The sequence below is a fragment of the Condylura cristata genome, unplaced genomic scaffold (genome assembly GCF_000260355.1).
Source record: "Condylura cristata isolate star-nosed mole 26May11 unplaced genomic scaffold, ConCri1.0 scaffold00009, whole genome shotgun sequence".
Taxonomy (NCBI): Eukaryota; Metazoa; Chordata; class Mammalia; order Eulipotyphla; family Talpidae; genus Condylura; species Condylura cristata.
This window is the reverse complement of record NW_004567110.1, coordinates 54719160-54786958: the sequence shown is the minus strand read 5'-3', so window position 1 is coordinate 54786958 and position 67799 is coordinate 54719160. Positions and strand designations below refer to the sequence as shown.

Genomic DNA, 67799 nt, shown 5'->3' with positions numbered 1-67799 from the left:
AGCTATGGAATGCAGGCAGCAAGCCCTAAAGGTCAAAGATAAGTATGGGGGTGAGATGCAGAAATCCCTCTCAAGTAGATGAAGTCTCTGTGCCCCCGCTCTGCCCAAAGGCCAGCAATGTGATTGCTGCTGTCTAAGGTCCTGCCCAGGACCAACTCACCCTCAAGAACTAAAAGGATAACCACTTTCTGTAGGGGAAAATCAATGTCAAATGTCTTCAAATATTTCCTGACCAACCCCACTCAAATTGTTCGCATTCTATTCTCTATCTTACTCCTTTCTCTCACTTTTTTTTTAAATAATTTATAAGTATTTTATTAACAACTTGTTTTTATTAATTTTATTTACTGATTTCATACAAGTATTTTTATTGTTTTACATCATTCTTCATTTTGTGTATTTTTTCCCTCTCAGTTGTAATTTCCATGGGCTTCCGACAATCAGTTCACCCTTGTGCCATCACCATAGTCCAGTGTACTCTTCCCACCCCACTTCTGATCCCATTGCCCTTTCCACCCTCATAAAATGTCTCTGGTTTATAGTTTTTCATTGTTTTCATTGTTACTCTATTACATTTCTCTCTTTCTTTTCTTAACCCTCCCTCACCCTACCCCAGATCCCAGATGCTCCTGCTATAAGTGAAACCATCCAGTAGTTTCCTTTTTCTTTCTGTCTTATTTCACTAAGCATGATCCCTGTCAGCTCCATCCATGTTGCTGCAAAAGGCATGAGGTTATCTTTTTTTGATTGCTGAGTAATATTCCATTGTGTATATGTACCACATCTTTTTAATCCAGTCACTTATATCTGGGCATTTGTGTTCATTCCATGTCTTCCCTATTTGTAAATAGAGCAGCAGTAAACATGAGGGTGCAGGCGTCCTTTTGAGTTGATGTTTTTGTGTCCTTTGTCCTTTGTCTTAATCCTTTTCTTAATTCTCTATAAAGTCTGTTGCCTTTCTGAAGATAAGGATTTGTTGTGGATATTTCTTACACTTGTCACTATAGATAATATTTGTTTTGAAATATTCCACTGATGTATACATTCAGCACTTTCCCATAGCCCAACTTCAGGTTGTGAGATACCCTCTCCTCAGTAGGGAGCCATGCAATGGCAGGGATTTAGGACTGTTCAATAGCCAGCCAGGAAATTACATTGTGCTCAGCGAATATTCCACAAATGAATTCTATGAGTGCTCTGGTGGGTTTCTCACAGTAGAACTATTTTCTATATCTTCTTCCAAAATTTCAAATTAGAGGAGCTGAGCAAATGAGAGCAGAAGGAAGACCTCCTCCAAAAACTTAAAATTAAGTTTATCCTTGGACTTCAGGTATGTTTCTTAAAGACAGCAGAAGGTGGTATTCTGTTTCCTAATCCAAGTAGCTACTCTCTATTTTTATGGGTGGGTTTAGTCTATTAGCACTTAGAGAGATTATTACTGTATGAAAGCCTGTTGCAGCCATTTTGTCTGTAGTTTTGTGCTTTATCTATTTTCTTTTCTCAGTTCTTTTACTGCCTTTCTCTATTTGGCTTGAACACCAGATTACATTGAAGCAGAAACAATAACAGCCAATAGTAAATTTTCATGCATGGTTTAGCACATATTCAAGTCCCTTTCCCTTTTAAGAGTGTTAACTATTCCACAGCATGTTTATTACACAATTTGTTTATCTATTCATCCATTACTGAATAACATGGGTTGATTCCAATAGCCATTTATTCCACCTTTAGAAGTGTATTTAGAACCTGACTCTATGACCTCAGACTCACAACATGCCCACCAGTTTCCATTTAACTAGAGGTGAATCCTCAGCTACTCATCTAAAGGGCTTCTCAGACCCTCGGCATATTGATTCTTCTTTCCTGTCTTGAATATGGACCATGACATTGGTTATTGTAAAAGACCTCCCACATTTAAGAATCCTGATCAAATGTCATGATCGGAAAGTCTCAAGACTCCACTCATGTCCCCAAAGTGTTCTGTATGCCACAACAGCCCCAGCATGAGAGATTGCAAATATTTTAAGTGTGTGTGTTTCTTCCTCTCTAGCATAGACTCTTGTAGACACACACACACACACATAGCTATAGATGATATGTAGGTAGATAATTACATAGATATATATACCAAGTATATCTTCATAAGTATCTTTATATCTTAGGAGCTTAGTTGAGTAGATGATAAATACTTGGTACCCAGTAAATTATTTTTTTAATGGATGAATAAAAGCATGAATCCTCACTGATTACCAAAATTGAAAATGGTATATTATGTGGATAATTATCTTTTGTCCTCTGAAATGGTCTAGTATTATTGGTTTTCTTTTTTCCTGTATTACAATATGAAACTGACAGTTAACAAAACATACTATCATAAGTAAAGATTAACTTATTTTTTTTTTAAGATTTATTTATTTGTACAGAACTGGGGTACAGGTCAGAGTTGCGGAGGGTGAGAGGATTCACCAGAGACAGAGCGGGGTGCAGAACAGGCAGATCGATGAAGTACACTGCTAAGGAGAGCAGCAGGCAGGTCAGGAGAGGTCTGCCACGCCATGTGGATCTCCTCCAGGGCAGGAGGGGATCGAACTCATGCGGAAGTGGCTTAAGCTTCTTTGTGCTGTGCTTCAACCCGCTGTGCCACCCGGGAGGGCCCAAAGATTAGCTTATTTAACAAAAGGAAGATTTGAATAACATACATCTTATGAGATGTGATTCTATGCTTCTGAATCCCATACAGTGTTCTAAACTAATTTTGCCTCAATAAAGAACAGAACCAAAACAGATATATATACACATACATACACACACATCTATATATATGTGATTTTAAAGAGATGTAAAAGAAGAAAGAAAAAGGACATGTTGACATAGCAATATAGTTGCTTATAAAGTTGTCTGCTTTCTCCTGTCATTTGAAGGCAACCTGTGTACAAGGTTTCAATGCAGAGAATTGTAATGACTAGATCTTTATGCACAGCTGGTCTACCCTGCGCTTATGTGACTTACTTTTTTGACTTCCAATTCCTAGTGGTTTCAAATACAAAACTCTCCCTAAAAAGATAGACTTGACATGATAACATGTAGGAGTATCACATCAAGAAATGCCTTCTGTCAAGGAGCAAGTAAATGTTCACTTTTAACTGCATAAAAATCCTGCAATTTATATTGTGGAGAAGGGAAGATAGCAATATATAATGAAAATAAAATAAACCTTCACAGATCCTTCAGAGTTTTCATTGCTGTTTGAAAATATAGTTTCAGTTACCCAAAGTCAACAGTGGACCAAAAATATTACATATAATAGGATATTGGGAGAAGTAGGGGAAGAATACATTTACATAAAGTTTAATATAGTTAATTGTTAGAATTGTTGTACTTTATTATGTTATTATTATTGATCTCTTACTGTGTCTAAATTTATAATTTGAACTTTATCAAAAGTGTGTATGTATAGGAAAGAACATAGTATATACAGAGTTTGGTAATATTATCCTTATTTCAAGCATCCACTAGTGAACATGGAATGGATCCCCTTCATATAATTGGGAACTACTTATTACTAATGTGGACACAATTTGCCATTGACTAGCAAGAATCCAGCACTAGAAAAGTAGTGTTAATATGACATTATAAATGAGATATGCTGACATAAATTTATAGATAAAACACATATGCCAGATCCACTATATCTAGTTTTCAGTTAATAATTTTCTTGTACCACTTCCTTAAGTGACCTAATTTAACACATATTTTAAAAACTTTCTATAAACTCTAACCTACAAATATGTTTTTAAGAATATGTACTAAATTGAAAATAGAACTACCACATGATCAAGCAATTCCACTTCTGGAACTACTTTCCACTTTCATTTTTCGAAGACAATTAAAATATTTTTAAAGGGATAAATGCAATTCCACATTCTTTGCAGGGTTTATTTACAATAGCCTAGATATAACAATCTAAGTGTCCACTGATGGATGAGTAGATAAAGAAGATGTGGTAAATATGGCCATGCATTGATTAACATTTCAGTCAATGACCAACAGCATATAAAAACATTGTACCAATAAATTCACCTACAGCTTAGGTGTGTAGCCTGCTACACCACCTAGGTTTGTATAATTCTACTCTAACTTTCACACAACCCCAATATTACCTCATCTGCAACTTCTTAGCACACATCCTGTCCTTAAGTGAGTGACAAGTGACTGTGCATGTGATGGAATATTATTTGGTCATAAAAAGGAATGAAAACTGAGTATCTGCAGTAAGATGGATGAATGTTAAGTATCATACTATATGAAATAAGTCAAACAAAAGGTCCAAACACAAAAGGACAAATAATATGATCTCAATTATATGTGAACTTTACAAAAATGTTTACAGATAAAAAGAACAGCTTTTGGTTGTCAGAGTGGCATGGGGAGAGAGTTAGCAAAAATAAATAAGTCCTGGAGATGTATTGAGTGATGACTATATCTAATAATACAATATATATTTTAAAGTTGCTAATAAAGTGTATCTTAATAGTTATCAGAAGAGAAAAACTCACAATTATGTATAGTTACTAATATTATCTAAATATTGTAGTGATTATTTCACAGTCTATATGAATTTCAAGCCTTTAAGTTCTTCAATTGTCTATTATACCTCTTCAAATATCCATTAATATTTGCTATTATTAAAAAGAAAAACATCCCAAACTAGTCCTTTTATCCCTTCTTCAAAACCTTAGGATTATGGAAATGTCTTGGATGTCACCACTCAAGAGGGAAAAAAAGGCTAAAGTCTTCATTTCCTCAAATATCAACCAATACAGTGTGTCTGGACTTAGCTGTTTTACACATTTGTCACCTGTGATAGAGATTCCATTACATCAAACACTTGAAAATAACTTTATGAAAGGACATAGAAACCCTAAAGCAGCAGAATCTTCTGGAAGGATCCAAGACTCAACTTTAGGAGACCTGGGATCCAGCACAGACTTAACACTAACGAGACCTGCAATGTGAGATAAACCACAGAGCTCTGAGCCTCAGTTTCCTCATCTGAAGAGAGATGAAATGGATGGGAATCCAGGGTCTATTTCTGCTTAAGGATTCCAAAGCATAAAGTGGAATTTTTGAATGATAATAACTTAGGGATAGGTAAGCAAATCTGTTTCAGATATTTTAAGAGGAATTTTATCTCTCAATGCAATGACATTCCATATAATAAACTAGTGTGTGGGAGTCATCTATTTTTAGACTCATAAAATTGGTGCTTAATTTCAATGCTGTCTTTGAAATTTAGTCGTGTTGTTTTTGATTGCCAATTGGAAATTGCAAAAGTCTGTTCCAGACTTCCTACTCAATTTGCTCAACTTATTAAATATTTAAATGATGTGGGCCTATTAAATTGAAAGGGAGATCCCCAGCACCCCAAGGTGATTAACAGAATATGAACTTCTAATCCATAATTTAAAATTATAGCTATGATTGAATGAACTGTCTTTTCCCAGCAAACAATGAGACCTTTCTATATATCACAGCAAGTGTCTCTTTATATATCATCAATAAAATCTTTGACATTCCACTAAATGATAATATATTTGATCTTTTGACTATCTCAACAAAAGTGAGATAAGCAAATATTAAAAATGAATAATGCAGGATTTTCAGAATATTATCTCATTTAATTTTCACAATCAACTCACAATATATGTACATGTGTGTATGTATAATCAGAAAATTTATCAAAGAGCTTAATTATTCTGTCCAAGATCACGTCTACTAAAGGGAAAGATCTAGAATTAAATTCAAGTTTGGAGATCTTAGTTATTGTTGTAGCCACTATAATGTTTATCTTGACAATAAAATTTTCCATCTAGGGTAGGGGCAACTTTAAAGAATCTATTAAGTACAATACAAGGACACTCTGGGAAAAAGGAGAGACCTCAGTCCTTACCTGTGGATCTCTCATTGTCTTATTGATGGACAAAGCACAGAGGAAGCACTGAATGATTAGAAATAAAAAATAGACTTAAATATCCAAGGAGCAGTGTGACCACAGACGCTTTAAGACAAAGAAGAGAGTTATGGGTTGCCTGAGAAGGAGCTTCATGCTGATGATAGGATATGAACAGAGCTTTGAAGGTTTAAATAAGTAATATAAGGTTTATACAAGTGGAAGAGAAGGAGTTCTTCCAGAGAGGGATAGACAGCATCAGTAAAAACTGAGATGCATTAACAGAAAGGTTACATAAACATAGAAGCAACAGGAATGTCCTGGTCCAAAGTTGAGGGGGAGGGGTGGTATTTATTTTATTGCTATCCTTCTAAATGCACATGCATATGTTTTCTATATAGACATATGTATATTTGCATGCAGATGTTATACAATACAACTTCACAAGATTTAGAAAGGTAAATTTATTTCTATTCCATAAATAGAAACTGCTAGTGCCTAGAGTTGGAGGCAAAAGAGAGTTGGCACGTGGGCTGACAGCATTTACACACATATGCAGGTGTGTGGTTGTGCTCCCACGGCGTGTAGCACTTCAAACCCAGTGAACCCGTTGACTTGAATGCAACAAGGAAACAATAGTTTAAGACAATGGCTTCCATGGGAAAAATTTAAAATTCCACACAATGAGTTGATTTTCCTATCTTTGCAAGGAGGAAAACATTTCTTTTACTGATTGCAGCAAGTCATATTTAATGAAAAGTTCTGGACAATATTCCATCCTTCTCTGGATCTTGTCGCAGAATGGACACTGAAAGTGCCCACTAAAGGGTACCAAAATCCAGGATGCTCTGTTCAGTGGCTAGGATGAATTTTTGAGCTATCAAAATTGTCAGCTCCAACATGCCAATTACCTAAATCTCAAAACATATAACCATCTAATGTACAATACTTACATCGATCTCTTTTCTTTTCAGCACATCAATTGAATAAATGCTCAATAATCTTATCTTTCAACAGTCAAATTCTTGTTTCTTTGGTTAAAAGAAGAGAAATTCTAGTACAGACTCAAACTCATGCATGCTAATGTAAGCTGGATTCCAATGAATTACTCAGGAATATACCAACTGCTATTCAGAACTCTAGGTATAGATATATGCTATGTAATTGTAGTATCAAGATCCCCTTTCATTAATCTTACTTCTCTTTCTACTCAAAGGGACCATTGTGTGTAATGGTCTATGAAGCAGATAGATGACATCAACATTCCATAATCCTCGGGCATCACTCTCACAATGGCACATGTGCTCACTTAAATACTTCATCTTTGGAGCCCGGCAGCTTCACTTGGGGCTTTTTAATTAAAGTGTTTCAAAATCTTACTGGATTTTCATTACTGCATTTGTTTTTCCTTTAGCTAAATTGCAAAAAAAAAATAAAGTAATTTGCTACTATATTTATCTTAAGTTCTAAAATAATTCTATTAGTATTCTAATAGATAAATTATAATTCAAACAAAAATCCCAAGTAGGAGTCTCTTATCACTTTAAGATATTGACTTACATTTTAAATTCCCACTACCCTCATATTAAAGAATTTTTCCTGGAGGTGCAAAGGATGAATATTTAAAAGCATATTAAATGCCAGTCAAAGTAAATCCTTAAAAAGGTATTTTAATTATACACAAAATCCAAATGGTTCTCTAACCAAAAACATCTTATTTCCCTATTGTGTTATCGATCACAGTTTAAACAAATAACTTTATTATAAACGTATCAATTGTTTGATCTGCTTCCATAAAATTATAAACTCTATAATTGCAAGAAACCTATCTTTCTTATCTTAAAATCTTACCAGTGTTGGAAATAAATAGGTACTGAATAAAAAATCCCAACATTGTTACTTTACAAGTTTGTTTTGGAACCATAATCCTGAGTTAAAACTATAAAAATATAGTACAATATATAGTTAAGTTTATTTATATATTTGCAAATATGTACATTTATTTGGAACACAGAATGGCTATTACTGTTTACTGGGAAAGGATAGTGTTTTGCAAGTAGGCATAAAGCAGGTTCACTATTTGGGCAGACAGATAAAGAGAATCCCCGAGCCCTCAGTGGATTTTTGGTCTTCATTCAATGTTCTCTGAGGCAATCAGGTACACAGGCATACCAGGCAGGGAGACTGGAGCCAATAAGGCAGACAGAGGTGAGGGAAGCTGAGAAGCAGTGACCGAGGATCCCCAGCTTCCCATTAATTTTTTTAACTTTTTTTTTTTAATTTGGTTTTACAGAACTGAGGTACAGGCCAGAGGTGCAGGGGTGGTGAGAGGCTTCACCAGAGACAGAGTGGAGAGCAGAACAGGCAGATCAGTGTGGTGCATTGCTGAGGGGGGCAGTGAGCAAGTCAGGAAAGTGTGCCATGTGGATCACCTCCAGTCAGGCTCGCACCAAATCTGCTGCTGCAGCTTGCTGTGCTATGTTCTAACCTGTTGTGCCACCAGGAGGGCCCTCCCCATTAATTTTTATGTTCTTTATTTTTTTTTTTTTCTCCCTCTCTTTCATGCTGTCTCAGAGGCTTGCCTATTAAGAAGAAGGATATCCTAAAGGAACTCTGCAGAGTTTTGTGGACTCCACCCACTACTCCAGCTTTCTGGACTCTACCCTCTACTCCAGTGATTGGAAACTACAACTCCCAGCAGTACCAGGGAGAGAACTGCGAGGACCCAAGGGTGGAGCTAAGCAGGCATTCTGGAATTTTGGGGGATAAATAGGGAGCCATTTTGTCCTAACATCTCTGTCACTCGGGAAATGGCACTCTGGGAAATGGCACTCGGGACCTGGTGACTCAGGGCTTTCAGTTAGTTTGTTACCAGAGCTCCAAGTCAGCCCAGCAGGTAAGATATTCCAGTTACTTTGTATCCCTCTCTCTTTGCCTGGGTTGTTTCCTTTTCTGTTTCCCTTTTGTAAATAAACCCATTATTGATGTGTGCCTGTAGTACAAATAATTTTAAGTGCACAGGTGAGGCCCCACAGACAGGGAGCCCAGTTCACATTGGGGTGCCCTGTAACAGCCTATTCTGTAGGCACACCTAAAATCCTCCCAGTGCTTCCCATCCTGCTGGTTTTATTCCCACCTTTAGGCACAGGTATGCACACTTACACATGCACATGTACCCATACTCCAGGTGACAACAATCAGGCAGGCTTATCCTGTGTCCACACTCCCAAATGCCTAAGGTATAAACATGGGCAAGGCTGCAGGTGATAGCTGCAGAGGCTAGTGATGCATTTACCCTAAAGAGTTTATTTTGTTAAAAGATAAACTGGTTAGCAGAAAGGAGTTCTGACATATTAGGCAGGGAAGGAGCAAAAGGAACTATTTGCAAAGACTCAGTTGGCTTAATATTTTTCTACATTATGATATAAAGAGGAAGAGGTGGATGGGCTCCTTTTTCCATCAGGAAAGGAAGCATATTCCCTTCACAAAGTCCTATTTTGCAGGTGAGTATTATTAGGCAGGTGAGTATTTTTGTTGATGGCATCCGGACGGGGAAGACAGGTACACTCAAACTTAAGACTACCAAGTTTGCATAAAAGGAGTACAAGATGCCTGAATAAATTTGAACCTTAGATAAACAAAGAATAATTTTTAAATACATGTACCAACGGTCTTATTTGGGAATCCTGTATTTTCTCTCACAATTGTAATCAATAGCAAAATAATTTCCATGCATGCTTCCCAAGAAGGAAATTCAAATTAATTGTATGCTTCCCAGTGTTTAATATATTTCTTTCTTGTTGTTTCTATGATATTTTGATTTACATTTACATATATTTGGCCACTTAGATAATCAAATATAAAAGAGAAATATACATTTGGTCTTTGGAGGGTTCCAGACTCACAACTCCCCAAGGGTCTTTAGAGTAATAAAGGCATTTTTTGTTATGTTAATAAGATGACATTTACAAAGCCCTTAGGTAACCTGAAGGCCTGACTGCCTGAAATACAATCAAGTCCTGAGGGGTTAGAACTTTTAGTCCTGTCCTGACCTTTAGATAGAGGAAAGACGTGAAGGATAAGTCAATTGGCATAGCCAGTGGTTTATTCAAATATGCCTATGTAATAAAATTTTCATAAAAACATGCAAAAATGGGATTCAAGAACTTCCAGGTTGGTGGACACATGAAGACTGGAAGAAAATGGTGTTCAGAGAGCATGGAACTCCACCTTTAACCTATATCTTGCCCTATGTATCTCTTCCACCTAAATATTCCTTAAATATATCCTTTTATAATAAAACAGTAACCTAGTCAATAAAATGATTCTCTGAGTTCTGTGAGATTTTCTAACAAATGAATCAAACCTAAGAATGGAGCTGTGACAACCTCTGATTTATAGCTAGTCGGTCAAAAGGAAGGTCACAACCTGGGATTTTAACTGGCAGCTGCATGGGAGAAGTAGGCTTGTAGGACAAGACTTACCCATGCAACCTGATATGATCTGTGGCACAGAATGTCAGAATTGAGTTGGAGGTCTGTTAGGAGAATTATTTGTTGGAGGTAATGTGAACAACATCCTCCTGACATTAGAAGCTGGTAGCAGAACACATCGTAGTTACACCTGTGAGAGTTTGCCTCTCTGCAGGTTGAACCATTGACCCTATTGCACAATCTTTAAATCTTTCCAGGATCTGGTATTTGATTATGTCATGATGACTACCCAGTTTTTTTTTCAGGGAGAAAGAAGACAATCTCCAAAGAGCATTGTCTTCATGTGAGCTCTTGAAAGCAGCAGCAGATTCCCAAATAAATTGGAATATTTCTCAAACTAGATTAAGTGGACTCCCTACCCTGAAAAATGACTGCATGGCCTTATTTTCTTTTGACATGACAAGACTTTAGGAAAATCTTTTAGGAAAAAGCAATTGTAATAAAGTAAAAATGAACATCAACAAACAATTATAAAAGAGACATTCTACGGGGCTGGAGAGGGGGAATGGGATCAAACTGGAGTGGAAAGAGTACACGGGACTTTGGTGAAGGCACAAGGATAAACTGGTGGTGGGAAGTCTGTGGGATTTACAACCAAGATGAAAAAAATGCACAAAATGAAGAATGATGCAAATACACACACACACACACATAATTAAAAAAAAAAAAAGGATCACAGAAAGAATTAAAGACGGTTGGCCTTGTAGAAACTTGGTCTTCGTTTCTGTTCTCACAATGACCTTCTCTTGTAGACATCATGCAAGTCACTTGAAGACTTTTGTTGCCCCTGGCATTTCTTTATTGGGTGACTGATACAAATTCCAGGATCTCCTAACAAAAAGAATGCTTATTAGAGAACTAAGATGAAAAGTGAAAGAAGTAAAATCTTATGGAAAAATGTTACATCGCTTATTTGAAAAATGCTTGCTTCTCAGAAGGACTCAAGCTGACATAGAATATGTATAAATATGAACTCTTTTTAAATTAACTGATGTCTCATTTCTCTGGCATTTTCAAAGACTGTTCCGCATTAAGCCAAGACTTTACAGAAATATTTCTAAATCTTGCCTTTCTCAGCACACTGAAGAAAAAAAAATATATATATATATATATATATATTGCTTTCTCTTGATGATTTGGGGCAGCATTAAAAATATTGGTTATTGTGCTTGCTATACAAAGCAAGTAAATAGCAAGTCAATCCATGAAAAGATTTTATACTTCCCATGGTCATCTTCACAGGAAGAACAGTTTGCCTATACTAAGCAGCCAGGCTATGGCAACCTCACAGAGCTGTCTTTCAAGCTGCTGTCATTTCTCATCACGGTCATGCGCCTGAATGCTGTTTCTCATCTATTCCTGTACTTTGCATGCAGTTTTATTGAGAAACCACATGTTTTGCCATTCAAAAGCATTTTTACTTATTTCTGCATTGCCACCTGTATTCCAAATGGTTGATAGTGGCAGTTAAATTTTCATGTCATCCACAGATCCTATGTACATAACAAAATTTTCAGCAATCACAGACCATTATGACAATTGTTAAATGGTTAATATACTTCCAGCAGAATATACCACCTATATGCATTAATAACTATTGCATTGTTTTATAAACCATAAATCTATTATCAAAAGGTAATGAAATTCTATAACTGACTTCTACTAAACTATCCAGTCAGTCGAATACTTTACTCATTTCAGCACACCCGAATAAACATTTTAGTGTTCTTCAATTGACATGTCTTACAAGTGATATATGATAATATTCCCTGGTTTCTAGAAAATCTTCTATAACAATGATTTACCTTCAACTGCTATTAAAAACTGATTCAGCGCAGCAGACCTTTCCTGACCCACCTGCTGCTCCCCTCAGCAGTGTACTTCATTGATCTGCCTGTTCTGCTCCCCACACAGTCTCTGGTGAATCCTCTCATCGCCCCTGCACCTCTGGCCTGTATGTACAAATAAATATATCTTAAAAAAAAAAAAACAAGGCCCTCCCTGGTGGCGCAGCGGGTTAAAGCACAGCACTAAGAAGTCAAAGCCACTTCCGCATGAGTTCGATCCCCGCCTGCCCCGGAGGTGACCACATGGCGTGGCAGACCTCTCCTGGCCCGCCCGCTGCTCCCCTCAGCAGTGTACTTCGTTGATCTGCCTGTTCTGCTCCCCACTCTGTCTCTGGTGAATCCTCTCACCCTCCGCATCTCTGGCCTGTACCCCAGTTCTGTATGAATAAATAAATAAATCTTTAAAAAAAAAAAAACAAAAACAAAAACAAAACTGATTCACCTTCAATGATTCAAGAAATCAGAAACCTTTGAAGTTTTTCCACAAAAAGTTCAAGGAGATTAAGAGTATGAGAAAAGAAGTGGTATTGCCGATCTTACTAAGATAGCATTCAATTACCATTAATTCTCCATACCATTATCTCCTCCCACTACACAGGCAAGTGTAACTTCGATATATTGCCTACTAATCTGTTTTTCCATTTTGGCATGTAGCCTTTTATACCACATGTTATATGGAGCATCATTAAAATATTTATTATATGGCCTGTGTTTTATTATGGAATGGCATGATAATTACAGAGTAAGTGAGTTAATCTGAAAGACCAAACTGACGCCATGATAGGCTGCAGAATACTTCTGAACCAGACAGGCCTAAGTTTCGGTTATCAACAAGGCGCCAAGGCTGAGTTTAACTGTAAATGTCCTAATCTTGCTCATCCCGTAGCAACAGCCAATTAGCAAGAAGGCAAATAACCAGTACATAGCAGGAAAGATGTCCTAAGATGTCCTAAGGTATGCAGGCCGAGTAGTGAAGTTCCCATCTTACATGCACAGATCAATCGGGTTAAGACAAGATAACTTTGTCCAATTTCCACCAATCAATGTACTGCTGAGCAAACTCTCCCCTCTGCTGGGCTAAAACTCCCCTCTTCTGTAATAAATCCCTGCCTTCCCTGAGCTCATATCTCTCAACTTCGGCTGCTGTGTTGCTGCATGTCCAGAGCCCAGACTTGAGCTTGCAATAAAGACCCTCCTGTGCTTTGCATCAGAATCGGCAACTTGGTGGCCATTGGGAAACTCGAAACCTGGCACAACAAATCTGGCTTTGTGCAATACTGGTCTCTGCCACTATCACCTGTGGCCTTGATTGTGTTGATGCAGACAGTACTTGGGAGCATTGTAGGGGTCCCGCATGCCTGATGGTGGCCACCTGGAGCATGGGTGTGCACGAATGCATATGTGTACACACCTGAGCTTAGCTCAGGGCTAGAAGGGCAGCGTCACTCCAAGAGAGAGTTAGGCTAGGAGAGGACAAGTGACCACAGAAGAGGCAAGACCAGGAGAGAATACCAGATGAAGCCCAGAGTAAAAGTAAATGATTCACTGGGGGTTAGGGGGCTTGGTTGCTCCTGGCCTGGCCCCTGTCAACCCTGCTTTTCCTGTGCCTTGTTACCCCATTATGATAACACAATTGTAATTTTGTTTATATCACTCCACACTGTTTTGACAGCTAATATGTGCAAATACACATTTGCTTTGCACCTACAATATAAAAAGTATATATATATATATATATATATATATATACCCAAATAATATATGTAGAAAGTTTATCTCTCAATTGCAGCATCAGATTATCACAAAATTTCACAAATTGTATGTTTGTCTACCAATGGAGATTTCATTTACATTTTGCTGTTGGAGCAACAGGTTGGAGCGGCATTGCAAGCCAATCACAGCCACTCCCGTATGAGTTCCATCCCCACACTGGAGGTGACACACATGGCACAGCAGACCTCTCCTGCCTTCCCGCTGCTCCCATTAGCAGTGTACTGCTCCTCACTCTGTCTCTGGTGAATCCTCTCATCCGCTCTCCCCCTTAACCTCTGCACCTCTAGCCTGTACCCCAGTTCTTGCATGCATAACTAAATAAATCTTTAAAAATAAATAGATTTTGCTGTAGCCAGTGAGCTCCATGAGCATACTTCTCCCTGACTCTTGTACTCATATTCTACAATGTCTCATGGTTCTACGCCTGCCTGGCTCCCATATCTCGTGAGAACAGATGGTGCACATCTATTTCCTAATTCAATTTTGGGATGTTATGTTGGTAGACTGAATATGACCATGGTGAGAGCATTTACAGTGTGACAGTTGGCAACACTACAAATCAAAATCCTCACCTCCCATCTGGAAAATCAGTTATTAAACATTCATCACAAATCACTGAAATTTACCAGCATAGGTTACTAACATGGAATTTCTAAATATTAGGATGTACTCATTTTTAATTTTTTTCTGTTTGCAACCAAAGTTGCTATGCTACCATCTACTTCCAATGAGCATGTATGAAGGTACTGCCGTTGAACTATCTTTACAAAGTCTTGATCTTTCCACAATATTAATTTATGGCTATATGTTTGATAAAAATTGGTACTCATTACTGGTTTCATTGTATTTTTGCACTAGCCAGTGAAGTTGATCAAATTTTGTATGCATAGAAGACAATTTAGATTTCCTTACCTTTAAATTGCTTTGCCTATTTTTAAATTGCCCAGTTTTTAATTGAACTATAGGAGTTCTTTATATAGTCTGGAAAATTAATCTTGGCTACATGATTTATTAATACCTTTTCTCAATCTGTTGCCTTTTAATATTGCTGATGGTGTTTGCCAAGTACCAATTATGTGACCTTGAGAAAGTTACTTAACATCTCTGCACCCCATATTCCTCGTCTGCAAAACCGGAATAATAAGTGAACGTACCTTATTGGTTGAGTTGATTCATGTGTATCAGTTAGAGTGTTATAGCAATTGAAATATTTAATGTCCTGAGCATTATTTTTTTAAAGATTTATTTATTTATATTTACAAAACTTGGGTACAGACCAGAGGTGTGGTGGGTGAGAGGATTCACCAGATTCAGAGTGGGAGCAGAACAGGCAGACTGACAAAGTACATTGCTAAGGGGAGCAGTGGGAGGGTCAGGAGAGTTTGCCACAACATGTGGGTCAGCTCCCTGTCTGGGGATCGAACTCATGCTGCAGTGGCTTTGGAGAGCTTCGTAAAGTGGTGCTTTAACCCACTGCACCACCAGGAAGAGCCTGTCATCACCATTATTATCATTTATTGCTTCAAGAAAGTTCTTGGCTTTCAAATAGTTAATATTTTTCCCTTAGTGGTTGTTTTTTGAAGAAATCTTTCTCAAATCCAAGAAGTGGGGAAGTAGAATACTCTATTTTTTTTCTTGTTTTAGAATTCAGTTGATAGAATACTATTAAATGAAGGGCTATCAGACCATCACTATAACTGGAGAGTCCCTACCTAAAGGTGAAAATTTCAAACTTAGGCAAAACTGGGTTTTCTCCAAGTTCCCTGTCAGGTGACTTTAGCTTACTGACACCTTCAATTCGCACACCTGTTTTTCTTCCATCATCAACAAATTAAGTTATTCACATGTTAAACTCCTTAGCATTAAGAATTTCATAATTTTTCTAATCATTTCTCCCATCTTCATGAATTATGTAATGCACGATCCTAATGTCTGCTTGGGAAGTTGTACCAATGAAATGAGATCTGCTATACAGATGAAACTTGACTTTGAATCACTAGTCCTTCCTAACAAATAGAATTTTTGTGATTAATCATTGCTGCGCCTACAGCACTTTTTTGCACCAGCTTGGGCTTTCTTACATCTGCAGGGCAGTCTTGAGGACAACATTTACACTTTTGTGCCATTATTACCTTGATCAATCAGCAGCCTGGGATGTAATTACTTGATTCTTAACTGAAATTTATAAAAATGTGTGGAGATGGAAACAAGAGTGGTAATATTAAGTGATCACTGTGACAAGAGTGGAACTACCATCATTCTACAATTAAAATATATAAAATGGGGGGCCTCTCTGGTGATGCACTGGGTTAAAGTGCAGCACTATGAAGCTGCCCACAGCCACTACAGCAAGAGTTCATTCCCTTGAGCCAGGGAGCTGACCCACATGACACAGTATAACTCTCCTGTCTCTTCCACTGCTCCCCTCAGCAGTATATTTCAGTAGTTTGCCTGTTGTGCTCCCTGCTCTGTCTCTCACCCCTGACACTTCTGGACTTCTGGCCAGAATATATATATATATATATATATATATATATATATATATATATATATATATATAATATATATATATTCATTATATATACATATATTCAAAGAAAACATTGTAGGTACAACTGAAGACTTTGTCCCCTGTGCTGGGCTTTAAGCTCATTGCAAGTAAAACCCTGTTTAATTGATCTCTACACCCCAACGTAAGCCCAGTGCTATCTCCTAATAGGCTTTCCCAAACCATGTGTTGAAACAACTCTGTGTACAAGCCTCTGATGCTATTCATTTTGTATATCCAAGACCGCTCTTATTGTATAAAAATTTCAAGTACTACTGAGTGGTAAGAGTTTCCCTTTATTTCTCTTTACCCACAAAAAAGTGGTCCCTTCTAAACTCCATGTATAACTTTCACCAAGATAAAGTCTCTCCTATGGACTAATAGATGTTGATTCAGATCTAGGTGCCAAAATTCAGCTTTAATCTATTCTTCCTTCAATATCTCTACTATTTCACTAACCACCCATCTTCGTGGTGCAATTTTTACATATGTACAAAATGAGTCCATTTAAATGAAATCCAGTCCTTCTGCCCCTTTTGTGCAAGCTTTTCACTGGTGCCAGTGAAAGCCTCGATGGTGAAAGCCTGAAGGCACTGGTCTATTATTGGAGAATGAAGAGGAAGGAGCATTTTATGCAAGCAGGATCATTATAATGCTTCCCATTAAAACATTTTTAGTGCTCACATTTCTAGCTTAACACAGTCTACGCCATACGCTGGCAATATCCCAGGCCCAAGAGCCAATAAGCTACTCATGGCTTCCTGAAGCTTCTCAAGCAATGAAGCAGCTTTCTCTTTTCTGATTACCAGCAAAAGAATAAATTACTAAACAATGGACAATCTGGCTTCATTTAAAATATATGAAGTACTTCACAATAGTATTGCTGTCTTTTTTGGTCAAATGAAACAGCTGCTTTAAAAGCACAGAATTAGGTCTTATAAATGATTATCCTAACATAGAATGATTTAATCTGTTAAAATTCACACTTCACACTAAGTGCAGGATGTTGATTTCAATAAAGTTATAAAATTGCCTGACTAAAAAAAAAGGTCTTAGAAATATCTCTTTCTTTGCAAATCTATGATTTTTTTTTCAGAATACCAAAGACCTTGCTAAATAATTCAATAGATTTTTATAAAGCAAACAAGTCTTTGCTTTTTAAATAACAATAAATATAAAACATAACCTTACTGTGAATGCTTTGGGGGCTGTACTTTGACCCCAGAAAGTGTTTCTCTGGTGTGAAGATCAGCATTTAATCATAACCTTGGTTTATTCTCTGTACTACCTGTGTATTTTTGCTGATATCACTGGAGTGTGCAATTTCCATGAGTCAATGCAATATGATCCCAATTTATGTTTCAGTTCTGAGGTTTCACTTATGCTCCAAGCTCCAGAAATAACTTCACCCTTTTTACTAAACTAGGATTATAAATTTCTAACAACTTAAAATGAGGTAGGAAACACTAATTTCAACTTCAGATTAATATATGGCTATTGATACAGGAATTGGAGGCATCTCTCAGGATATTCTTTTTTTAATTTCAGGGTAACATTGGCTGATAACACTCCTCTGTTATTAGACACCTAGGTTGTGCCCATAAGTTAACTATTATAAATAGTACTGCTATGTACATGGACGTGCATATGTCTTTTTCAATTAGTGCTTTTGTATTCTTTGGGTAAGTACCCAGGATTGCAACTGGTCATGAGATTTATCTATGTTTAATATTTTGAGGAAACTCCATACTGTTTTCTATTAGGTCTGGACCTCCTTGTTGTCAGTCGAGTTTCCTGCTCTAGTCAGTAATTCTGTACACCAAAATATTTTCTGAAATGTACATTTATACATGTATTTTTGAACTTTCTGTATGTTTTGCTGTAGCAGAAAACATCCCTAAAAGCACTAATCTTCAAAATAATAAAAGGCAAGATAGCTGAGAAGTTGACACATGCTATGACCCTTAGGTGGCAGTTAACAATTTGGGGACATATGTCATAGATTACATATGATCTGGCAAACATGGAATCACATGATCTAACATCTCAAGAAACAGACCTGAAAACAAAGTTCTATTTGTCTGAGTGTGTTTGTCTATATATATGAGTGTGTGTGTATGTGTCTGACAATATAATAAAAAAAAACTATAGTTTGTTGGCAAAATTTTATAATGGGAGCTCTATAGTTAAAAGTTAATGGCTTAGTTTCAGTCAATTTTTTAGCACCTGTTTTTTTGTGAATTGGCCTAGATACCATAAAACTCAAGAGGGGCCTATCTTCAAGAAGTTTATGCAATACAGGAAACAATGGCTACCTTAACAAGTAAAGTGTAAATGGCCAAAAGTGGCAGAGATCATAAATGTGACGAATCAGAGGAGAACATTGGATCAGGAAGCTTAGTATTTCCCAAAAGAGAAAATAAGTGACTTAAGCCATGTAAGTCAGCTTATTCTTTATAAACTGGCGTTTTCCCTTGGATGAGTTAGTTGACAATGACTATGATTCTTTAAAATCAGCTTCTCAGCCACTCTACTAACATGATTACGATGACTTCCTCCTTCCTCAGCAAGTGCTATATGAAAACCACCTTCAATAAAACACAGCACTGATATTTCTGAACAGTTGTTGAAATAATAAGCATAGTTTCCTTCCTGAGCTAAATACAACAAGAAATACAAAAAAAAAAAGCAATAAAATTGAAATTTTAAAACCATGACTATTTTTTTTAAGATTTATTTACTTATGCATACAAGAAATTGGGTATAGGCCAGAGATGTGGGGGCCATGAGAGGATTCACCAGTGACGGAGTGGGGAACAAGGCAGGCCTATCTACTGAAATACACAGCTGAGGGGAGCAGCAGGTGGGTCAGAAGAGGTCTGTCATGGCATGTGGGCCACCTCCCTGGCATAGCATCAAATTCATGCCACAGTGGCAGCAGAAATCACATTGCTGTGTTTTAACCCATTGTGCCATCAGGAAGGGCACAAACCAAGATTCCATTAAAATGTGTGTTTCCCTAAAGAGCAAAAGAGTAGGAATGAGTGAAGTTCTCTCATTAGTAAAATAGTTCTTAAAATATACCAGCACACACAAGTCAAATTGAAGTTACATATCACAGGTATATGGTGCAGAGAGAAAGAAATAGGACAACACAACCAGTAACAAAGAATCAGAAGAAATAAAGTAATACTAATGATACTTAAGAAATTAATGTTTAACTGCTTAGAAAGAAAATCTTACCTAGAACCTAGACATTATAGAAGAACTATGAAATTATTTAAGAATAGTGCAGTTCTTATAAGAATAGATGAACTGAACAAATAGCTGACCATAATTTGAAAACAAATAAACAAATCCAAAGGAAAACTTATTGGTAGTGAGAAGTTTGGACTATTACATACTGTTATGAAGAACTAAATTAAAACCAAATGCCACATAATAACTTCTAAATAACTTAAAACTACGTATGTGTGAAAAACAGGAAAAAAATGTAAAATAAGATTTTTTAAGTGATAACACTGGAATTCCAAAGTTGGCAGATGATTAATAAAAAATTCATTTTTAAACAATATAAAGGATAATATAAATAATGTCAATGCTCAGATTTAACCAGTGATAACAAAGAAATACAACACAAATATATTGAAGTTACTACTATACATTGGTAAAACTCATCCTAATAGATACAGTGATAAGATGCAATGACAATAGCTGTTCAGGAGAGAAAAGGCCTTCACAGTATACCACTTCACAGCATCAACCATATTTGAAAGCCATGATAATGTGGAACCTGCCAACAAATTAAGGGGGAATAGGGAGCAGGTGTAGAGAGGTACAAAAGCTTAGTGAATGAAGCAGTTAATTTCTAAAATATTTATGAAGTGGCAATTTAAGCATCTTTAAAAATAATCTGAACAAAAAAAAATAATAATCTGAACCTAGTTATCTGAAGAAACAGACCAAAAGATTTGAAAGTCATATCTCTTGAGGAATGGTTTATTTATTTATGCATATAAGAACTGGGGAACAGAAATGGTGGAACAGAAGGCTTTTATAAAACTTTGAATACTATAGTCAGTCTTGTGATAATGCTTGCTCTGCAAACTAATTTTTTTCTAGCAAAATTAATTAATTTAGAATATTCTGAACATAACATGAATTTCCCTTTGCTTATGTACAATTTTCTCTGCAGGAAATGCTAAACATATTGCACCCAACTGAACTGGGTAGGAAAACACACAAAACACACACATATACACCACTCAAATATCTACCTCTTACTTCTACACTCATATGCATAGGTCATACATACACACATCATATCCATTATACAGATATGACTCATAAAGGCTGAGCAATTGAGCATAAAGACTGGTGTTATAAGGGCTAAGTCTCAGCACTATGACTATGAAGCTATCCACAGCCACTGCAGCATGAGTTTGATCCCTGGCCAGGGAGCTGACCCATATGGTGTAGCAGACTTCTCCTGTGTCACTGCTGCTCCCCTCAGCAGTGTATTTCATTAGAACTGCCTGTTTTGCCCCACTCTGTCCCTGTTGAATCTTCTCACCTCCTGCACCTCTGGCCTACTGTTCCCCAGTTCTTATATGCATAAATAAATAAATCTTTTTTAAAAAATGAGCAACAAAAGTAAGTACGATCGCTTACTCTTTGTCATACAACATGTCTTTTGAAATGACTGTGAAAGGTGTGTCACAGATGAAGAAGTATGTCCCTCACCTCTTTTTTGCCCCATGGTATTTGTTTGACATGTTGAGTAAAAAGCAGAATTCCCATTCACACAGTTTCTCCTATTTTCAACATCTTGCTTTGGTGAAGCATATACTTCACACTTGAACCGATATGGATATATTATTACTAACAGAAGCCCATTGCTGACTCCTTTTTGCACAATATATGAATTCAGCAAATGTATAATGACATGTCTCCAACATTATAGTATTAATACAGAATAGTTGCACTGCTCTACATATTCCCTGTGCTCTGTCCATTCACCCCTCTTTCTTCCTAAGCCCCAACAATGCTATTTTTTTAAAGATTTATTTATTTATTCATACAGAACTGGGGTACAGGCCAGAAGCTCAGGGGAGGCGAGAGGCCTCACCAGAGACAGAGTGGGGAGCAGAACAGGCAGATCGACGAAGTACACTGCAGAGGGGAGCAGTGGGTGGGTCAGGAGAGGTCTGCCGCGCCATGTGGTCACCTCCGGGGCAGGCAGGAATCGAACTCATGCGGAAGTGGCTTTAGCTTCTTAGTGCTTTAACCCGCTGTGCCACCAGGGAGGGCCAGCAATGCTATTTTTTAACTGTCTCCAGTTTTGCTTTTTCCAGAATATCACACAGTTGAAATCATCATTCAGTGATGACTTTTTTAGATAGATTTTTTTTTGCTTAACAATATACATTTAAGATTCCACCATGTCTTTTCATAACATTCTTATTTCTTAATGATACTGGAAGAGATCATGCTTAGTGAAATAAGCCAGAAAGAAAATACTGACGGTTTCACTCATGGGGGGTTGGGGGGAGGGCGGGGACCCATTGTAGTAATGTAAAAACAACCAACAACTATAAACCAGAGATATTTTATGGGGGTGATGAGGGGAACAGTATCAAAACTGGGGTGGGAAGACCACATGAAACTATGGTGATGGCACATGGGTGAATTGGTGGTGGGAAGTCCACAGGGATTACTACTGAGATGAATAAGTGTACAAAATGAAGAAAAATGGGAAACAATAAATTAATTAAAATAAAATTTAAAATAATAATACTTTTCCATTATATGAATGTATCACAAACACTTATCCACTCACCTACTAAAGAATATCTTGGTTCCTTCTAACTTTTGGCAATAATAATAAAACTACAATCGACTTTCATATGCAGGGTTTTGTGTAGACATGTTTTTTTTTAATTGCTTTAGGAGCATAATTAAGTTTTCAACCCAAAGAGCACTATTGCTGGGTTATACTTTAATACTATTTTCGTTTTATAAGAAATTGTCAGAGTGGTTATACCACTTCAGTCTGCCACTAGCAATAAATGAGAACTCTGTAGGTCCACATCCTTCCCAGCATCCGGTGTTTTGGTGTTTTCAGTATTTGAATTTGGGAGTGTGTGGCAGCAACCCATTGCTTTAACTGCAATTTCCTACTAGCATGATATTGAGCTTTCTTTCACATGTTTATTTGCCCTTTTTTAAGACTTATTTTTATGCATATAGAACTGGGGTACAGGCAGAGGTGCAGGGGTGGTGAGAGGATTCACCAGAAACAGAGCAGGGAGCAGGCCAGGCAGATCAATGAAGTACACTGCTGAGGGGAGCAGCGGGCAGGTCAGGAGAGGTCTGCCACACCATGTGGGTCACCTCCAGGACAGGGATCTAACTGATGCTGAAGTGGATTTAGCTTCTTAATGCTGTGTTTAACCCGCTGCGTCATCAGGGAGAGTCCCTATTTATCATCTTTTTTATCTTCTTTGCTGAGGCATTTATTCTTTAGTACATTTCTCCCACTGGGTTATTTCATTTCTTATTGTTGAATTTTTAAAAATCTTTATATCTAGTGATAGTGCTTTTTTAAATCAAATGTATTTTGCAAAGTTTTTCTCAAAACCTGCCTTGTCTTTTCATTCTCTAAACAGTATCTTTCACATAGCAGAACTTTTAATTATAATATAATTCAACTTGCCACATTTTTCTGCTGTAGGTCTTGCTATTTATTAAACAATTTTATACAACTCAGTGATTTTTAAAACTTGGATGGTATGTAATAGACACTGAGTACAATTATCTTTTTCAAATGTTTATTTAATTAATCATGTAATCCACTTTGAGTGAAGTTTCCAAAATATTAGTATAGAATTTCTGCATTATATAACTTATTATGGTGAAAAACTAGAAACTCAATGTCAAATAGTTGAGAATAAATCATAAAGACAGAGAATAGTACCAATATGAAATACAAATGTGGTATTTAAGATTGCTAACATATCAACATTCTTCACATAAAAAAATAAGTTCATGGAAATTGCTAAGAGGAAAAATTAGTTTGAAAATATTATCCAGACATGAACTCCAAGCAAGAGAAATATAATTTGACAAATACACATAAAATTTCAAAATCAGTTCTTAATTAGAATGAGTAACTTTAGGTTCTGCAAAATAAATCTCAAGCTCTCACAGAAAAAGCTTATTTTCAACTCATGGCGAAGTTGAATACGAATGTTTCAATAAACCTCAGCAAATGGACCCAAACTTCTTCCATGTGTGGTTCTGCCACCCCCTAGGCCCTGGAATCCTTGGCCAAGTGCTTTCCTTGCATTTGGTTAAGAAATGGAGGAAGATACACAGGTGACACAGGTGTCTCTAGGGCCCTGATTTGTAAGAACTTACTTGTACTCATGGGCCACACCTACCTTCAAGGATGATGGGGGGAATGGTGTACACTTGGCAAAATTAAATTTTGATTTTCTTGAGTCCCTTTTTCTTTTTTTTAAAGATTTATTCATTTATGCGAGAAGATTCACCAGAGACGACTGGGGAGCAGAACAGGCAGTTTGATGAAGTACACTGCTGCAGGAAGCTGTGGGAGGGTCAGGAGAGGTCTGCCGCACCATGTGGGTCACCTGCGGGCCACGGATCAAACTCGCAATGCACTAAAGTGGCTGTGGCCAGCTTGCAGTGCTACATCCTGACCTACTGCACCACCAGAGAGGGCCCCCGCTTTTTTCTTCAATGTTCTTTACATATACAATAATATAGTAGTACCATTTATTATCTTAAATTATTTAGTTCCTGAGTCCAAATCATCAGTGTTAGGATACCACTTATGCTATGTTCAGGTAGGAAGGACTCTGATAGCTAGGGTTTATTCATTCCTTCTTAGAAAAAAAGAAAATTGAAATCTGCAGCCTCTCTGTGTTCATCCCCTATCCTTCATTTCAGACATTACCCCAACACACTTAGTTATTGCCTGTCCTATTTAAAAAATTTACAGAAAGATTATATAGCTAAGGAGGCAATAAATAACAATCCTTTCTGTATGTGATCCCTCACTTCTAGTCTAAATCAGTTTTTAAGATAAAGTAAAAATTTCATTTTTTTAAGTAGTGTAAAATAAAACACCCACATTAAGTTTCTAGCAAGCTAGCCAGAGACCTTATTTGAGGCTCTCCTATCTTTTCTTAAATAGAGAATTTTTTAATGTTTTTATAAAATTCATCTGTATCTAATCAAAGAAATTGGAATTTCTTTCCAATTAAAGAAATTGATTGATTAAAATAAAAACCATTTATACAAACTATGACATTAGAAATGCAACCTGAGGTAATTGGATTTGGAGTTAAATTTCTATAGACATTAAAAGAACAATGTCCTATGTAACATAATAAATTTTATATATTCATACTTTGTATAATATTAAATTTTTTCTACAATGTCAAAAATAAATTCTGCAAGGAAAATTGTTAAAGCTGTGCGATCAGTAATTATTTGGATGTTATAATATCACCACCTACAGGTGAATTAGAATAGAAAGTTTTCAGTTCAGAAATCCTCATCAATGGCAGGCAATATTTGCTGAATTTGGACACTTCTAGAATCATAATATGGTTTAAATTCTTGTAGTCCTAATCCATTACTATTTCTATGCATGAAAATATACAGAAGCTAATCAGCTCAAAAATTTGCCCCAAATTACCCTCTTAGTTATCTATAAGGCAATTGTGTAAGGCTACCTGTAAAAGACTATTCTTTTAGCATCCTATTTCACTGAGTTATGATCTGTGTACTCTAACTTGCCCTTCCAGGATTGACAATTTCATGATCATATTCATTGTCAGTGTCCTTTTAGTAATGGATAAAATGAAAGTAAAATGAAATGAAATGAAAGTAAAGTTGGGTTTCCCACCATTCTTTTGCTACCACACATAAAACAAAGAGCTAAATTTTGTTAAGGTCTTAAGTTTCCTAATAGAGATGCCTATTGATCAAATTGTTCAGTATGAGCAATGTAGTTTTCTTATCATTCCTTTGTCCTTTTTCATTGATAAATAAGGAAATAAACAGCTCTGACAATTTAAAGACTGTTGGAAATTCTGTGGGAAATAAGTTTCCCCCCAAAACTGTAAGTGAGATATCAAATTGGTGTGAAAGTTTGAGAGTATTTTCACAGGATCTATCAAAAAATTGAACCACATTGCTTCATACCACAATTCTAATTCTAAAAATTTATTCTACTGATAATTTTGTCCAAATATTCAGTGCAGCATTAGTGTGATAACAAAAAGAAATTAAATCTGGAAATAACACAAAGGATATTAAGAGGAGTCTGATAGAATAAATTATAGGTTATCAATATAGCCATAATATATGCATGCTGTGCACTCATTTCTTTAACTGGTATAAAGCAATGCATACTAGTAAGAAAAGATGACTAAGCCTCATTTTTAAAGAAAAAGAGTCTATTTTGCATTATACTCATAATATAGCATTTTAAAAATATTTACAACTAATACAAAAGTTATTAATATGTGTTTTACATGACTATAATTGTGCAAATACAGGTTGTATTATATAAATGACATATATGTAAATTCATATACTATACATAATCAAGTATATACATTTATTTATGCATATAAAATGTTCTAAGGTAATGTGTTTTATATTATCAATGTCATGACTTCTAAAGCAAAATATTTGTGTTGCATTCTGGGGTAAACTGTAAGGAATTTGGGAATATTAGGGGGAAATTGGCCTAAAAAATCTTGCTGTTTGCTTTATATTATAAAATTATTATCAAATTGATGCATTGTTAGAAATTATATGAAATATTAAATTTAAGATTTGCAGATTGCTTTCAAATATTTAATGTATTTCTGTTTGTTATCACAAATGTAATTTTATGTTTGCAATGGATACACACAATTCCTGCTCAAAACATTTAACAGTTAATCTAATTTTTCTGCATCATTGATGAAAAATTTGATTTGCATTAGTTTACAATAAAAAAATTAATTACAACCAGCAAAGATTGTAAAATAGCTCAACGTCTGTCTTTTTTTGTCAAATGTCTTTCTCTTTTATTGATAAATGCAAATGCATTGTCAAATATAAATGTCTAAGTTAATCAAACATTCCCATGCTTGGTATTTTGCAATCTGATTTACAAAAGAACATGTGCCTTGCTACAGCAGTCATCCTCAAAATAGTTCGGATGCTCTTACATGCGAATGTCAGCCCAGAGTAGACAGACTCATACAATGTACATGATGTACTAAGTTGAATGCTGCCCCACAAAAATGCAGAAGGTGATTACAGGGAGTGTAAGTGTCTTTATATATGTAATAAAAGTAAAATACAAGGTGGGCTCATTTGGGATTAGGGTGAATCCAAAATCCACTGAACATCCATACAAGAGATAGAAAAGAAGAAGCCTCAGAGACACCGAGGTAGGAATCAAGCCATGCATATACAAGGCAAGGAATTCAAAGGATAAAGAGTCACATCCAGAAGCTGGGGGAGAGGCTGGGAATGGATTTTCCCTCTCAGACACCAAAAGGAGCCAATTCTGCCAACAGTGTGATTTCAGACTTGGCCTCCAGATTGTGAGAGCACACATTTCTATGACTTTGAACCTTAACATTAATTTGTCCTGGTAGCCGTAAGACACTGATAGACCAGGATGTCTCTGCATGCCCAACCTGGAGTCCTAATATATCCTGTGCTCAGAAGGTAGTGGAGGTAATTAAAGCGCTGGGTGTCCTAGAGGTTGCCTGAGAGCTGCACCTCCTGGGGTATCAGCTGTGAAGTCATTTCATCTTCCAGATGGGAAGTCCATTTCTCTCAGCTGTGGCTCCACCCACACCTACAGACATTGGCCTGTGTCAACCCACTGTCTCCCCAAATAAGCAGCTCAGGAAAACAGCCGGATGTGTGCAATGCTGAGACCAATTGAGGACAGATCTTCCTTTAATTCCTCTTACTGTGTGGTGAAAACCTCACAGAATGTAGAAAACAGAACTTTGCAGAGAATCAGTATCTCCAGCAGAAGAAAATTGTTTGGATTTGAAGAACAGTTTTATTTAATTCCTATTCTCCAGCCCCTGAATCTGAAACCTCTGAGAAGCTCAGTCTTGCACTCCCAGCGTGTGCCACATTGAACAATAGAATTTTTTGTGTTCGCTTGACACACTGATGCTGATTGAATAGTTGTAGCCATCACTATTTATTTTATAGTTTTTAAAGCTATTTTATACATAATACATCAATATAGATATATAGGAAAACATTTTCATGGGGAATAAAATCTCTCTTTCCTGTGTTCTCATGCCATGCAGTCCTTGGTATCCCTGGATTTCCTAAAACCTTCTCACTTCCTCCACCACCCATCCCCACCCTCACAACTTCTTGCTCTCAGTCTCCTTTCTAGCAAATGGGCTCTGCACCCAGACTGGCAGGGATGAAGCCAGCAGTCTCCAGCAGAACCTATTCAGTCAATAGGTTCACACCAGTTTTGGGCATGTGGCCTAGTGTATGCACATTTATGTGTGAATGATGATGTCCACTGCACAAGGTAGTTAGGAGAATTAAACTACTTTGACTCCTTTGAATTCAACTACTTTCAACTCCATTGAAAACAAAGAAAACCGGGCCCTGTCTAGTGGTGCAGTAGGTTAAAGCATAGCACTGAAAAGCTAAAGCTACTTCGGCATGAGTTCGATCCCAGCCCTGGAGGTGACCAACATGGCACAGCAGACCTCTCCTGACCTGCCCACTGTTCCCCTCAGCAGTGTACTTCATCAGTCTACCTGTTCTGCTCCCCACTCTGTCTCTGGTGAATCCTCTTACCACCCCTGTTCCTCTGGCCTGTACCCCAGCTCTGTATTTATAAGTAAATAAATAAATATTTTTAAAAAGAAAGAAAGAAAACAAAGGAAAACCTCAGCATGTAGTGACAGGGGCAAGCAGGGACAGGATGGATGCCAGAACCACAGAGATGCACTCACACCACCTCTGCTTCTCTCAGATCTGTTTCCTTCTACTCATGTGACTGGCAGTTTTTATCATTGAGACTCTTTGTCCCCAAGGCAGAAGATGGCTGCACCATGGTTTGTATGTCTCCATCCAACTCCTGAAGCAAAGTCTAACCAAATAGTCTGAATCCCACCTCCAAGTTCCTGAGTAAGGAAACAAGATTAACTAAGCATCGTGATGACAGCCAAACCATTATGTCACACATGGGATTCTGGGCCCAGTCTGTGGATGAGGTGCAATCATTAGAGACAATAAAACACTTTGCCTTGTCCCTCACTACCATTCCACATTGGTCTCCTCATAATGTGTTCTTTTTCTTGACTGTTAAACAAAAGAGTTCTACTAGCATCATACCTACAAGTTCCTTTCATTTCTAAAATTCTGTGGTACAATGGTTCCAATGAAATTTTAGAAAGCACAGCTGCTCCGTGGAGATTAGACTTGGGAGAATTGAGAGAGTCAGGATCCAACAGGCTTGGGCCATTACTCCAGACTGAGTGACGTCAACCTCCTACTGCGACAATGTGAAGCACACTTGTCCACGAGACCACACTGCCTGAGGGTGCAATGGAGACATGTCTCCAGTTGTGCTTCAGTGGTTGAGACTCAGAGTCAATCATCCTAATATCATGCACTGGGAACTCAGAACTTGACTAGATACAATGGTTCAAGTGAAATGTAAGATTTATAGCACAGAAAGTTTTATATCATATCACTTCTCCAACAGTACTTACTCTTTTTAAAAGCTGACATAAATCAAAAATTATAGATGCAGTTACATATAACATTTTATAAAATGCTAGATTTCTATAGAGCCGCAGAAAATTCTTTCAAAATAGTGATGAATCTCTAAAAATAAAAGTATGTATGACCATGTTCATCTTTTTTATTTATATGAACTTTTTATAATTATCTTTAAAGTGAAAAACCATTAGAATTTGTTCTCTGGCATGATTGTATATTATTTTTTTGTCTTTTGGTTTATCTGTTCATATTTATTGGAGTATAATTGAAAAATAGAACCATGAAATATTAAATGTATGAAATGATGTGATTATACATATAATCATGGGGGGATTCCCACAATTAACACATCCATAATGTCACCTATTGCAAATGTCAATTTACAACATAATATTGTCAACTGTAGTCACCATCCCGTAGATGAGATCCTTAGACATCATTAGAATTTTAATTGAAAGTCTACCTTTTAACCAGACTCTCACCATTTCCCCAGTCCCAGGTGCTGACACTCACTCTTCTACTAACAGTGGTTTTGAATTTTACTTTTACTTATTTTTTATTTTTAGACCCACCTCTAAGTGACACCATGCAGCATTGCAGTATTTATATTTCTGTCTTATTTCACTTGGCATGATAATATGAATTAAATATTAAGCCCTGAACCAGATAGGTGCTTCAAAAATCTGTAATGTGATTGGGCAGGAACAATAAGCAATACCAACTACTGCCCATTTTCGCAGTGCATAGTATATGCACGTATATTGGACACATTTACCTAGTAAATAGATATCTCCTTGACCTCCCCAAGGTGTTGTTCTTAGGAAACACAGTGTTTATACAGGCATGCCTTGAATGAGGACATGTGAAGATGCTGTTAAGGATGATGGAAGACAACAGAGCCTCGAATTAGCTCTTTTGATCAAATGAAACAACATTAACTAGAAAAGTGAAAGGGACAGGAAAATCTTTAAAGAGAGAAAATCATGATTTTCCTCCTATCTTTACTACCTGACACCTTGCTTTACTTGGATAAATTCAGAATCAAGCAAGTAGCAGGCATCCTTCATGTAAGGCCAGGACTGTGTGGATAGGGTGAGCTAATGGCTAGAGTTAAGCCAAATAACCTCTACAAATCCTTTTAAGTTGAAATTTAAAGTGTAAATTCTCAAAAAAAATTAATGATTCAATAATAACAGAAACATTTATAAGCCTATATTTATATTAAAATATGTGCCAATTACTCTAAACGTGTAAGAAAAGTTTCCAAAGCTTAAACCTATGCCTAGGGGAAAACATTACCAACACATACACCATTTTTTTTTCTTTAAGATTTACTTATTTATGCATACAGAACTGGGGCACAGGCCAGAGATGCAGGATGAGAGGATTCACCAGAGATAGAGTTGGGAGCAGAACAGGCAGATTGACCAAGTACATCGCTGGTGAGACAAGAGAGGTCTGCAGCACCATGTGGGTCAGCTCCAGGTCTGGGAATCGAACTCACACTGAAGCAGCTGCTGCTAGTTTGCATTGCTGACTCCCAACACGTTATGCCACCAGGGAGGCACATACACTATTATTGTTAACTGAGCATAGGTAGTAGGATATGTTGTTGTTCAGAGTGACTATATGTTACTTTTTTCTAATGAAAATTACATTTGTTTATAGCACTGTATTTTAGGAGTAAAGGCTCATGCCTCTACAAATGAATGTTGCTACACGATATCCACCACCAAAATACCAATCATTCTCCACCACAATCCACTGGAGCCCCACCCTCCTATGCTTTCACTCCTCCCTTGGTGACCTCAGTTCTGCAGTCCAATTCCACAGCTTTATTTCAGTGTCCAATACTATGCTGAATAATAGTGATGGAAGTTGGCATCCTTGTCATGTATCTTATCTTAGAGAAGAATTTTGTTTTTTTCCATTCAGTATAATGTTAGCTATGGTTTGTCACATAATAGCTTTTATTATTTTATTCCTTCTGTCCCCACTTTATTGCATTTATTTTTTTAACTGTAAATGGATGTTGAACCTTGTCAAATGTTTTTTTCCACATCTACTAATGTGCCCATATACTACCTTTAAAATGGTAACGAATACTTCATTCCAATAACAAAGGTCACATCATGTACAATAAAATTTCATTTGGGTTGAGGAACAAAATTTTAAATATTGTATCACTCAATAGCATTTTGTTTCTCATCTACAATGGCATCTTAAGATGATATATTAGTGGAAACTATAAAAGAAATACAATACCAGTCTCACCCATCTTGAAAGGCCAAATAAATAATTTTTAAATTCAAAAACAAAAACTCTTACTGAATTCTTATATCTCATAACTCCCTCAGAGACTCATCATATTTTTGCTGCTCTTTGACAATGAAGACTAACTTAACAGAGTTCTGTGAAATATAAATTTAATTGTCAGGCTCATTTCTCTAAACTGTCTGTAAGCACTTCCTGCTCTCTCAAGCAAATTCAACTTTGTCTTCTTATATATTTAAGCCTACTTTTTTTTTTTTTTTGTACATACAGAACTGGGGTACAGGCCAGAGGCTCAGGGGTGGTGAGAGGCTTCACCAGAGACAGAGGGGGAGCAGAACAGGCAGATCGATAAAGTACACTGCTGAGGGGAGCAGTGGGCGGGTCAGGAGAGGTCTGCCACGCCATGTGGTCGCCTCCGGGGCAGGCGGGGATCGAACTCATGCAGAAGTGGCTTTAGCTTCTCGGTGCAGTGCTTTAACCCGCTGCGCCACCAGGGAGGGCCCTAAGCCTACTTTTTAATGCGCATACACACTTTATATAACACTGTATCGCTGAGAATTTTACCTTTCAATATTCAATAAAGATGTGGAGAAGCTGAAGCGGGAGCTGTATTCTCAAGTTGGAGCCGAAATCTGTGGGCTTGTGCTCCCTCTGGTGGACATCGTTCACATTTGCACATGCCCTTGTTTTTTTTGTTTGTTTGGTTGGTTGGTTGTTTTGTTTTGTTTTTGTTTCTGTTTTTGTTTTGTTTTTACTGGAAGGACGGTTGGCTCATAAACCAAAAACATTTTAGAAATCCAAAATAATCAGGATAAAATATCAAACGATCATTGCATGATTAAAAAGAATACATGAAACTAGTAATACTGAGATGATAGCATTCACCAGATTTCTTCTCAGTGAGTACTTTAAAAAATGATTTGTTAATAACATAGAATAAAGGATAAAGGTACAGGGTAGTGGTAGTTTAAGTATTCTCAAAATTTCATTCTGATTGGTAAAGAATGAAGAGGTCCATTCACCCTGAGAACAGGTGAGGCCACAGAAAACACATAAATACAGAACACTTGGGTGAAAAGCTATAAGCTGTCTAAGATGCTGAACCCGTACACAGAACTGCTCTTCAGCGGGATTGTAGGCGCTTTTGTGGAGAAGGGTAAAGAAGATGAGTTCTACTACATGAGTAATGGGGGTTGGGGGAGGTGGGAGGAAAGGGCGGTAAAGGGGTGTTGACTGAAAACTGACCAGAGTCTGGATCAACCACTGAATGTTAGGATCCCAGCACCACCACACTGAACACTGGTCCTTCGTTAGAGGGAGGTGTGAATCCACTGAAGCTTAGGTCCAGGCGGGTCAGCATTCCCAGAAGTGGCTTAAAATTTTAAAAAAGCAGGGCTCTCCTGGTGGCGCTACAGGTTAAAGCACGCATTATGAAGCTCTTTGGAGCCACTGCATAAGGAGTTCGATCCCCTGCCAGGGAGTTGACCCACATTGTGTGGCAGACCTCTTCTGATCCTCCTGCTACTTCCCTCAGCAGTGTACTTTGCCAATCTGCCTGTTCTGCTCCCCTATTCTGTCTGTCTCTGGTGAATCCTCTCACCCACCACACCTCTGGCCTGTACCCAAGTTCTGTAAGCATAAATAAATCTTTAAAAAAAAATTAAAAAAAAACAAAAAGCAATGCTATAGGCCCATGTTTCCCAACAAGGTGGGTGGACACAGGAAATGGGAACACGTGTGTAGTTTGCTAACAGAGATGACTGTTGAGGGTTCGGGAAATTCCAGACCTGACTTGCTTGCCAACAATTAAAAGCACAACTGTAGCTACCGCAGGCAAGCCTGTCACAAGTTCTATCACAGGTAGGATCACATGAGTTAGTGAAATGGCAGGAACCAGCCACAGAATGACAAGGCACACAGCCTCAGCCTGCACCTAGCTTGTTAATCACTACTAAAATGGATCTCTCTGGACAGTCCGTGCTGTGTGATCACGTCCATACAGGAGTCTTGTCTTTTACTGAATACCACCTAGCTAGTTTCAGATTCTCTGTACATTTGCTCAACAGCTCTATTTGTAAATGCAGCTGATTAAAAACATGTTTATAATTTTGTTGGCTTGTTCTCTTTTTCTTTATTTTTATCCTTGCTCTATCTGATAACTTTATCTAAATATTCTACTAGCAAAGATGATAACACATTATATAACTGAGAACTGGGAAGTAAGAGAAAAAGGAAAGGTCCTCTGAAAAAGTCAAAATAGATATCTAAATATCCCATATGTAAGTTTGATGCTATATTTGCAGAATTCTGAAAACTGTCTGTGAACTTTTATAACTTCTTTTAGTGCCCTGAATATTTTAGAGGTGAGAAAAACGACAGCCATTTAGAATCTAGAAGTGATTATTACTTAACTTTCCTAAGTTTCCTTCTCTTATTTACATTTCCTGTTCACTGATAGGACAGTGTTTCAGAACCAACGCAGGAAAAATTTTTCCAGGCTCCCCTGCTCTGAACAGTCATTTATTCACTATGACTAATGAAATAGTCATTCATGTTATTAAGATGCCCATGCCTTAGTAGGATTGTACTTCCCCAATTCCTTGGAAGTTAGAATTGTCCATATGATTTGCTTTGGCCAGGAAAATAAGAGTGGGAAAATCACTTACCACTTCCTGTCTAGCTCTCAGTAATGGCAGTGATTACTCCAGAGAGTGGAAGTGGCACCAACATAGGTCTCTGATGAAGGATGACCCATGGCAGAGACCCCATCTGCTCAAAATCATATGCCATTGAGGTGGGTAGATTATTTGTTATCATAGCATGTCTGGTCCTGAATGATGCATGTACTTACATACAAACGCACATACATACTAATGATACGTGTAGAAAATGCCCCTATGGGCATTTTATCTTATAAAGAGTCTTAAGGCTTAGATTATCTTCAAGTTTATAGCAAATTAAAAGACTGTTACTTCTGTAGGAAGATCTAGTACTGGTCATTAAAAAGGAATACACATAAACTATAAAAACAGTAGGGATGGCCCTCTCTGGTGGCGCAGTGGGTTAGGACACTGCACTGCAAGCTGGCCACAGCCGCCTCAATGCTAGTTCAATCCCCACCCCGGGAGGTGACCCACATGGTGTGGCAGACCACTCCTGTCTCGCCCGCTGCCCCACTCAGCAGTGTACTTTGTTTATCTGCCTGTCCTGCTCCCCACTCTGTCTCTGGTGAATCCTCTCACCACCCTGCACCTCTGGCCTGTACCCCAGTTCTATATGCATAAATAAATAAATCTTTTAAAAAATGAATTTCTTCGCTTAAAAAAAAAACAGTAGGGAAAGCAATTACTATTAACTCTTGAACAAGATGGGTTTAAACTGCAGGGGTCCATGTATATGCAGACTTTTTTTCTATCTACAGTTTCTATTGACACATCCACAGATTCAGTCAACCTTAGATGTTGGTTTGCTGGATCTGAGGATGTGATTCCACTAGATTCGGGAGTGTTAGGAAAAGGGACATCTGTGGATTTTGGTGTCTGCCAAAATCAATCTAAGAGACTGACTGTCATTCAGTTTTGGGGAAGTCAAAAGATGCACTTGGATTTTCCACTGGGGTGGGCAGTTTCCCTAATCCCATAGTTTAAAGGTTAACTGTCTGTCTTTTTTGGGAAAAATGTATCAGATCAACAGTTCTATCTACCCCAGCAAACCAAAGGCCAGGGGTGATGCTGTCATGCTGCCCCAGAAATGTTCTATAAAGTTGCCAAGCACATGGAACTATTGAATACTGAACCATTAATCCTGGAGGAAATACACTGTGAGGTTCTACTACTAATGGAGAGATGAGAGAGGGTGATACTGAGCAATGAAAGAATATACCCTGAGAAAGTAGGAGAGCTAAAGACAGAATTCTAGGGACCATTGTTATCTAAAGGGCAGACAGGAGATAAATAATAGGAGAAACCAAAATAATGGTCAGGTAGGTAAGAAGAGAGTATTGAGAAGTACCCTGAGGAAATTTCAGGAAGGGAACAGTCACCAGTGTCAGGAGATGCATATTTTCTGCAACAGTCACTAAATGGCAAAAACATTACTTTTAAGTGTAAAGAACCTAGATTTGAAACTTAGTTCTGCTTCCAAATATCTGGATATTATGAGGAAATTCATCTTATTTTTTCTTCTCCTCACTTACTTTTGCAGAACAAAGACCATCCCCAACCCAAAAGGTTGTGACATAGTAAACACAGGAATACTAGCAACTATAAATATTCTGTATTATATATACATTACATATATACATGTATGTACATATATATACATGCATATATATATATTATATATGTATGTATATCAACAAGGTTATAGTGGAGAAGCTTAGTGATCAGTGTGGTGTGGCTACTATGGACAAAAGGGGAGTTAAAAGGGCCAGAAAAAATGAGAGTCACAGACCTTGAGTCCAGACTGGTTCAACCTGAATCTGCAGGCACAAAGCCCCAGGTCACAGCCTGCATGAGCACTGAGCAGTAGCTGACTGATGCCAATCATGCGCAACAAGAGGCTTTGGCTACATCTATTCTGCTTGCTTTCTTGGCCAATAAAGTACAACTCCTTTGTTCTCAAACCCTATTTCTAAAAACTATAGACTCCTATCTCTAGCACCTCCCAGAGTCTTCATGGGCAGAGAGATCTCTCCAGATCATTTTTTTCTTGCTCTTTTTCTTTTCTTTTTTTAAGATTTATTTATTCATACAGAACCAGGGTAAAAGGAGCATTGAGAGGCTTCACCAGAGACAGAGTGGGGAGCAAAATAGTCAGATCAACTGAAATACACTCCTGTGTATCACCTCCAGGGCCGGGGATCATACTCACAGAGGCGGCTGCACTGGCTTGCAGTGCTGCATCCTAACTGCTGACCACCAGGGAGGGCCCTCTTGCTCTTCTTCTAATCAACAAAACCTGACTCCTTTCCTCCCCTTACAGGTGCCTGTGGTGTCCTCTTTTCAGTCTTGATAAGAGCGTGTCGAGATCCCATTTTCTGACCTGGAGGACAGACCCCTTGATCTATCCTTCTGACTCCTGGCAGGTGGGTCAGTTTGCAGCAGCTGGTCTGCTGTTAGCTCATCTGTCTGTTTTGTGGTGGAGGTTGGGATCAGGCTGAGTCCCCCACCCCAATTCCTTATCACCTGTGTGGTGACATTTATTCTCACTGCCTATGATGTAATGAGTCCTAATCACCCCTCACTACTGGAATAATCTTTTAATTTCCTAAACTCTGGTTCATCCTACACCCTGATAGCTCTATAATCTTTTAAAATCACAAATCCTTTAATGCTTCCCAATTGCCTTCAATCAGTCATTTAATCATGGTTGCACAATAGAATCATCTGGAGAGGATTTTTTCAGTCAAATATATAATTTACCCTTATTATATATATATCCTTAAATATATAATTTACATATAATAAAGCACACTGATTTTTAAATTTATAGCTCAGCTTGTGTTTAATAGATATGTCTGTATGTCTGCCAAAATCAAGATAAAAATTTCAATCACTTCACAAAGCTACCATATATCCTTTTTCAGTACAAAAAAAAAAAAACTTACCAGTTTTCTGTATTAAAGATTACTTTTGCTCTTAAACTTTACATACATTAACTCAGACAATATATCTTCTGTGTATGGCTAGTGTGAGACTCAGTCATTTTTTCCTTTTCACTGTTAAGTAGTATTCAATTGTGTAAAGTTATCAAAAATGTTCTCCATTCATTTGTTGATGGACATTTGGAGTCCATCCAGTTTGGAGCTATTATTAGCAAAGTTTCTATAAACATCTGTGTACAGATATTTTGGCAAACATGTTTTCATTCTTCTGGATCAATACTTAGAAATGGAAATACTAAGTCTAATGATAACCACATATTTAACTTTGGAAGAAACTGGCTTTTTTCCAAAATATATGTACCTCTGCTTGCCAACAAGTATCGCATGAGAGCAGCAAGCAGAAAGTTAGGGAACCATTACTGCTTACCCTTGCTTCTCTTCTCTGCAGTATTACAGATTTATACTGTCTATTAGCCAGCATCCCAAAACAATTGTTTCATATGTTATGTCTTGTTTTTTAAACTGCTGGGTTTGGTAAGGCAAGCCAATGCTAGGCATGTATGTTCAGTAGCAAAGTCCACTTCAAGAGCCTCTTACGGAAATATGCTGCTAGACTCCCACACCACAAAATCTTGAGTTCTGCTATAGGGAGAAGATGGGAGGGAGAGGTTGGGGTTGAAAGAAATCACCAGAGACAGGGTAGAGAACAGAAAAGGGGGGTTTATTGAAATACACTGCTAAAAGAAGCAACAGATGAGACAGGAATGGTTTGCTCTCGAAGAAACATTTGGGGCTCCCTTATATAACCTGTTTTTGCAAGTTTTTAGTGACTGGGGAGTCAGTTTGGGCCAGTTAGTACTGGGATCTCTGGCCTGGGGTGTTGGCCTTTGACACAGAACTTAACCTGGCCCTGGCTCCACATTCATGATCTAATGAGCAGTCTTAGGGCCTGGATCCCATAGGAACATTAATTCCTTTTAATCTTATTAAATAATACCCACACAAGTGTCTGGGAACGCAGAGGGTGAGGGGTTTGTCTTTCCTTGTCTTTTTGTTTGTTTGTTTTATTTTTCTCTTTTTTGAGAAGGGGAAGTAGGGCTGTGTGGTGAGGTTTGTAACCGTGCAGCAAGGTTTAAAAACCAATAGCCCAAAGGGTCACGTTCAATCTCTTAAGACCCTTGAAGATCCATGAGCCAGATCAACTTCCATTCTAAATCAGGGCCTGCCTCCTATCCCACAACCATCATTTGTCATATTGCCTAAGTTACAACTAAGTAGGACTTGATCAGCATGACATGGTATTTCAAATCTCTCTGCCTTTCCCCTACGCTCTTTTGGTCTAGTCTACTTACATTGCAGGGCAGGGAGAGAGAAATAGCTGAACCCCCCAATCCAGCCTGCTCTAAATAGGTTCTGCCATCCACCACATCAAGACAAAACATATACAACCTTTAATGGAAAGGAACTTTAATAGAATCAGTATGCAATACAGCAAACATAATGAATAAAGTTTCTAAATCAAATCCCCAAAGTTACCCAAAGGGATTGGCCCAAAGCAAGGCCTGAATGCCTAACATAAGTCTAAAGTACCTTCTGGAGGGGACCCATAGAAAAGGGTCAGAAATGGCCAGACAAGACTGGGTGGAAAAAAGCAAAATCAAAATCAAAATAAATGTTGCCATAGCTAACCTCCCCATGGGTCTTTCACCAACATGTGTTTCAACCAGTCCAGGACCAAGAAACAAGAACAAGACTTCTTCACAGATCTCTCTGCTCCATGTGGCTCCCTCACGTCTCCTTCTGGCTCCCCATCCTGCTTCCATCCTCTTCAGTCTCCTCTCCAGATTTTTCTCCTTCCTGCTCAGCTCCACTCTCCTTCTGGGGGGGGGGGCAGGAAACTGGGAACCTCCCCTTTTCCTGGGGACCACCCTGTTACACTTAAAGTACAAATCCCTTATGGAATTTGTAGTCTTTCATAATTCAGCCAATATGTCATTGGCTTCATGGGGCACAAAGAAGGACCAAGCATTTCTTTATTAGTTATGCATTCAGAGTTATTAAGATTTATTTATTAGTTATGCAACAGAACTGGGGTAGAGTTGCAGGGGCGGTGCAAGGGTTCACCAGAGACAGAGTGGGGAGCAGAAATGGCAGATAGATGAAGTACACTGGGTGAGACAAGAGAGGTCTGCTGCGCCATGTGGATCACCTCCAGGGGAGGGGATCGAACTCGCACTGAAGTGGCTGCAGCTGGCTTGCAGTGCTGTGCTTTAACCCACTGTGTCACCAGGGAGGGCAGGACCAGGTATTTCTAAGGTAGTATCAAGAGTAGTACATAGAATTTAGTATCAAGAAAAGTACATAGATAACAAATACAAGATTTAGATAGGGTACCACCATGTAAAAGAGCATACAACAGTCATTATTTATCATCTGGTTTCTTCATGTTACAGGGCAACTCCAATGTGAAATGGGTGACCTGACTATGAATCCTCACCAATGACTTAAAAGGCACATATAAAGAGACTCAACTGCAGGCACATACAAAGAAGTTAATAAACGGTTTATTTACAGAACATGAAAACAAAGAAAGGACTAACAAGGGAGAAAGAGAGAGAGAAATAGTGAATGTGTCCTACCAGTTCCCCTGAGCTGGAACAATAGCACACTGAAGGCCTTCAAAAACCAAGAATCCCCCAAGGCCTGGTTATAGATCAAGCCTGGCTACTCAACTCCACCCTCAGTTCCCAGAAATCGTCCATCCCTCCTCTCCCGCCCCCCACACCTGGTGATGACCTTATGGGATTTGTAGTCCTTGGAGTCTTGGATTTCTTTGGTCTGGGATCTGTGGGGGTAGAGTACAGAAAACCTGTGTTAATGGAATTCAGTCAAGACATTCTTTCCCCCCAACATTCAGATACACAAGTATTAACAATATTTACCCGGCAGAAGAGAAGTTGACCAGATTATTCATGGCATACACCTAGCATGTTGCAAGTAGCAGGCATCAACAGAATACTCCCTTCACACCCTAACTTCCACTTATATAACACTTCTTGAGAAGCTCCAGTGCAAATTGTGTTTTACTATCTATTTGCAACTGTCTTTCCTCCCACTAGATTGTGAGCTTTATGACAAACATTACTTTGTTTACCTTTGCATCCCCAGGGCAGAAAGATGCCTGGTACAAGAGTGGAGCTTAAAAAAATTCTCAGATGAATGAATAGGATTTGATCATCTCTAATCCGACGCGACTACAAAATGCTTGCAATGCTCTTTATTCCCTGCCCAATTCATGCCTTGAGTTGCCCAAGTCCCTGGTAAGGAAGGCGAGAGAAAATCTGACCAAAACTAGAAAAACAGGTTGCACTTTTTCTGGACTAAAATATCCAAGGGAGGTTTTCATTGTTGAGTTAACAGAATCTGCATATTTATGCTGCCCTTCGAGCAGCCTACGCTGCCTTCAGGGCTGCGGCAAAAGGACCACCAAGCTTATGCAGAGGTTTCTCCGAAAAGAAATCCTCCGAGCCAGCATCCTTTGTGGGAATAGGCGGACAGGACAGGTGAGCCGACCTCCGGGCAGGTGAGCGCGCGGATTCTGGGGAAGCAGCGGCACCACCCACCCGGCGCGGCTCTAGCGCAGTTGCCAGGCAACTGGCCCCGGAAGTCGAGCGAGGCGCGTCCGCAGCTGGCGCTGACTGTCAGATGGAAAATGGCGGAGGGCGGCGGTGGCGGCGCGGAGCCGGGGGAACAGGAGAGAAAGTCGTCGGGACCACGGCCCCCGAGCGCGCGGGATTTGCAGGTGCGGCGAGCGGCTGAGGGAGGGCGCGTGACCGAAGGCCCCTGGCGTCGGCTGAGCCCGCCCAGACCGCTTCTAGGGGCAGAAGTGTCGCTCTGGCGCAGTGGTTTTCCCCCGGGGGCACCGTAGTGCGGTGGTGTCCGGACACAGGTGTCAGCCCTAGTGTCTCTGGTGCCGTGTCCCCTGCACCCCCTTTGAGCTAAAAAGCAACTTTGCACTTAAGAGTAGCGTTTTGTACGGTCTGTCAAGTAGTTAACGGTTGATGCTTCTCAGGGAGACTCCGGGCAGAAAAAGCTTTTCTGTGGCCTTAGCAAATTCATTGATCACTTTGAAAAAGAGTGTGTGCTGATCTTTTTTTTTTTTTTTGGCTTGGATGTTGTTATTCTTCTTGATTACTTATATAGAAAAATGGTCCCTCTTTAGCAGGTGGCTTTTCTCTTTTATGAAAGGATGAACTGAAAAGTATTTCGTCCAGTGGATGCAAAGTTACCGTCTAAAAAAGAATCAGGGAAATAACTTGATGTTGTAGGACACTGACCTGAGTTAGTGGAAACAGTGTGCCGACTCCTGCTTTGTCTTATACTGAACATTACCTTGCTTATTTTACGTTTTTCTTCTAACCCCTTACAAAATCATTGGGAAAATTCAACAAGTAAACAGCTATTAGGAGATGTAATTGAAAAGAAATGGCAAGGAATCCACAAGCCTAGATACAAAAGTTCTTTATATTACTCTATAGCCGCATCTGCATTCTACTTATTCGAACAAACCTTTTAACCACCTGCTAACTGCCATCACCTGTGATGGCGATAAATTGGGCTTTAAATCCGCAGTCGATAATGGATGCTGGTGAGGGTCATAGAAATGGACGGGGCATTTCTACCTTTTAAATATTTATTTATTTGCAGAAATAAGATATGAATTTATTTACATAACATTTACATCGGAGTGTGACTAAGTTTCACAATAAGCAGCGCATAAAACCAGTACCTCAAAGAATGGAGAAATTTGTGTCAGGTTGGAAGACAAACTGTAGAATAGTTGGTCAATTTAGTAGCAGTGATTAGAATCAAGAACTAGGGAGCCAAAATTTTCTGTCTCTTTTTTATGGACACCAGCCATAACTAAGAGGCAACATGGAATATTGGGGGAAATGGAGTTACTGGCTAGACCAACTTCAGTTTGCATTTGGTCCTGCCACTTAGTGATTGTGAATATAGAAGGCATTTCTTAACTTTCGCTGATTCTCAGTCTTTATTTGTAAACCAGGAATGGTGATGTTAAACAGACTAAATAATGTCTGTAAAATACATAGGCTAAACTCCCAAGACCCAGTACTGTTGGAAAATAGGTTCCTCAGGTTAAAGGTGAAAAATAATATAACATTCACTGATCTATTCTAATGCTATTAAAGTTAAAACTATGTAATTTGATATCCTTTCTTTACATAGTCCGCTTTTTTCTTTCTTTGTGAAAAATAAGAACAGCATGGTCTATTTTCACCTGATACTTGGCAAATTTACAGACTTAACCCAGTGAATTAATGCATGATTGATAATTGCAAATATTCTGGTAGATTCACCAATTGTGAGATTACCTTGGTTTCCACCATCAAATAGAATCTATTAATTTTTTTCATGTAGCTACTTTCTACTAAATGGGTAGGTAGGTAAAATAGCTAATTTTTGTTGTTGTCTGGGATTTTGTACATCAGATGCACTAAGTATTGATAATCTTTCCTTTAGAATTTAATAAGAATGTGAAGAACCTGCAAAGAAACCTGAAAACAACCAAAGTGATGATGTATAAAGAAATAGAGTATGTATCAAAGGTTTAAATTGATAATGTTCTTTTCAGCTGGTTTCTTGGATGTTGTTAATAAGTGTGACCTAGCCACACTTATTTTAGGAGTTATTCATTTAGTGTAGTGTTTAGTAGTCTTCTTACTTTCTTTCATGGTGTAAAGAAAAATGGTGATGTTACTAACTGAAGGAAGCAAAAGTACCCTGAAGTACATATATTTTAGCTGCATTGCATTTAAGTTTTGTCAGCATCCAAATCAGGGGGATTTCCTTAGGTACGACTTTCCTCAGGAAAGAAGCTACTTGATTTTGAGAAAGCTTCATATCCCATGTCTCTAACTTACAGACCATAGAAATCTCATGTGTATTTCGAACTCTCTTCATCTCCCCAAAATGGGATACTTTGTATGGGAAAATGGGGGGTTGCTGGATTGTTAGTGACAGTAGTAACCCTGTCGGCAGTGGTGTTCATAGTATTTCTGAATATTTCAGAGACCTTTTATCTCTTCAGGTGCCTTCAGTCCATCTTCACACATGCTTAAGGTCTTTAATTGTATGATTCTGCCCCAGCTTTCCTTGCCAATTACATCAAGAGAAAAATACTTGTTTTTAATTTTGTATTTCCATATAAATTGGAGTTAGAGGAAATTAGGGATAATTACATTGTTTACTAGGTTTGGGTTTTGGATGAAGCAAAGAGGAGAGTTCTATAAATGAGGAAAGAATAAAAATGTCTGATACTATCCTGTAATTGCCATACATATCCTAATCTTTTTGAATATTAGTATTCTCTATCATTACTTCTCAATTCACTGTGCATCAGAACTACCTGCAAGGCTTGTTAAAGAGCAAGTGCCTCACTCAGAGTTTCTAATTCATTAAATCTAGGGGGTAGGGCTTAAACATCTTATTTTTTCCCCCAAAGGTTTCCAGATCGTGCTGATGTTGCTATTTTATGCAAAAAAAAAAAAATCTGTATATTGCCATCTGACAATTTTCCCTCTAACACTGAAAGAAAACTCCAGTACTTGCAATCTTTTATTAAATATTTGATTTTCTCACTCTCAGTTACTTTGCTTATAGGCTTCTTTTCATATTCTTCACATGCAAATCCTGAAATAAAAAAAAAAGATTATCATTGCTTACAAATTATTTTTTGTGTACAGTTGAAATAGCCATATAGTCTAACTGCTTAACTATGGAACACTGTTCTGGTATTTCACAATGCATCATTATTGCGCTGTACACTTTTCACAGTGCAAACCAAAGGGAAAGGGCATGATTCAGTTAGTGGGTTCTCACCCACTTGCTTAAGAATGGAAGAACCTAAAAACAGATACAGAGAAAAACAAACAAATAAGGAGGAGGGTGTTTACTTACATGGGGAGTTAGGAAAAAGGAAAATGAAGAGAGAGAAAAAACGAAACTGGTTTTGGCTGGCACATAGCTAGATGCTCTCTGGATATACCCCAGATAACTTCTGCTGAGCAGAGACTGGGAGCTAAAAGGAAGCCACATGTGGCAAGAAGGTCACTGTCTGCTCAGTAGTCGTCTGAGGGAGCAGGGGCCTGAAGGAGAGAAATAGGGTAGCCCTGCTCAGGGAGGATTAAGGCGCTGCAAGTGTGGCAGAGAGCAGAAGGACCCCAGGGTGAGTGATGGCTCTTCTCTGCTCCTGTTTTCTAACAGCCCAGCTTAGGATATTAGGGCGTGCAGGCTAGAGCATCACTCACTGCTCAGAAGCTATGTTGTTTTCTTCCTCAACAAGTTACTGGCTCAGAAGTTGTTCTTGTTTTGTTCCCTGTATCATTACTTAAACCCTATATAACTTCTAAGTTAATGATAACCCATTAATAGCTAGGCCCTTGCAGCTAGGTGGACTAGCTCTAATATATAATTTTCTTGGCATTCCTATTTTATGAATATATATCCCACTATACATGCAGTCAAAGGCATTGTTTGTTTTACAGAAGACTGTTATTTGCTTGAGGATATATTTCTGCCAAGATACAAAACAAACATAATCATTTTTAAAATCTATTACTTTATTAATCTGTGTATATCAGTTTATGATTCATATTGTGTTGTAGACTACACAATTCAGCATGAATTTGTTGGTTAACCATGTGTGTAATTTGTGGTCTTTGTTTTCCAGGGATCTCATTTTCCTAGACTTGGTGAAACTTATATCTGTGGTAGACTTTCTAGTAGATTAATTTTAAAATGGTTTTATTGCTTGACTTTTTTTTTTTTAAAGATTTATTTATTTATTCGTATAGAACTGGGGTACAGGCCAGAGATGCAGAGGGTGAGAGGATTCACCAGAGACAGAGTGGGGTACAGAACAGGCAGATCGACGAAGTACACTGCTGAGGGGAGCAGCCAGCGGGTCAGGAGAGGTCTGCCATGCCATGTGGATCTCCTCCAGGGCAGGCGGGGATCGAACTCATGCGGAAGTGGTTTAAGCTTCTTTGTGCTGTGCTTTAACCCGCTGCACCACCAGAGAGGGCCTATGGTTTGACTTTTAAAATCTGGAGTAGCCACATGAATGATTTAAGATACTTGATGAATACACACTGCCATTTGTTTCATCAAATATCTGCAGATACTTTTAAAGAATTATAAGATTATTATAGGTCCAACTTTGAAAATTCTGTTACCAAATCCAGTTTTTGAAAAAACTGCTGAATAGTTACTTGAAAATAATTAAACAATGATTGTAGCTTTGTTGTAATATAGCTGGAATTTGATCGGTTCTATAAAATGAAAGATACAGTGGTTGTATTTTAGATAGAAGTCATCTTCTGAAGCAGCAACCTTCATTTTTCACTTAACAATCTTGGCTATGTGTTCATATGTGAACGTTGTACTTGAACTTGTAGTTGTGTACAATTTATTTATTCTGTTACACTTCATAATTAATAAGTTTGTTACTATGTAGTTGGCCTTGGCAGAGTTATGTGAAGATGAAGTGAAATACAAATCTCCCAAACCTAATAGACCTAAAGCTACAGTCTTTGCAAGTTCACGGACACCCCCTCAAAGGTAAGATTTGTTTTGTTTCTGTCTTGTTCTGGTTTTAAAGACCCTTTCAGTTCACTAATCCCAGATTATTTTAAATGGCCTTGAAATATTTTTTTTAATGTGTTCTTAAAATGAATATTGTTTAGGTTCCAATTCGAAAACTGTAATAGAAAGTTACAGGACACTCATGGAAAGTGTCTTAAATACCTAAAGTAGAGGTAGACGATATATAAAATTATGTACTAAGTGATATTTTTATTTGACACAATGATTCTTTTGAGTCTTACTAGGCCTCATTGAGAATCTGAAAGCTTAGCCACTTTGACCCCAAACAATATTTATGTACAGTTTTGGGGTTTTTGAGGTTACATCACGAGTTTCTTAAAGTCCATTCATGGAGCCCCTGTGTTTTTTTGTCTTTCATTTAGGAATTTATGTAACTTTTACAAATATGCTATAATTACTTTGAATGATAACCTATGAAATACATGCTGTCCTAGATTACTATCTAGTATTTGCTGCTAAAAAAAAGTCCATAAGCTAAGAAAAAAAAAAATCATGAGCTATTAGGAAAAGAACTGTGAAGATTTGAAGATTTAAGAGATGAGAGCTGAATGTAGTTTATTGTCATGATTTTTCTCATTTCCAGAAATAGTTTCATTAGTATCTTTTCAGTACTATAACTGGGCAGAAGTTTGAATTTTCCCATTGTATCTTATTGTATGAAATCTGTTAATTTACCAAAAGTTGGAAAATTCACTGAAAATAGCTCTTATTTTACTTGTCACTACTCATTTTCTTTCTTTTTGTAAAGGATAAAAGTAACAAGTCTTTGTGAACCTGAATGAGAATGAGTAACATTTACACTTTCCACTCCCCTACTATTTTTATTTCCGATTGTTTTTTCTATCTTGAAGTCTTCCTCCATTTTTATATTTTTCGTGCTTTATTTTATTTTATTCCATTTGCATATTTCTTTCTCACTTCCATCCCAGGTCCCGTTGACTCTCCCTCTCTTATCCTTAGACATCTCACTATGTTAATTAGTGTACATTACTTTTTGTAAGAACACCTTCCATTTTGTTGTAAATAGTAACCATTAGACTTTCCTGATGTCTGCATAGTATTCTTTAAAGTGGATATATTTACCACATCTTAATCTAATCCTCTGTCAAGTGGGCACTTTGTTTTCATGGCCAAGTTATTTTAAGTAATGCTGCCATAAACATTGTAGAGTATGTAACTTCTTGACTTGATGATTACATGTCTTTGGATAATGGCCCAGGAGCAGAATTGCATGGTTATAAGGTATTTTCCTTTTTTTACTTTTCCAAGTAAATTGGCTGTACCAGTTCACATTCAATCTCCACGAACCCATAGTGTTTCTTTTTCTCCACATCTTCTGCAGCACTTGTTGGAGGTCTTTTTTTTTTCTCAGAATTGTGAGGTGATAACTCATTTTGCTTTTAACCTGCAGCTCCCTTGTTAAAAGTGATGATAAACGTTTTTCTATCTACCTATTGATCTTCTGCTTACCTTTTTTTGTTAAACTGTTCACATCCTTGGCACATCTATTAATTGGCTTGTTTAATTATTATATGGAATGATTTTCTCCCATTCAGTGGGATGTCTATCACATACTTTCCTTTTGGCTGTGTAAAGACTTTTTAGTTGGAGGTAATCCTTATTATTCATTTTTGCTTTTATTTCTATTGTTGTAGAAGTATAGGGATCAAGTCTCCAAAAAACATCTTTATTATTGAAATCATGAAGCATATTGCCCATGTTTTCGTCTGTACATTTTATTGTTGCAAGTCTGTATCTTGTAAGTCATTAATACATTTCAAATTCAGTTTTGTTCATGGAGTGTGCTGCAAATTCATTCTTTGACCTGTGACCTTCTGGTTTTCTCAGCACCATTTGTAGATTCTCCTTTTCCATCATAGCACTTCACCTGTTAAAATTTCAGCATGCATCCCCCCCCCCACCGCCCCTGTAAGAGATATTCTTTATAAACTTGATGATATGTCACATCCTAGAAAATAAACAGTAATTTTATAATATAATCAAATATGCAGTTCATGGCCATGTTCTTAAAACATTTTTTGAATTTGGAATCCAACCAAGAACCAAACATTCCATTTGTTCATGCCTGTTTTGACACTCAGATGAGTTTAAATAGAGAATGAGTCATGAATATAGACATAAAAGAGGAGAAATGGGTTTATTGTGAATCTAAAAATGAAAGGAAATAATTAAACTAATAGGAGAAAAATAGACTATTTTCATGACCTTGACATATGTAAAGATTTCTTTAGCAGGTTATAAAAAACATTAACCATAAAGGAGTTAGCAAGTCTTTTCCTTACTAACTCAGTTTTTTCTTGCAAAGTATTTTTCACCAAGACTGAGCTTAGAAAGGAACTCTAAGCAGTATTTTGCCATATTAAACACCTGGAGCTGGGAGAAAAGAGCTACAGCAAGAGGTTACTGCAATGGGAAGCTTTGCTTTGCTTTCTGATCTTTACACTCTCAATCTCTAGGTCACTTCACTAACCTGGACTCTACTGAATGTGGATACTACTGAGTCTGAATTCCTCAGAGAAAGAGAGCTCCTGGTGTCAATACTGCTTTTCACCATCATAAAAAAAAAATGTTTAAGTTGTGAAAAAGATGCATTTGATATGCAATTCAAAAGGGATGCAGGAGGAAAAAACAAGCCAGTTCTTATGCTGGAGGCTGAGCTTGCTACCAAAATCCCTGCAAACTCCATGAAATACTGTATGATCTAGCACTAACATTATGTATTTATATTTCCCATTTTCAAAATTAAATATTTTCACAGAAATCATACAGATTATTCTTTTTAAATTAAACTTATTTCTAAAGACTATGTAGCTTTTTATTTGAAAGTAGTTTATAGATGTATTCTAATTTTTTTATTCATGAACTATATGTTTAAAGGCTCTGTTCAAGTGAGCATGAATACAGTGGATTACATATAGTTCGACCTTCAACTGGGGAAATTGTGAATGAACTTTTCAAAGAGGCAAGGGAGCATGGGGCTGTCCCTCTGAGTGAAGCTGCAAGAGCTTCAGGTGATGACAAATCTAAGGTAAGTGTTACGGTTTAAAAACTACATTATTTATATATTTAATCTCCTTTATAGTTTTTTATATTATTTGCAAACTGTTTTTTCAAAGTTGTGTATATTTGTTTTAAATATTTGCTTCACTTTTTAAGATTGTTTTCCTAGGAAGTTATATTCTTATGATTAACATTTCTCAACCTGAATTTCCAGGTCAAAAGCAGTTAGGGAGATTTTCTAAACCATGATATGACCTCATGATATGGCTTAGTAAGTTTCAAGTGTACCTTGTCATAATGGTTTTTGAAAAAGACACTCCATTAATTATGGCAGATATCCATGAATGAGAACCTCTATTCTAAATGAAACATTTTACTTCCTATTTTGTTATTTACCAACAACTTTAAGTTCTTTTCCAGTCAATTCTAGTGTAACTTTGGTCCTTGCAATTTTTCCAGTGCTATAGAGGATTTTATGATTTATATAGCAAAATAAAAAGTATAAGATAGTTGATTTGATATGGCTGAATGAACGAAAGCAGCCTGTAAAACAAGCTTTTCCTCATAGTAATATTATATATACGCTTATAAAATTCTTCCTTTACTCTATGAGAGTCTTATTTTACTGTGTGAAGTATGATTTAAGCATTATAATTTTTATTATAACATGTAAAATACTGCTGGTGAATATTTTCAATCTGCTTCTACTTCAAAACGTGTATTTCAGGGCCACCCTGGTGACCTGTGGTTAAGTCTCAGCTCTAACACACAAGGTCTACCACGATGACCTGAATTCAATCCCTGGCCAGGGGGCTGACCCACATATGGTACAGCAGACCTCTTTCTTACCCTGCTGCGCCTCTTAGCCATGTATTTCAATAGGTCTGCCTGTTCTGCTCCCCACTCTGTCTCTAATGAATCCTCTGACCCTTTGCACCCAGTGCCCTATACCTCTGGCTCAGACCTCAGTTCTTCTACATACACACACAAAAATAAGCAAATAAAAAATGTATATCATACATTAACGTAATATGTTCCTCAATAAACCATAATGAAATGTGGCTCACTTGCTATGTATTCTAGTCATTTACAGGTGGAGGATACAGATTGGGTAATTCCTTTTGTAAGAGGTCTGAATACATCTATGGAGAAAATCAGCTACAAGATGTAAGTACAGTAACCAAAATGAAAAATCACAGATTTTGTTTCTAATTATACACAGTTTGCTGTAAAACTTAAAAAATGGTAGTATAATAATTACAATATATTACTGTAATTTTACTTTTTGAGACATGAATTAAAAAGACAGTTTTTAGACTAGTTTTATATTTTGTAGCTTACTTGCACCTTGAACTTAGACATGTAACTATTGAAAGATAATGTATGATGTTGAAAATACTTTACATATATACTTTAATAATTATTATAAATATTATGTTTCCATTATTAAGTGAATTGAGCTGTAACTGTAGAAGCACCTAAAGTTATTCTTTGTTGCTTTTTGAAATTTTAAAGTTATAATTTAATTTTACTCAAGTGTAATTTAGCCTTGGAAGGTTACAGGGCATTCTTTTTTGCCCCTTATGACTATTTAGCTCTGCTTCAAAAAAACAATATGGGTACAGTCGAAATAGTGGGTACAGAGTGACAGCTATGATTTCTCAGTGAAGCAGGTATAGTTGTACTTCAAGGCCAGGTGCAACTGTTTGTGAGATCTTTGATATTTCAGTCATTGTCAGTTTGCTAAACTAAATGTCAGTCTGCTTGGTTCTGTTATTCCTTTAGCTATGAATAAAAACTAATATGACTAATTCCATACTTTTAAATTGTTTAATATAAAATATCACAGCTGAAATATAAAAATTTTAATGCAAATGGGTTCTTGTATTCTATTTCTTTTTTCCCTGTACTCACAAGGTTCAAATATTGCTTAAATTGTGGAGCAATGGTTTCAGTTTAGATGATGGAGAATTGAGACCTTACAGTGACCCAACAAATGCTCAATTTCTAGAGTCTGTTAAAAGAGGGTAAGTGTATTATTTATATTCCATTTGTTACGGAGGTTGGAACTTTTTTTAAGCATCAGTGCACTATTGGTATTAGATAATGGAATATATTGTATGATGTAAGTGGCTGCTGAGAGCAAGACTTTTAGGCTATATTGTTATCTGTAAGTCACTGGTTCTCAAGTTTGGCTGGGGGACAATAAGACATTGGTCCCATTCTAAATGTGATGAAACCATGGATCAATTCTGAGAAAAAAGTTGCTTATGTAATAAATCCATGAGTTGATGAGTAGATAGCTACCATTCCACTAAGCCACTGTCCTGCTTATAGTTGACAGGATTATCCTCATTACATGTATGCCTGAAATTCAGCGACTTACATTAGAAATATTTTTTTTAAAGATTTATTTATTTTTGCATACAGAACTGGGGTACAGGCCAGAAGCTCAGTGGCGGTGAGAGACTTCACCATAGACAGAGTGGGGAACAGAACAGGCAGATTGACGAAGTGCACTGCTGAGGGGAGCAGCGGGCGGGTCAGCAGAGGTCTGCCACGCCATGTGGTCACCTCCAGGGCAGGCGGGAATCGAACTCATGCGGAAGCAGCTTTAGATTCTGTGCTGTGCTTTAACCCGCTGCGCCACCAGGGAGGGCCCACATTAGAAATATTTTAAAGTGGCATTACTGCTGGCAGAGGATTTCAGAGGGTAATTTAAACTTATGATTTATGCAAATAAACTAGATATAAAGTGCTCTAACCCATCTAAAGGATTCACCAACCCTTCTTGCTAAAGGATGAGGCATCAGGTGATTTTGATATGATAATAAAAGTTTTTCTGAAAAAAAAAAAGTTTTTCTGTATTATGCTTTATGTACTTCTCACAGTGGGATCATTCCTAAGAAGAAAAAGTTAAGACAAAGTCAGTAATGAACTGGAACATAAAATAGGTAGTGAGCGGTTTCAAGTTAAGAGGTTATATTCAATCCAGGAATTGAAGGTATGACTTTTCTAAGTGATGAAATATGTCTAAAGAGAGTGGCTATAGTAGAGTGGAGATGAACTTCACTGGAGTTCAAGTTAAGAAACTTGAAGCAAATGTATTTTAAAACACTAATTAGAAGGAATTTGAGCTTGATTTCTACAAAGATAATTAGCATACAAAAAATAGTCAAGAAGTGTTGTAAGCCATTAAGCTGAAGACACTGAAAAACATGGAGTACTGTGGACTCAGAAACTTGCATAATCACTGGGAAGAGCTTGGGCCATCTGGGTAGAGGAAATGTTCATCTGCTAAGTGAGGAACTACATTTCCGTTGAAACTGATGTTTATTTCAGGATGATGGAGGGAAAGAACGTGGAAGAGAAAAATAGCGTAGATCAAAACTAATTTATTATTAATTGAAAATAATCCATAAAGTTTGTAGACTAATAGGTAAACAATCTTGGTTTACTGCAAGTGCAAATGATGGTGAAAAATAGTTTTAGAGAATACAGAAAAAATATCGATGTCAAGTGATTGTCAAACTGTATAATCTTTGTCCCTTTTGTCACCAGTTATTTTGTGATAGTATCTTCACTGTCCTCAAAGAATTCATAGACAGTCTATCTCTATGCCTGTTATTTCTAAAATCTTGATACAAAATTTATCTTAAATATATCAAAAAATTAAAGTACGATCATCATAAAATATAACATTAAAAATATACAATGATATAAACTGCATAAATATTACATAAATACACATAGAAATGTATTATTTCATTTTATAAATGCTTGAGAAGGATAAGACCACAAAAATACATAATAAAGTAGATAGTTCCAAACAGAACAAAATGGCAGTTCTCCCTTAGTTTACATAGTAGCTTATATAGTAGATGCATACCTTGAAATTTAAAAACAAAACAACACAATAAAAAAAAATCTAAGTAACTCAAATTATAAGCAATATTGCCATGCACATGAAATTCTGGCAGGAAATTTTGGTGGGTCTGTGGAACCTGAGCCTGACTTCATTGTGTAAGCATGCCATGCTGGAGAAAACCGCCACATGTACTCGGGAGTCTGAACAACCAAAGGCGTTCCTACCAATTTTCAAACATCCCTTCGGTAGTTTAGAAATAAATATCTGCATTGCCTATTAATATGTCCCATAGAAGTTATTTAGTGCTAACTTAGATATAACTTACTGTTTTACAATTTGATACTATAAATATGAGAAGCATTTCAAGATCACTGTGACAACAAAATCCCTGTTGAGGATCACTAAAAATAAGCACTTTTATTTATGGCCTACTGTGTTCTGGACATAATGCGCAGTGCAGGGAGACATATTGGCCCAGTTTTGTATAATGCAACTTTAATAAAGAAATATCTAGGGCCCTCTCTGGTGGCGCAGTGGGTTCAAGCACTGCACTAAGAAACTAAAGCCACTTGCGCATGAGTTCGATTCCCGCCTGCCCCAGAGGTGACTACATGGAGTGGCAGACCTCTCCTGACCCGCCCGCTGCTCCCCTCAGCAGTCGTTCTGCTCCCCACTCTGTCTCTGGTGAAGTCTCTCGCTGTCCCTGAGCCTCTGGCCTGTACCCCAGTTCTGCATACACAAATAAATAAACCTTTAAAAAAAAATATCTACAGAGACTAATTAATCATCATGGGCATTTTTGTATTAATTGTAAGCAAACTGTCTTCCAGTATAGCTCACCACTTGATTATAGTATTCTTTATAGTAGATTCTTTTCTTTTTTCTTGTTATCTTAATTAAATCAAAGCTGTTTTCTTCTTTCTTAAAAGAGAGATTCCCTTGGAACTTCAGCGACTTGTGCATGGTGGCCAAGTGAATTTGGATATGGAGGATCATCAGGATCAAGAATATATAAAACCAAGATTGAGGTTCAAGGCATTTAGTGGAGAAGGACAAAAACTCGGAAGGTAACACCTTAAAATGAGAAAATACTACTTGTCCTAATTCAACACGAATTTTCTTTAAGAATACAAAGAGCAAACTCACCTAGAAAGAAAAACAAAAGTATGAACTTTGAAACTCTTACTGATAAGAAGTTAGTTATACAAATCTGATGATATCAGTATCTTAAATTTAGCAATTACTACATTCCTGACCTCTAAACATTTTATGTATATTAACTTTTAAATCTTCACAATACCCCTTTGATATAAATCCTGTTATTAATCCATTTTGCGGGTGCATCTATCCCAAGTGATTGAGCTAAGGTGTCTTTAGCATAGGGGATTCAAACCAAGCAGCCTCTCTTGCTCCCTGTGCCATTCTGCCTCTCTATGATGGCCTGGGTCCAAAAGGGGGAATTATAAAGACTTGATGATTAGGTGAAAGATCATAGTTTTAAGCAGGCCTGTATCCAGTAAATAACTACTACTCATGCAGGAAGATGCAATGTGCTTTAGTGGCTTTTGATATATTTTAAGCAGTGAAACATGCTTTGTTGTGGAAGAACAATAAGTAAAACACATAAATCCTGAGTTCTTCTGATGATAGGTGGAAGAAATGATCTCTGAGACATTTCCAAGAATCCCCAGGACTTTGGCAAGCACAATTCAAAAACTAATGTGTACAGTATAATGTATGAGTGGGTTCCCTTATAATAGCATTGGTTGAGAAGAATCAACCTTACAAAGTATGTTAGTAAAAGTTAACTTTCTGTTGGTCCACAAATTACTACAGAGACATGTAGAATTGTAGCACCTCCCAGATATCTCAGTACCTTTTTGTGGTTCTTTGTTATGGGTTCCTGTGAGCTGGCAATTAGCTGACCGCTCATGGGCCACTGTGACCTATTTGCTGTGTGCACAAAGCAGAGTATCATACCCTCACTGCCTATGGAAAATAGCTTGTATCGTGAGGCAGGCCCAGGGTCACCTAGGCTGCCATTGATCTGTTTACGTGGCTATCTCCATGGCAGTCTTGGGATAACTCTACCTGTGATATCATATTTTGCTGATGCAAATGTCTCTTGACACCTGGTCACACTGTGACTTTCCCTACGCCCCATTCATATCCTACCCTCAGACCCTATTCCTCATACCATTATCGCATGATCAACTTTTACTGTCCTGCATGATTTCCATAAATGGCACAAGAACCGCTCAAGCAGCAAGCAGAGTCCTGCCTTTCAAAACTGCTCCACGACTGCTGGGTCTCTCATCAGGTTCCCACCTCAAAGCCAAGTGGCAACAAAGTTCCTGTCATAATACTTTGATACTCTCATAGGACCCTTCTCTTCCAGAAATTGTTAAGTAATATTAATTGGATTTAGATTAATAATGTAGTGCTGGTCATATGTGCATAAATTAGCTAGCATCCATTGAAACACTGTATTAAGAACTGACTGGTATAACATTCATAACATAGTTTTACTCACCCTCATCTCCATTTTATAAATGACAGAACTGGGTTTCAAAGAGATTAACTTACTAACTCCAGTTCACATAAAAGACATAGCTGAGATTTAAAGCCATGTCTCTGCTCTTAGAGTGTTGATCAGATTTCTTACTTAAGACTGTGTTCAACAGTCTCCTGAAATTTTAGCAGAATAAAGGAGGAAAGAATAACAGAGTTGGAGTTTTGAAAGAATTGGGTACACTCAATCAAAATCATAAAGATTTTATATAATGAAAGCAGTTGGATGAAGTATAGGAAACTCACAAAAAGCTGTGTTCTTGCTTATCCATATGTCATAGAATCATAACTCTGAAGTGGTTATCATACTGTCCTCAGCTTGACATATGTCTTACGTATTAAGATTTGTGGTCTTACTCTTCAATTCTTTTTTCTTAGCCTTACACCTGAAATAATCAGTACGCCTTCCTCCCCAGAAGAAGAGGATAAGTCAATACTTAATGCTGTTGTTCTTATTGATGACTCAGTGCCAACAACAAAAATTCAAATCAGATTAGCAGATGGGAGTCGTCTGATACAAAGATTCAATAGTACACACAGGTAATCTTCCAGTTTATTGTTATATACAAATTTACTTATCCTATTACAGAGTTACTAGGTATCTGTATATGAAAGTAATTTTTAAAACGTATTCTCACGATTTAACACTTTTCGTAACTTTAAATTCATCTTCACACAGGGCCAACCTAAGTGATTATTTCCTTGGTTGTGTGCTACTAGTCATTTTTTTAATTCTGCACGTTCAATGTAATAACATTGTTGATATTTATTTTATGCAGAACTCACCCAAAGATTGTCCATGCTTCATAGAAAAAATAAATACTAAGAACACTCCAAAGTTAACCCTCCCATTTTGTCTTAAAAATAGGATGAAAAAAAAAGTCCCATCCACTGAAATAATTGCAAGCAAGTTAAAACATGTTTAAATAAAGGATTGGAATCATGTAATTTTTATTGTTATCTAATTTTAGCTTAAAGCTAACTTGACAATAAAGTTGTATCTACCAGTTATTTTTGTCTTACTTCTTCAGGATCCTGGATGTCCGAGACTTTATTATACGGTCCCGACCTGAATTTGCAACTCTTGACTTTATTCTTGTGACTTCATTTCCTAACCAAGAGTTAACAGATGAAAGCCTGACACTTCAAGAAGCAGATATCCTTAACACTGTGCTACTCCAGCAACTAAAGTAATATTGCTCCAACCTATTCAGTAGCATATAGGAAAGATAATGTGCCATAGAAATGAGGAAAATACTTAGAATATAAAAAAGTATTTTTATTATTTATACAGAGAAATTTTCTCTCTTTTTTTTTCTCTTCTATTTTCCAGCCTTAGTACTGTTGAATTTGGACCAGAAATAGACCTTGAGTATAAATATGTATGAGTTCTTTGTTGTAGGGTTGGTTTATGTTAATAACTTTTAAAAATTCGGACAAACCATTCTGTTACATGCTTTGTTTCCTTTTTGTAGAGAAAATGAACAAAACCCCATTTTGATAAATGCATTTATTAAAATTTGCACTAAAGTTTCTTAATGCTGCATTTGATCAGCAACCATTAAGAAACCTGATACAAAATTTAGATTTGTTTCTCTGATATATACTGGAAAGTGTCTGTATTCTGATTTTCAAATACTTTGATCATGCAATAATCATTTCTCCTCTTAAGATTTTTTTTCCATTTTTTACTCACTGATTTAACCATGTTATTAATATCATGGTTAAATAATATAATTTGACCTTGTATTTTGCAAAACTATGACCAGCATAAACTAGAAATAAAGACATAAAGGTCGCAGTACTTGGGGAGACATGGTTAACAGCATGTTAAAGTGATCATTGCAGTCCCTTGCAGAGTCTGCCTAGATCACACTCATTTATTAACTTAACACATTTTTCTAGGAGACCCACTATATATATTGTAAACACTGTTCTCAGTGTTCAACCTAGAAATTATTCTGCTCTAGAATAAAACAAGTTTACAAATACAGGAACATAAACTCTGTCCAACAGATATGAAGAATTAGCTGCCTGAATGTTGGTATTTCTGCTGAAACCGTGTATTCTTGAATGAGATCAGTTATAGCAGGAAAGCAAAAAAAGATTTTTTATCTTTCTAGATAACACTTCATTTTAGTTACTACACTTGGTTAGTTTTTTATTGCTGCTGTAACACGTTACTACAAATTAGTGGATTAAAACAGCACAAATTTATTACCTCTTAATTCTATAGGTTAGGCATCCAAAATAATTCTCACTAGACTAAAGTCAGTATTGACAAGACTGTTGAGTTCAGGGGGGTCTAGGGGAGAATCATGCCCTTCCTTCCCAGCTTCCAGAGCCCATTTACATTCTTTGGCTTGTAACCCCCTTTTTCCATAGACCAAACCAGCCACACCGTTTCTCTGAACCTTCTCTTCCATCCCATCTCTGACATCAGCTGGGAATATTCTCTGCTTTTAAGGACTTGAGTAATTTGATTGGATTCTGTGGCTGACGTAGATTTAGCTTCCCACCATCATAAGGTTCTTAGTAACCTCATCATAAAATTCCTACTGCCATGTAAAGTAACATATCACAGTTTTCCTGTGGACACTCCAGGGGAGAATCTGTTCTTTACCTCTTCTAATTTGCTGCTGGCATCCTGCACTCATGACTACCAGCCCCCCTCTGCCTTTATCCTCAGCTCTTTTATAACCAACTTTTAATTTCCTCTTTTTACTCTTGTTTACATTTGGCCTACCTAAAAAATATACCATGATGGTCATATCATTTCAAGATATTTACTCATATCTTCAAAATCCCTTTTATCATGTAACACATTCACAGGTTTGGGGTTTTAGTACATGACCATTTGCTCTGTGCCTACCACAGATCATTCGCCCAGTAATTCAAAGCCACCCCTTTTAAAGGTGCTCAAAAGACTCAATCCAAAATATTACCTGAATCTTACAAGCTCTAAAGTTCCCTAACTAATTTAAATCAGTCAAGTATGAGTGAAGATCTGGGTATGATCCCTAGCACATAGTTCTTCTGACTATGGCTTCTGTCAATCCAGAAAACCAGTTATCTATTACTAAAATAATGGTGTGTTACCAGAAATTTTCAAGTCCTACTGCTTGTCCCTGTAGATGCCAATGAGCAGGGACAGGAATTAAATGAATAAAAAGAGTGTTTATTTAGATTTCAGCAATCTGGGAATGGTGAGCTTACCACTCTCGAAAAACTGTCCTGACATCTCCTCTCTGACTGCCTGTTTTATAGTGAGTCAGCTTATCAGAATAGCCCATCATATTGGTATTACTGGTGTTTATCACATTCAGCGCCCTGAGTTTGTTCTCAGCTTCCTGGTTATCTGCACCTGGCCTGCTAAGCTTAGTTAATTTCTGAAGGTGTCAGTACCCTGCACTCACTTGGGAACCACTAGGCAAGAATCTGAGTTCAAAGCAAGAGTCAGTTCTAAAAAAGACATATCCTTAGTCACAGTGAGTACAGGTAGCCTTTGCAGATTCCTGATGTGTTGGTGCAGATTCCTGTACTAGATACAAAAGCCTCCCCTCCCTCACCCCTGTCACTGGGACAGAAAATAACAGAGACATTCTTGGTCAAGAAAAAGAAAAATGGGATTTAAAAAAAAGAAAAGCAACCAGTGGGTGCTGTGCAATCTAGAAATACAGACATGCACATTCCAATAAATTTTCAATCCTGGGGTTAATCTGACAATTCCAACCCCTCAGTTTATGCCTCGATCATCTCTCCTTTCATGAAGGAGGGCATGTGTTTGCCGCTGAGTGGTTTTATCAGCTTGTTTCTTACCAATAGAATTGTGGAAGATCCAACCATGATTTCACCCTTTACTCCTTTCAGCTTAAGGTGGCAAATATTGGCAAAAGTTACACCCTCATCTTTCGTAGAGCAGGCTTTCTTGATAGTGAATTTCTTGAATTATTTTCTTTTGCAACATCGGTGGTTAAGAATTTCCGAGTCTCTAGCTTCTTCAGTTTATCCATTTCTCACACTTTTGCTACGGTGAGCAAGAAGTAGGCTTTGCCTTCCATGCTTAACTTAGAAATCTATTCAGTTCAATATCTGAGTGTAACCAACTGCTTTCCGTGGAACTTGAAGACATAATTCAACGGGCTTTTTGCCACTATAGAACTAGAAGATCTTTCCCTTTGATTTCCAACAGAATGTTCCCTCTTGCCTTCTGAGGCCTCATTGGAAGTGCCTTTAGTGTCCTTGTTTCTAGTGACAGTCTCTTCACATCACTATAGATATTCTGTGGTGATTTAAGCATTTTCTGCCATATTCCTTATCCTGCTCACTGCCATTAATAGCCATATTTCTACTAGCAGAGTTTAAGGCAATTTAAGGTTTTATTTTTGTTATGTCCCTCAAAATTCTCACAACCTCTGCTCACTACGCAATTCCAAAGTAACTGCTGCATTTCTATATATTTGTTTCAACACTGCCCCTTTCCAGTAATGATAAAAGTGCACTATGCCTACTCACTGCCAATTGACCTGAATGTTTTAGTAGAAGATTTGGAACTTGCCTTTTTTTCTGGTGGTTTAGTTATTTCGAGAGGATGTATTTACCCTTTAGGTTGTTTATACTTGAGGAACTGTTCTCAGAACCAGGAAAGAATTGATTCTACCACCTCAGGAAACAAATATAGAATAGGAAGACTATTGCTAAATAATTCCTTCAGAATAAGAAGTCTTGTTCATTTCTGCTAATTGACTGCAACATGGAGACTACATATTTATAATAGATCAGTCTCAGTTCAAAAAGATTACCAGGGATAAACTACACTTTCACATGAGCTTCCTAAGGAAATAATCTATTGGAACAGTTGGACACTTTCAATAAAAGGGCACTGCCTTGTTTATGTTAATAAAACAGGGAAATTAAATCCAATAAGGCTAGTTAAAATTGTACTCAACCTTCTTATGAATTAAGTGGAGTGCCTACAGATAACGCATATAGAAAATAGGGCATTTTTGTATATAGTAGTCTTCCAAAATAGAGATTACTTTAGAAAAGATAAACATTCAGAAGGCTAACCAGACTTTCAAATGAACTACATAGTGTTTTACTGCAGTAAGTCATTTTCTGGAACTTTTTGCTACTTCAGTCACTGTAACTTTTAAAATTTATATTTTCAACAAAGATTATGTCAACAGATTGCCATTTGTGATGTCAGTTGTTTTTGCATGACATGTAATTAAAACGTTTTAAGTGTGCTTACCAATAAAGAATGTTTTTACCAAAACTTGTTGAAATCTCTTAGTTTGCAGTTAATGGAGTATTTTAAGCATGAGTGACATTTCCTGTGGCTTAATTTCCTGTGGTGTCTTTTGAAGCAGAGAAGGAACTGAGTTGTACCAATGTTACCTCCATTTCCCAATGCTGTTTCTATTTTACTCCACAAAAATAAAAGCTGCAAATACTTCTTAATTGTTTGTCATAGTAGATTTCTAAACGCCTATCACAACTTGCATCACTGATAAAGTTCATGTTTTCCTCTGATAAAGTTGTCACTGATGAGTGATAAAAATTAACATACCTCATGTGGCCAATGTTGTCATAAAGGATGAGAGAAACATTTAGTATAGTTCTCTGCACAATTTTAAATTCTTTAACCCCATTAAAGGAGCTGTGACGCACATGTATGTATATAGCACAGGAAAATTACATGTATTGGCCCAGAATTGTAACTGTAAGTCTACTGAACAGTTAGTCCTCTTTAGAATTTATAGCTATGACCTAGATCTCTGAAAGAAAAAACAAAATTTGCACCTGAGGACTTATTTTAGAAAAATGTTTCTTATATGAAGCTGATACATTGTTCTAAGCAGCTGCACCCAAAAACGATCTTTCCATTTATGACATTGTGGATAGAAATGGAGATACTTAAGTAAAATGAGTCAGGAGAAAAACAAGTATCTGTGGACTATAGAGAGATGGAGGAATAGACAAATCTATGCCAAAACAACCCAGAAGAACTGAAGCTACAAAAGAGGGTGTCAAGACAAACAGAGGGGTGGAGATTGCCACAAACGGCAATAACTTATATTTTTTGATAGCTCAGTAGCATTCTGGCATGTGAGACCTTCCCAGTCCAAGTGTATTTGAGCATTATCAATGATCATAATGTATGTAGATGTTACTATTTGAAATAAAATATACATTGGTATTCCAGGCCACTCAAACTAACCTGACTTTACATTCTTTACGTTCTTCTATATTAAGCATTATTTGATTCATTTGCAAGAACTATCTAATCTTAGAGACAGCTACTTGAGCTTAACATTTTTTGAGGGTTTACTAAGAACACAGCCTTATTTTTAGCAAAGAGTAGGTTACTTCTGGTCATTCTGATCTCAGCTTAAATATGATTTCTTCAGAGTCTTTCTCTGATGCCTCAGTCTAAAATTATTCCCTTGTTCCTTACCCTGTTTATTGTAACATAAGCAACACTGATACCTGATAATTGTTTCATTTTATACCCATCTGCTAACATGAAGACAATCTCCTTTCCCCCAGTTTCTCAGTGTAAGTCCCCTTAACCACTGCTGTATCTCTAGAGTCTAGAACAAGGTCCTATTATAGGAATCACTCAGTAAATGGTCACTAAGCAGTAAGTCAGTAATTATTAAGAATGGAACCGTTTGAGCATTTCTTTTTCTTTTTTTAATTTCTTTTTATTTTTTACATCATTTGAGAGTTAAAATAGTGTCAGTGCAAATAGGGTTACTGCTGTTGAAAAAAAAACAGTACATTTTGGTTGGATTTTAAAGGAAAGAGAAGAGCAGTGTTGTAGAAGATCTGCATTGTTTCATTTCCAGGAATGGTAACAATAAATAAATAAGTGAGTAATCCTAGCAGTTCCCCAGGAGAAATTCAAAATTGGGGTGAAGAGGGCTAAGTAATGCCTGCCTGTGAACTTAGTAGTATGTGAAATAACTGGAAGTTTTCTGAATCCCAGTAGAGAGTGCTAGAATTTTCAAGTCCCTGGAAGTGTAAAGAAAAGTGAGAACACGACGAAGACAAAGTAGAAGCTATTCAACTCGTTAAGTTCTATTTGATTACTCAGAAAGGCATGCATGTCACTGGTTATGTAGTTTCACTGTTCATAATATTTTTGAATAGATTTTATCTCTATGTCAGGGTTAAAAATATGTCTAGTCTTATAATATTAGCCATTGATATCTTAAATATCTCATGTTACATTAATACCTCAAAAGTGTGAAAGGTGATATTATGGAATTTCATCACAGTAAATCAGAAGTTTACTAAAATATGAGTAAACATTTTTGCTAACTGAAAAGCTGCAGGAAATCAGATGACACCAGTGCTTTTAATTATACATCATGTGTGCTTTTGAAATCAAAGTAGTTTAAGGAGTTGTTGATTTTGGCCGTACTCTCTGTATAATTGACCTTACCAAAAAAAAGTCTCACCAGTCATTGTAATTGTTCTGTTCTCTAAATTAACCCCATTACTCAATCTTCCACGCAAGCAGAGAAGGCAGAAATGACCTGGAGTTACGGATTTCCAAATAACCTTTAAAAACAGGTGTAGGGATGTGCAAGTGTATGTTTTGTTAGTTTCCTTGAAATTTTTTTCTCATAAAATGATATTATAAAATTCTCTTAATTTTGACATTACTTAGTAACACCTTTTATGTGTGCTAATATATTCCACTATTACTTATGTAACTTGAAAGATATTTTAACATAAATACAAATCATAAGTGTATTTGACATTATCGGGGTTCTTAATGTGAAGTCATTCAAGTAAGTGATGACTTTAAACACAGAATCCACACACATATTAATCTTTTTGTTTTAGGTGTAAAAAAAAAAATAACAAAGAAGCAAGGTTTTATTCCAAGTCACACCAAGCTTCAAAGAGTATATGACTTGTATTCAAATATCCTAAGCCCCTCAGATCCAAAACAACTCGGATGATGTATAAAATGTATTCTTTTTCTTTCTATAAATTACTTTTTTTAAGATTTATTTATTTATGCTTACAGAACTGGGGTACAGGTTGAAGATGTGATGGGTGAGAGGATTCACCAGAGACAGAGTGGGGAGCAGAACTGAAATACACTGCTGAGGGGAGCAGTGGGCAGGTCAGGAGAGGTCTGCCATGCCATGTGGGTCAGCTCCCTGGCTGGGAATCAAACTCGTGTCATAGTGGCTTCGGAGAACTTCATAATGCCATGTTTTAACCTTTTGAGCCACCATGGAGAGCCCTAAATTACTTTGTCAGTAAATGTAAAATGATATATTTGCATTTCAGAGGTTTTAAACTTTATGACCTAAGTTTTTCATTTCTTATATACAACAGATCCCCTAAATTGAACTTCATGAATGATTCTCTAATGAAGATTAAGATTTTACTTAATAACTGCATTTAAGCATCTGTGTGGCTATTTTCTCACTATTCTTCTGTTGTAGATAATGCCAGGATTTACCTTTGCTCATAGGCTATGTACTAAAATATCTAAAAATCTTCATATTTTGTCATATTGAGGCAATGATGGTATTGGTGGTTTGTTTTATTCATATACCTTTAAATCTCCAACCAACAACATCAATTATTTGTTACATGCTTCTTTCTCCTGCCTTTCTCTTTTCAGTCTCTTTCCCATATACTTGTAAATATTATTCTAAAACTTTCTGATTCACTGGGGGCTGTCCTTGGAAGAGGAAGTTCTCCCTCCTAAATGTGTAGAGAGAAGAGGCAAGTGTGAACAGCATGAGTTCATGAAAACCTCAGGAGATAAACAGAATAAATTATCCCCATTTTTTTATGAGAGTGATATGTTAGACTGAGAAGACTCACATTGTAAGTAGAGGTGAAGTCAGGTGTCTGCCTTGGTTGTGCTCCATTTCCACTGTCCTGCCGTGTGGTTCACATCACCTCATTTCTTAACCATCATTTGCAGTGTGCACATAGAGATTCCATGGTACTCATTGTACAGACTATTGACAAAAGATAGTTTGCGAAAAGCTATTCAGCAAACAATGGTAGGAGTCAAGCGTTGTAATGAACGTCCATTACGCTAAGTACTATTCTGAAGGATACCCAGCAAAGGTAGTGAAAGCATTACTGCCCTAAACATCCCTAATTATTTTGTCAACAGTCATTATAACAAAACCAAAACCAAAATCAGTAGCAGCTATCAACCAGAGACATTCTTCTGGGGAGAGTAAGAAATTGGATCAAGATGGGAGGGACAAGCACAGAGGATAAGGGTGATGATGCATGGTGACTGGGTGGTAGGAATTTCTTGGGGCCCATACACAAGGTGATAAAACATATACTGTAAAAAAATAATGATTTTGCAATATGTAAAATTTTAAAAATTAAAACTTCAAAAAACAAAATCCTTAAGTGAACTGTTGACTTAGGATGTGTTGGATATTTGGGTTTTATTTAACTTTTTTGAATGGAGTGTGCTAAGTTCAGTATTTTGTGATATTTTTTGTCTTCCTAAAAATGTCATTGCATCAAGAATGATATAGCAGAACAAAACTGTTAGAAGGGGTATGGTACTATTTCTAAAAAAATATTTTGCCTTTTATCTGTACCCGGAGATCTGGATATCAGATTCCTTTTTACCTTGGTCTACTGAAAGAATCTGATATTCAACTGTAAGCCAGGATCTTGAAAGCCCAAAATTTAAAATTATCTAAAAGATGATTATTTAATATACTCCTTTAAAAATCTTGCATATTGGGCCCTTTCTGGTGACACAGCAGGTTAAAGAGCAGCACTAAGAAACTAAAGCCGCTTCAGCATGAGTTCCATCCCAGCCCCTGAGGTGATCCACATGGCGAGGCAGACCTCTCCTGACCTACCCACTGCTCCTCTCAGCAGTGTACTTCCACAATCTGCCTGTTCTGCTCCCCACTCTATCTCTGGTGAATCCTCTCATTGCTCCCTGCACCTCTGGCCTGTACCCCAGTTCTGTGTGCAGAAATAAATAAATCTTTAAAAAAAAATCCTGCATATTAAGACATCTGAGGTAGTGAGGGGGAAGGAAAATAGTTATCTTCAGTATTAGATTACTATAGCAGGTAGCATTGCTTGCCTGATATTAACAATGTTAAAAATGCTATTGTTTACTACAACTTAAGTTACTTCACAAAATTACTCCAATTGCACAGGATCTACAAAAGGGAAGAACTACAGTTCAACCTATCTATAAGTATGTATTCGAGGAGAAAAAACATGAGGTAAAACAATTAGTGAAGAAATTTTTTCATATGTCATCATCTGGCAATATCACATCAGTTGAACTTGGGCACTGTTTGTTAGCCTTTACAAAGATCAATGTGCTGCTGAGAGTAATATGAAATCTAGGAGTTACCTTTGACAAGTTAACTTTAGGACATCTGTGTGTGGGAATTTGGTTACTAATTACTGCCTCCAAAGGGCATATGGTACCTGGGGAAGAATTTACGTCATAGAGCCTCTCTGGTGGCACAAGGGGTTAAGTCTCAGCACTGTGAAACTGTCAGCAGCCATGGCAGCATGAGTTCGATCCCAGCCCCAGTACAATCCCTGGCCAGGGAGGTGACCCTGGTGCAACAGACCTCTCCTGCTTCGCCTGCTGCTCCCCTCAGCAGTATATTTCAGACAATTCACCTGTTCTTCTCCCCACTCTTGTCTCTGGTGAATCCTATCCCCCCAGCCCCTTTCCCACACCGCTGGCTTATACCCGACTTCTTGAATGAATAAATAAATAAATCTTTAAAATAAAGATTTTTTTTAAATAATTCTTTAAAAAAAAAAAAAAGATTATCTAATTATCTTCCCTTTAGGTTTCTCATAAAATGGAGAGTATAAAAGTTATTTATTAAAATAAGAATTTGGAGTTACCCTGACACCAATATCATCTAACATTGCTTTTTCTGACTTTGTTCAGTATAGATAAGATATACTTGACTAAGTATAGTTAGTATTTTCAAAATCATAGTAATTTCAAATGCATTATTTGCAAAAACTTGATAATGTCAGTGCATTAGGCCTTTCATTAGTATCAGTGTATTAGGCTAAATATTATTGATAGTGTTAATCACTAGTGTGTTCATAAACATTCAAATGTTCATCTGTTTAGTGTATTTCCCACTGACCATTCTTCCTGGAATGGCCACTAAGGGTCACTAATGCTTCACTAAAGGTCTTCTCTCCATCAAAAATGAATTTTCTATATTAATACACCCCTATAAAAATTATTTTCCTTTTTCTACTCAGTCATTTCCCCTCCTGTTTTGCTTGGCTTATTTCTGATTTCTCAGATTTCAGTTCTTGGTTCTTTCTTTACAATCACTAGTTCCCAATCCAGTAAATTCTATTTTGATCTTTACCTTTCCCTCTTTGAAATTTTGCATAAAACTTTACAATCATCAGATCCTTTAGCAGAGACATGAATAGCAGAATTGTTATATTAAAATTAGGTGCTGGCATAAGAATTAGACATTCTAAGTTTGCCATCATTGCCTCTACCACCAACTCTGTAGTCTCCAGTATTCTCATTTCCAGAATAAGAAGGCTAGAACTCAGTCCTTTAGCTCTTTTTTAAGATTTGTTTTTATTTATTTATGTATACAAGAATTATTTTCCACAAACTCAAACTGACCAATATATGTGTCTACAGAAGTTATGATGTCAAGATGGAAAAATGATATAACTCAGTGGAAACCAGTAAGTTAATCCGGAGAAAAATATAGCTAGTGTAGTCTATTCTGCTTTTGGTTTGGCATTCCAAAATCAGACACCAGGAAGTCATAATAAAAATATTTTTAGTTTAATATCATCTGTCAAATAATAGGAAAAAGAGAATCAACAGATTAAAGTCAATGAGAAATTCCCAGGTCACTAGAGTTTTCTTAGGTTTAATGTTTGATTGCTTGTGTGTGTGTGTATATATATATATACATATATATATATATATATAAATACACATATCTACATATGTAGACTATTTACATATATTTATATAGAATATGTGTATATGTAGACATTTATATACTACATACATACAGATCTATTCAACAGAAATTTTGATAATTTTATAGAATACTACTCAGTCATTTAAAAATGACAAATATGTATTTGATTATGTGAGAAAAAATGTTACAAAAATGTCCAGTTAGAAAAATTTGCCATAGGATTACAGTTTAGTTAAAAAATAAGCCTACTGGCCCTCCCTGGTGGCGCAGCGGGTTAAACCACAGCACTGAGAATCTAAAGCTGCTTCCGCATGAGTTCGATTCCCGCCTGCCCCGGAGGTGACCACATGGCGTGGCAGACCTCTCCTGACCCGCC

The 67799-nt window shown here is 37.1% G+C and overlaps 1 protein-coding gene across 1 annotated transcript; it reads left to right on the top strand.

Moving 5' to 3' along the window:
• Window positions 1-41009: 41009 nt before the first annotated feature.
• On the top strand, window positions 41010-60886 carry UBXN2B (UBX domain protein 2B). Its single transcript, XM_004679861.2, has 8 exons — window positions 41010-41099; window positions 45837-45940; window positions 48884-49034; window positions 50090-50173; window positions 50924-51033; window positions 53804-53941; window positions 55824-55985; window positions 56477-60886. The coding sequence occupies exons 1-8, from the start codon at window positions 41010-41012 to the stop codon at window positions 56637-56639; spliced, it is 1002 nt and encodes a 333-aa protein (XP_004679918.1). The 3' UTR covers window positions 56640-60886.
• Window positions 60887-67799: the final 6913 nt, after the last annotated feature.

Bases quoted from the DNA above. Each gene is read 5' to 3' on its own strand.
- UBXN2B (XM_004679861.2), top strand. From the start codon at position 41,010: ATGGCGGAGGGCGGCGGTGGCGGCGCGGAGCCGGGGGAACAGGAGAGA. The intron at 49,035-50,089 runs GTAAGTGTTACG...TATGTATTCTAG, and splicing joins CAGGTGATGACAAATCTAAG to TCATTTACAGGTGGAGGATA. The intron at 50,174-50,923 runs GTAAGTACAGTA...TGTACTCACAAG, and splicing joins GAGAAAATCAGCTACAAGAT to GTTCAAATATTGCTTAAATT.